Raw genomic sequence first — 72089 nt, forward strand, 5'->3', positions numbered from 1 at the left:
GATAAAGGCAGTGTTCTATACATCATAAACAAACTTGCATTTGAAAGAAGACAGCATCATAGAATTATGGCTGGATTTCAGAAAGGGCCTTTTTTGACACTTCCTAAATCAATAAAAATTATGCCATCAGTGATATTCTTTGAATTGCTTGGCACTCAGCATCTTGTTTTTCTTCTAAACTGGAACTACCTGACATCCCACCCTATGACATCCTTTCAAAACTTGAAGTTAAGCAGAAATAAAAGTTCCCAAATGCCTCAACTGAACAGCACAACCTCAACGATTAGAAACAGATCACAGATGACTTTCCTTTCTTTGAAAGGAATTCTGGGTCCCTTTGACCTCACCTGGAATTTTTCCCATGGCAAAGATGAGAAAAGTGCTCCATAACTTATCAGTTATTGCAACTACTAGTGCTTTGAACTTAGTTCTGAATCCTGGCTCAGGTTCACTGTATGATGTTTTTGTGACCATTACAAGGGTTTTATATGTGAAAGTGGAATCTTCCTTTTGTTTGCCCATCCATCAATGGACATTTAAGTCAATTTCATATCTTGGACATTGTGAGTAAATATTACAAGAACATAGAAGGGTGAAGATAACTTTTAAGATAGTAATATAATTTTATTTGTCTTTTTTTCTGGAAGTAGAATTACTGAGTTATATGGGAAAGTTACAAAAAATTTTGGGAAGGGCACATCTGATTTTGACTCTGTGCTAAGGGACCACTTTTGGCTCTTCTTGAGAGAAGTTATGTGGTATAAGGCAGCAACTTAAGCTCTATACTATCTTTCTGGCCCTAAAGAAACTATTATTTTTTTTGGTGGAAACCTCTATATTGGTTTCTATAGTGGCTATTGGAATTGGTATTTTAGGGACAGTGTAAAATGAGGTTTTTGTCTCCACATCCTCATAGCTCTTATTTCTTACTTTTTTTTGGTATCACCCTAAAATGTACGAAGTACTATGTCAGGGATGTTTTTATTTAAATTAATTGATAATTGGGTTTGTTGAACATGTTTCCTTTCTCTACTGGCCCTTAGCAGACCTTTTTCCATCTGTGTGACTGGGGCTCAAACCCAGACCTCACACATACAATATAAATCCTATCCCACTGAGCTACATCCAACTCCTCCCATTTTTATATCTTCTTTGGAAAAATGCCCATTTTTCTTAGCCTATTAACATTTTATGTTTTTTAAAAAAAACTAGAATACTTTTGTAAATCTTGCACATAATTTACAAAAGATCTTGCTCAGAGACTCTGGCTCCTTAATCACTGAAAGAAGAAAACTGCTAAATTTCTTTGTACCTCAGTTTCCTTATATAAAGTAGGGAAAACTACATAAAATAGTTTCTTTTTATAAAATAGGGACAACCATGTTCCCTCTTACATACACAAGCATTAAGTAAAATGTGAATTTTTGTCGACTATTGTGAGAATCTCTCTTATAAGAGGTCAATTTTCTAGACAAGTGGATAGTGAATATTTGTGAAACATACCACAAAAAGATTTCTCTTTTAGCAGAGTTAAAGTGACGGTTCCTGTTATTTCCGTTGTCTTTTACAAGGTAACCTGGCCCAGCATCTTTTTATTCTTTTGAGAAATAGATTCTAAATATTTTATGTATTGTGGGCCAAAAGGTCTGTTACAAATCGTTGCTACTGATGCATGGAAGCAGTCACAGATTCAATGCTTGTGACTGTTCTCTAAGATGGCCATACTTAGAAAACCAGGTGAAGAAACAAATATGGGGTGCTATGTCTTGATCTTTGTCGGCTGTTTGCCTAAATTTAGGTTGTCCTTTACAAGTGCCCATGGGAAAGATGATACTTGCTTTGAGAAGAGGATGAAAAGCTGTAAGTCATTGACAGGCTACTTCTTTTGCCAACTATGGCAGAAACTGTTTACTTAATGACCATTTTCCTGCTATAAATAGAAGCTGAGAGTGATGAATACATAAAAAACCCAGCAACATATCCCAGTTGTCTCTGTTGCAGTCTATTTGAGTAGGTAATAATACTGTGGATTGGGCGCAGCTAGAAATAGACATTTACTGTACTTTTCATAGGTTCAGAGTTGGAAATTTCAGGTTAAGGTGCTTGCTTGCAAGATCAGAAGAGGGCCTCTTTTTTCTGCTTTGTCCTCCAGGAAGGGGACTGACCTCGCAGGTATCTTTGGTAAGGCACACATTATTTTATGATGGCTTTGCTTCATAATTTATCACCTCCTTCAGACCACACTTCCTAATATCACCCCAGAGAATACAACTTTCAGTCTAGGTAAGGAGAGTCACAAATATTTAGTTGTTACACCAGACTCCTTTGTAGGAGAGATCAGTGAGCTTCATGTGAAGGAGACAGATGGAATCCCCTGGAAACCACTTCTAGGAACTTGTTTATCTTGGAATAAATCCTTCTTGTCCTCACTCTTTCTCTTCTTTGCTCTTGTCCTCACTCTTTCTCTTCTTTGCCACTTGCAGTGTGCGGTTGATGGCTGGAGCCATTTGGTTTTACGTGGTCATTTCAGGCAGCTCTGAGAATCAGGTCTAGGGCAGGTTAGACAGATAGTGGTTTCTTGATGACTTCTTTAAATGCCTCTAAACCTCTTTAATGTAAAAAAGAGCAAGAATAATTTATCATTTTTGGAGACAGCAACCTGTTTTTGTTATGAGTGCCTGGGCACAGTTCCCATCTATAAGGCAGCATCCATGATATCCATGATAGTGATACCCTGACTTCAACTTTTTATTTCTTCGTACACCTTGGAGCACTCAAAACATACTTTATGAAACACAGGATGCAGATAATTGCCAGAATTTCTAAGTGATTCTAAAATAAATATGAACTTCCCAATGACTCACAAATAATCTGTTAGTGACTATAAAATAATTAATAGGTAAGTTTGGTAACCAATATTGAAAGGGGCAAAGTGGCAGTAAAAGATGTGGCTTTATTTCTCATCTGGCAATGAGAAAAATGAATATTGGGTTTATTGTTAGGGTATGTTTGAAATTGCCAAAAAGCTAAGCCCTCAGAGATGCTGAAAAGTGAGGTGTTTGGAAATCATCTGGTTGCTTCTATGAACATAATATTGTAATCAAGGAGTTTGGAACAAAACTTTTCTTCTTGATTTTTGTTATTGTATTTTGTATTTTGCTTTACTTTATATGGTAAAAGTATTTTATTTTTTCTACTTTTAAGTTAATTTGGGGGGGCATACCCCAAGTTATACCGGTGACTCTGAGGGGTTACTCCTAGTTATGCACTCATAAATCTCTCCTGGTTTGAGGGACCATATGGGATGCTGAAGGATCGAACCAAGATCTGACCTAGATCAGCAAATCTGTCCTAGATTTGTCTTATGTGCAAGGCAATTGCCCTACCTCTGTGCTATGGCTCCAGCCCCTTTAAGTTAATGCTTTACTTTTATTCTGGGCACCATAATTTACAAGTCTGTTATAATAGAGTTTCATGCATACAGTGTCCCAACACCATACCTTCCTTCCCCTCCATGGTAAACTCTGTTCTGTAGACTTTTCTCTGCTTCTTTAAGATCTCTCATCTGGCAAGATTCTGGCTCAGAATAGATTACAAGTAATTTCCTGGTAAAAACTCCAGAGACTCAAGGTGGAATGGAAGGGGAAGAGCAAGATAGATAATGATACTGCAAAGAGCCAATTCTCCTCCAAAGTTTCCCCAGGGATGCTCATTATGACAAAGATCCCGTAACCCATGGCCTCTGTATTTTTTTTATTAGACATAGCTGTGTATTACATTGTGCTAGTTGCAAGGCTCCTTGTATATCGGGCTAAGCCATTACTCTCACTGTGCACCAGAGGTAGTGAGAAGCTGAGAACCTACTTTTGAGAAAGGAGGTTCTAATGAAATCAAGTTCTCTTTTCTCCCAGCTCTCAGGGAAAATTGGGGCTCTCCCAACACTAAGTTTCTAGTTACTTTACACAGGTAATGGTCAATACAGATTGACCTTTGGATCAATATAAATTGATTGGGTCAATTTAAAGACTATAGGAGGAAGCTTTGCCAGCTACACTATTTAGGAATATTTTTGACTGTGTATAAAAGAGAATTTGATCAATCATGGTTTAAGCAAATAGAGACTTTCTTTTCATATGATTTGATTGGAAAGTCAGGTAATTGCTGACATTGCTTCTCAGTGATATTATCACAGAGTTGTTTTCTGACTACCTTTTGGCCCTTCTTTCATTATTTCATAGTGGCTGCCATTGCACCAGATATCCCACTTGCATTCAAGTCAAGAGGTGGCAAAGATGGGAGAGCTTTTCTTGAACTCACCATTTTCATTTAAATCACTTCTTTTGGCTGAAGCTTTTTCACATTGTCACCCAAATGAAAGAGAACTGCTCTGAGAAAGATTAAAATAACTTTTGAATCAGCTAGGTAATGTCTGGAAATCAGCTATTTCTCAAATTCGACAACGTTATAAAGGGCTTTAAATAATACTGGTTACTGAAAGGAATCTCATTGTCTCATTCATCAATATTGCTTACAATATATGGGTGTTGAATAAAACATGGTGAAGTCAGGACAGACTAGAATAAAGTAAGGTTGGCACATGGGGCAATTTTAAGAGGCACTGGCTTTTATTTAGCCTGGGGCAAACACAGAGGTTACATTTGCACAATCCTGAGTCTGAAGATCTTAAAAACTTGCACCCTAGTCCTCTTCCTCATCCTTGGTGCTACCTGTGGAGGTGACTGCCAGCTCATGCTAGAAGTCATCATGGCCACCCTCAGATCCCTTGTGAAGCTCAAGATCATCTAAAAAAGGACCAGGAGATTCATCAGGCACCAATCCGACTGCTTGGTGAAGATGAAGTGGAACTGGTGAGAGCCCAAAGGCATTGATAATAGGGTGCACCGAAGATTCAGGGGCCAGATCTAGATGTCCAAACTTGGTTAGGGGACACACTGCCAGTGGCTTCTGAATATTTCTGGTCCATTATGTCAGGAACTCAAGTTGCTGCTGATGTTCAGCAAATCTTATTGTGCTGAGATCGCAAAATCCAGAAATCACAAAGCGATTATGGATTAATCAGCCTGACTGGCCATCAGAGTCCCCAAGCTGAGTGCCAGGCTGCCCAGTGAAGAGAATGAGTAGGCAGCCTTTGAGCACGTGTTATTGTGTTAATAAAACTGTAAACTGCACCAAACAGATACCAAACAAACAAAACCTAACAAACCAAAAAACCCTTGCACCCTAGATATTCCCCCCTCTAGCCAAATCCTAATCCTGATTGAGTGAACAAAATGAAATTTCAAGAATGAAATTATAGCATATGAAACAAATATATTAATAGTACTAATATTTATACAAAATTTATTTAAATTTAAATAAATGAATTAAGTAAATTTATTTATTTATAAAAATATTTAAGAATAATTCAAAAATTATTCTTAAATGCAATCCCAAATACTAAGGACTTACTGAAATAACATTTCAAAAAACTTAGTTGACAGAATGAAAGACTGTGATGGATTCTAAGGAAACCTGCTGATTGACAAAGATTGAAATATGAATTTAAAGCATCTCAGAAAAATGTATTTCAGTGCAGAGAAACTATTGCACTTAATTTTTTTTTGTTGTTGTGGATTTTGGGTCACACCCGGCAGTGCTCAGGGGTTATTTCTGGCTCCAGGCTCAGAAATTGCTCCTGGCAGGCACGAGGGACCATATGGGACGCCGGGATTCGAACTGATGACCTCCTGCATGAAAGACACCTTACCTTCATGCTATCTCTCCGGCCCCTAAATATTTTTTTTTGTTTTTGTTTTTGGGCCCCACCCAGTGACACTCAGGGGTTACTCCTGGCTATGTGCTCAGAAATCGCTTCTGGCTTGGGGGACCATATAGGACGTTGGGGAATAGAACTGCGGTTCATCCTAGGCTAGCACAAGCAAGACAGATGCCTTACTGCTTGTGCCACCACTCTGGCCACTTAAATATATTTTTTAAATACCTACTTCAATGACATCTTAGTTCTGCAGTATTATTTAGCTCCTTTAAGCATGCAGGGAATTCACTCAATGGAACATGAACATTGCAATGCAAACTAAAACAAGGTATTTCCTATATTTGTATACTGTAGGAAAATTAAAAAGCAATTTATGGGAAGAAAGTTTTCCCTCTAGAAGATTTTATTTATTTATTTATTTAACATTTAAAAAGTTACATGTCTCTTTAATAAGACCAACCAACAAGCCAACCAACCAACCAAACAAACAAACAAAAAACCAACAAAAAACCAACAAAAAACCAAACACCAATAAACCCTCTAGGAGTACTAGACTGTTGCACACACTATATGATGGCTCTAGCCCAGACCCTTTTTTTTTTAATGTACTAATACATTATTCCATTTTAATTTATTTATTTAAAATATCCATTGAACTTACTTATGTGACAAGTTTTTGCCAGATATTAAAGATATGAAAATAATATTTAGTTTTTATATTCATACTCATAAGATTGTAATTTAGAATAAAAAGTCATGCCAAGAAGACACAAAGTCAAAGCCTTTGTTCCTCCCCTTAGATTACTTAGAATCTGAGAAATTGACACAGAATCACAGAAAATTTAACCAGATAGAGGGGAATAGTGTGAAATAATGCATAGATAAGTGGCAAAAGTAATTTTTAAATGATAATCAGATATTCTAAATCATGATCATATATTATACTTTTGAAAGGAAGTAGATATTACTATTAATTAAAATAGTAAATTTTATAGTAGAAAACATTTGTCAGATGGCGACAAACACCTGAGGGTTCTCAGGGGTTACTTCTAGCTCTGTGCTAAGGAGTCACTCCTGATCATGGTTAGGATCATTATGGGATGCTGGGAATCTAAGAGCTGTACTATCTCCTGACCCCAGCTATTTTTATTGTATATAACAAGTCTAATTCATGTGAGATCCATCTGAACCTGAAACATGATAGGATTTGACAGGTGTTTGGGGATTCTAGGATCTTGACTGACATTTTGGGCTGTTTAGAATTTTGTATAGTGGTTAAGAGGCCATTGTGGATTTAAATTGGTTTGAGTTCAAATTGTTTTGGGGCCTCACACACCCAACAGAGCACAGGGTTTACTCCTGGCTCTGCAATCAGGAATTACTCCTAACAAGCTTGAGGACCCATAGGGAATGCCAGGTATTGAACCCAGGTTGGCCTCATACAAGGAAAATGCCCTACCCACTGTACTATTATAGCTCCAGTCCCTTGAGATCAAATCTTGCATACCACTCTTAGACTTACTACAATGCCCCACAAATAAATATCTTCTTTGTGCTTTAGTTATTTTATGTCTCAATAAAGATAGTCAGACCTACATAAAGAGCTAGGGACAATTATAGAAGTAAAATGTTTAGAATGATCCAATTATAGTAATTATATTAAATAAGCAGTAGTAATTATTATAGAATATACTTTTCTGTATTACAATAATATTTTGTTTTGTTTTTGTTTGGGCCACAATTTATAGTGCTCTGGACTCTATGATGAGAGGTTACTCTTGGCAATGTCTGGGGACTTTGAAGTATTAGGAATCAAACCTGAGTTTTCCATATATAAAGAATGTGTTCTGCCTATTGAACTATCTCTTTGGGACTAGTCTGACAATAATTTGGATCTCAGTTTATTTATTTTTTTAATTTTTTTAAAATTTATTTAAACACCTTAATTACATGCATGATTGTGTTTGGGTTTCAGTCCTGTAAAGAACACCACCCATCATCAGTGCAACATTCCCATCACCAATGTCCCAAGTCTCCCTTCTCCCCACCCGACCCCCGCCTGTACTCTAGACAGGCTCTCCATTTTCCTCTCGTTATTAGGACAGTTCAAAATGTAGTTATTTCCCTAACTAAACTCATCGCTCTTTGTGGTGAGCTTCCTGAGGTGAGCTGGAACTTCCAGCTCTTTTCTCTTTTGTGTCTGAAAATTATTATTACAAGGGTGTCTTTCATTTTTCTTAAAACCCATAGATGAGTGAGACCATTCTGCGTTTTTCTCTCTCTCTCTCTGACTTATTTCACTCAGCATAATAGATTCCGTGTACATCCGACTAAGTTTAGACAGGATGGCTGAAGCAATCCTTACCAGTCACTCGATACTGACTACATGAATAGGTTTATTCAGAGAGGCACTTTCCAATATTATTCAGAGAGGCACTTTTTTTTTTTTTGGGGGGGGCGGACACACCCGGCGGTGCTCAGGGGTTACTCCTGGCTGTCTGCTCAGAAATAGCTCCTGGCAGGCATGGGCGTCCATATGGGACACCGGGATTTGAACCAACCACCTTTGGTCCTGGATCAGCTGCTTACAAGGCAAACGCCACTGTGCTATCTCTCCGGGCCCCAGAGAGGCACTTTCTAATGAGAAACACCCTGAAAAGCCCTGAACTTTGCTATTATTATGTAGCAACAAGTCATTTATTAAGAGCACTAGCTATGAACTATTTAAGTTTTATCAACTATTGTCATCAAGCTGTTGTATGTCTCCTACTAACCAGATAGTAATTGAAGGGGTTAAAGGTCTACTGAGGGGGCCGGGCGGTGGCGCTAAAGATAAGGTGCCTGCCTTGCCTGCGCTTACCTTGGACGGACCGCGGTTCGATCCCCTGGTGTCCCATATGGTTCCCCAAGCCAGGAGCAACTTCTGAGCACATAGCCAGGAGTAACCCCTGAGCGTTACTGGGTGTGGCCCAAAAACCAAAAAAAAAAAAAAAAGGTCTACTGAGTATAGGTCAAATTATCAGTCTCATAGCCAGCTCTCAAGAAGGAGAGTGAGACTCTCTGAAGGGGACAAGCTCATCCAGCCTGAACACTAGCGGAGAAGGAAAAAGTTTGGCCTCTGACTTGAGTTGAGTCTGATAGAAGCCAGCTCAGGTGTCCTCAGCAAGTTCCTCCCCTTTACCCTGTTTCCCACTTTCTTCTCTAAAGAGTAGAAAGTCTTAAAGTCACAGGGAATGAACTAACACCTCCATGTCTCTTGCTGTTGAAATACCCAATATGAGGGCTGGCATAGGCATAGAGCAATTACATAAATGCTTAATTTTTTTCTTGGTTTTGGAATTACACCTGACAGTGCTTAAGGGTTGCTTCTGATTCCTGGCAGTGCTTGGTGGATCATATGCAACCACCCTGCTGGCTGTACTATCCTCAAGCCCTGCCTCAAGATGTTCTTAAGGTGTAATTAATTGCATAATTTTTTATTGTTGAAGAGTTACATCAGGTCTTATCCTGGCTCTGCACTCAGGGATCACTACTGGCAGGGCTTATGGGACCATATGAGGTGCCTGGTATCAAGCTCTGCTTAATTGTCTGCAAGGCAAATGTCCTACCTGCTGTGTTATTGCACCAGCCTCATCACCATGGTTTGACCGTATGTCTTGAAGACTTCAAGAAACAGGAGAGAACTTTGGAAAAGTTGGATTGTTTCCTAACAATGCTTGAATCTGGCTGGGTTTGTGTGATGTCTTCAGTAAGGCAGTTGCTTAAAGGACATGCCACTTCCTCCATGCTGTCTCAAGATCCAAAGCAATGGGGTGCAAAGGACCATAAGCTAAAATCATGTCAAATCTACCTGATACATTTTCCTGCCTATCATCCCTGTGGGTCTGCTTTTCCTTCTCAGCATACACTAACATACACCCTTTTTCTACTCCCCACAATACCTCCTGTGATTTCCCTCTATCTTAATTCTGCTCCCCGTTCAAGTTTCTTTTAAAGTTCTTCTGAGCTAACTAAACCTGTTTCAGATTCCCCAAACCTCTTCATATAATACCTCTTTCCTGGGCAGAAAATCCAGAAATTCAGTGTCAGAAAGACCCAAGGAGTCGGGTTCTTTAGATAGTAGAGTGTTTGCATCAGAGTACAAAGACATTGGAGTTTCCATCTTATAGGTTTCTGGAAAAAAGTTTCCTGGGGGACTTTTGGTTCTAGAATCCACTTTTTTTCTCCCTATTCTATATTTCCAACCTAGAATCCATTTTTAAATTACCACCTTGGAAAGTTGTAATCCAGGATCCTGTCAGTAGGGGACACCAAAGACAACGGAATCAAGTGTAAAAAAAAAAAAACCAGAGCCGCCAGGCTTCCTTTTCTCCCCAAAGTTCACCCAAATGCTTGAGTCCTGCTGAGTCACGGAAAGATAGACGAACCCCCAAAGCACTTTCACTTTCATTTTTGACCCTTGATTTAAAAAATCAGACAGGATGAGGGTTCCGGCCGTAGCTGGGTAGCAAGGATGAAGAATTGGTCCTACAGGTGCGCGCTCTTTTGCAGCCAACTTAGTTGATGTCCAGTTTTCCCAGGCTGCCGCCCCAGGCCCTCGCTTGGCGTTTGCTAAGGAGGAAACTGCTCCAACGTGGGGGCAATTGATGTTCTTTGGATATTCTTTGCGTGGCTTAGTTCCAGCTTCTCCTCCCAGATAGTCTAGCTTCACCCTCCTGAAACCCTCCCGTGCTCTGGGAATTCTGCATCTCAATGATTTTCTAGGCTCCTGTGATGGGTCTTTTGTAATTCTAGGCCTCCTTTCTTTTAGGCTGGTTCAAGTTTCAGGCTCTGTTTTCGCCTCCACCACATACATTACCTGCCTCTCTCCCCCCCCCCCCCCACACACACACCTTCCTGCCACTAGCCCATCTCTCTGCCAATTCCCTCCTTCCTCCAAGTCTCCAAGGTCCTTCTTTCATTTTTCTCAGGCTACAATTTCATTTTCTGGACCTTCGGAGACGCAGCTTCAACACAAGGGGGCGCTGCGGCCACACGCCTCGGGAGCGCAGCGTCTTCCTGGACCCCAGCAAAGATCTTGCATGCTGGTTCTGTCGTCCAGACCCCACTGGACCTCGGTGGTCAGAGAGGGGTCCTCTGGAGTCAGGGGCGCTTGGTGCAAGCATGTGAAGTGAGTGATAGAGGTTTGGGGACAAAAGAGAGGCCCTCCATAGGTCGGCTGGTGGCAGGGGGTGTCCTGTTTGTTCTGAATTGGGCAAATTAGACCAGGCGCCACTGCTGCATGCTCCACGGGTGGGTCAATCAGAAGGGAGAGAGGGGGTCACATCCCTGGGACCCCTGCGAGCTGGCCTGGGTGTGCTTTCCGATGAAGTGAAAGAGTCTTTCAGTGGAGGGGAGCGGGAGTTATTCCAAACCTGTGTCTGAATGTTGGTGGCCTTTAGGTGCTCAATGGGAATTTGAAACTCTTAGTTCCTGAGTCTGACAATGGTATAGAGACCTGGGGAGTCTTTAGGCTCTTGTAGGTGATGTTGTTTGAGGCAGGGTGAAGCTTCTCCTGGTGAAGCTCAGGGATTCCTCATGGCTGTGTTCCTGCTCCAGAGAACCACAAGGAGTGCCAGTGATGGAACTCAGGACTCTGCCTCATGCTCTTACAGTCTTAATATGCATGAATGACTTTGATTCACACTGATAGAGTTGCCCGATTTCTTTCTTTTGGATCATGGGGAGGGTTCCACTTAAGCAGAGACCTTTGGCCCCCTCTCGAAGATGTTTTGCTATTTGGATTCATATTTTAGTGTGAGGCACCCAGGCTGTGGTGCAGCCTAGACCCTACACAGTTGGGAATATCCACTACCTCTGTGGTGTTTGGAAGCTTCCAGGACTGCACCCAGCCTGCTCCAGGGACCAGGGCTTGAAAGGGATCGGCACATGCAAGGCAAGTACTTAAGCCCTGCGTTTTCTCCAGTCTGGTGTCAAAAGTGCTTTCTCTGCAAAGCAGAAACGAGTAGTAATGAATGTATAGAGCTAAAAAGTTTGAGATGAAATTCAGGGCACCTACACTTAGGCATTTAAGCATAGGAAGTATTATTGATTGGGAGCAATGAAATCTATATCTATATATCTATATCTATTTCCAAATCTTCCTTAAATAATATAATTTCAGTCTCTAAACCACTTAATTCCAATCCTTAAACAATCCTTCCATTTAAAAGAAGAGCCAGCAGACGTGCTGAGTTTAAGTAGATTGACGAGTCCCTGGTTCTCTAGGCTCCCAGGCTAGCATCTTTTCACTACTTTGTGGGTTCTCAGAACCCAAATTCTGTGGGGGTAGTAGATTATTCATGGACTTTTCTGAAGGGATGCTTTATCACATTTCTTCTTTCCAATTTATATTTATTTAAGTTGAAAAGCCAAATGGAAAAAAATATACCTATTGGTTAAGAAAGTGTATCTAATACATCTCCCTGAACTTTTTGTGTATTTGTTTTGGGGCTACACCTAGCAAAACACCCTGTCCACTGTACTATCTCTGTACCTCCTTTTTATAATTTAGAATTCTAGTTAAATGTTAATAGAGTCTATTCTGGTAATTAAGGAGATAAACTAGTAACTGAAGATTCAAATGTCAAGAATCTCTTGACATTAGAGACAGCAACAACTCTCTAATGTCAAGAGACAGCAACAAAAATGGATGCTTAAACGAAAGATGGAAATATTAAATGGGAAGTCAAAGGAAATCTAGATAATTCTAGAGGAAAGAATAAGAAAAGAATAACCCATGTGTGATTGAGGAGAGAACTGGGATATGTGACTTCTTTTTTCATAGTGGGAGGAGGCCTTTACGAAGATCACAGCACAAAGGAGAATGATTTTATATTTCAAACTATTGTCCAAGTTGGAGAAACCAGAGGTCCTCAGAATGTGATGATCAGGTAATACATGTCAGGAATTCAGGTGGAAAAAGGGGAAATCCAGGGAGGTTGGAGACTGTTCTTGGGGAATGAGTTAGGGAGCACACTATCAATTTTCTTGTCAGTAAGCCTATGTTACCTGGCCTGACCCAGTGGCTTGATCTCTGCTAATGTAGTATGGCTTCCCCCTTACAGATGTCAGGGACAGCACGTCATGACCGAGAAATGGTGATCCAGGCCAAGAAAAAACTCACCACAGCCACAGACCCCATTGAAAAACTCCGGCTGCAGTGCCTGGCCAGGGGTTCAGCAGGCATCAAAGGACTGGGCAGGTAGGTCCTGGTCTAGGTTTGGCAGGAAGATGGACTGAAAAATGAGGTCCAACAAGGTGATGCTTAGATTTGTGTGACCTTGTAAAAATTGCATCATCCTGAGGTCTCTTCCTTATTTGTGAGACATGGTTTGGATGACTAACTGGGGGTTTTATGTAGAAAATTTTGGTTCATAGTCTCAGATTCAGCAAGGAGCATGGCTGCTAGGAGACCATGGACAAGTGGAGGTGAAGGAAATGTTCATTCAGGTCCATGAGACCAAGGTCAGATGAGAAACAAATGGAGAGGCGGTGAGAGGCCAGGTTGGAAGAAAGAGACAGGAGCTTGGGAAACAGGAGCTGGTTCTAAAGCTGTCATCTGCATGCCAGATAACTCAGAGCTTCTGGACTCTCCCCTCAGTGCCTCAGATCATGCCCTCTGACCCACTGACAGAGTCAGGAATCCCAGGAATAAAAAACCTGAGAGGAGGGAAAGAGGAGACTTCTGAAGACAGGTGCTGTGTTTTTGTCTCTTTTTCTACCTACCAAATCTAGAACCTGCCATGGGCCAGCTAGTCCTTGTGTACCTCTAGGGTGTGGTGAGTTGGGGCATTTAGGATGAATGAACCTTCTATAGACTCTTACAAAGAGACAGAACATCGCTGAAGAGCACATTTCTGTGCCATGAGAAGGTGTATGTAAGAGAAGTTTGTAAAAGATAAACTGTGTCCCCACAATAGGTTGAAAGCCTTTCCTCTAAATGTGATGAATTAGAAGATATGCACTTTGGAGCTGTGTAGGTATGAAGGATAGAGATATTTAGGATGATATTAGTTCCCAGGGAACTTCATCATCCTCCCAGCATCCTGTGAATAGACAATGAGAAGCTGAAAACCAAGCATTTGAACCCCAGATGTTTCTCTGGGGTGCTCACCATGGACTGAAATGTGCAAGAAGAGAGAAATATTTAGTTTATTGTTCAGCTCAGATGTATTGTTCAAATGGGATCAATATGGCCTCATGGGGTCCCTCTGGTTATTCCAAGGGGGTATAGGTGAAAACTGCATGAATGGGCACACAGCACAAGATTGGAGAACCGACTAGTATGAGGGGTGGGGAAATGCTGCAGACATTTTGCTTCTCAGCATCTCTAGTGGAGAATAAATCCTTCATGAGAGGAAAATGGGTAACACAAGTGGCTGAATATAAAATATGAAATAATGAAACCACACAGAGTATGTGAGGTTAACACATTTCTGGCAGGAGTGCGACAAGTTTAATCTTTAAATAGGGAGCTTTATATGGGACAAAATCAGTCATAGGTATAGAGAAGAATGCTTACAATCACAAAGCAAAGTTTAACAGTAAACAATACTTAAGCTATGGGTGTGAGCCATAAGGATTCTGAGTTACAAAGGAGATGGTTATAACTCAAGGCAGCTTTTTGCCAGCTTACTTCAAATGCAAAATCAGGGGTTATTAGGAAGTAGAAAATATTTAGGAACATGATCTTCACTGAGCTGGGCTCTATTGTTTTAGAGGTCAAGTAAAGGAATGAGCCAAATCCCCTAAGGTGTGGCTCCCTTTTTCTGAGAAGAGTCAATATCCCAGGATCTGGCTATGCCCTTGATTACCAGAAACTGAAGCTGCAAGGACATATTTGAAAAAGAGAAAAAATATTGTCTTTGCTTTTAGGTGCTAAATATTACCCAGAAAAGGGGTTCTCTTAGTATTCTTTGGTGCTGGAATTTCTGAGCCAAATTATTTGATTGAGGCCATATTTTACCTGAGATTTTACAAAAAAATGATAGCCAAATAATGACAGAAAATGTAATACGAAGCATGGATTTATCTATTCAGGAATTCCTCAACTATCCATGCATCCACAGCAGGCCTTTTGAGGAACCTCGTGAGAATTATTTCAGTTCTTTATACCAGGAAAATCTGGGGATACATCTGGCATGTCTCCTGAATTCCCCAAGTTTATGTATGCTGTGGCAGGGAAAAGAAGAAAACAAGACCAAAAGGGGACCATAATTGAGGAAAGAGTTAGAAATTGCCCAGACTGTGGCATTTCTATTAGAGTAGCCTGACCTGAGGTAATATCACATTTACCAGGAAACACATAGCCAATTTCCTGTACTGTTTCTCCATGTTTATTGTTCATTCCTGTTCATTCCTTTAGTCAATTTATGCTAATAGAGTGATCTTTCATGGAATCTCTGTTCTAAACAATGTCATACCCTTATTCAAAGTGGTTGGTTTTGTCTTCTAAACAAAATGGGAAGTACAAAAGAGTAAGAATCTTTAGTTTTTACACATAACTAACAAAGGAAAAAATTAGTAAAAATTTGTAAATTAAAAATTATGTGCCATTTTTGCACTTGTCACCAGGAATGATGTTTTTTATTAGCCATAATATAGTGTTTGTGTGTAGATGCTTTTATCTTTGCTCTTCTAGACGCTACTCATTTACAAAGTTGGCTCAACTCCTTTACACCCCAACTCCTCCTATAAGGAAGAATAAGTCAATCATTTGCAATGCAGTTTGCTGCTCTTATTACTGTAGTCTGCACTCCTTTCTGGGATTCTTGATTTCCTAAATAATTTTTAAAAATTTGTGTCCATTCAGGTGGATGAACACATTATCTAGTGAAGTTCTAGGGGCTTTGACAATTCTAATTCGAATGTAATGTATTCAGCATTACAGTAGCATATGAAATAGTTTCACTGCCCTAAAAATCCCCTGAGCTCCACCTGTTATCTCTCATTCACCTTATCTCTCTACTGTCTTTACAGTTTTGGCTTTTTCAGAATGTCATATAATTAGAATCATACAGTGGACTTTTTTTTTGCGGGGGTGGGGAAACCGGAAGCTCCCAAACAGTTCTCAGAGGTGATAGGGGCAACTCCAAGCAATTGTCAGCCAACCAGGACACTACTTCAATGTAAAGATTCAAACATATGTTTCTGAGACCCTGCAGTACTGGAACCAGCAGGGCCACACTGTTGGTGCTTGGGTTCCACACCCTTGAGGTACTCAAGGGGCTTCTGAAGCTACTGGCAGCAATGCTAAAGCAGGGAAACCAAGTGTTGATGGGGATAGAATTGGGGTTGGACACATGCTTTGTATAATTTAGGCTCATTTAGCACATTTTAAGTTTTGTTTTAATTTTATTTTATGAGAGCTTGTTAAGTGGCTTTCCAATTTTGTAAAAAAAAAAAAAAAAAAAAGGATTTTGATTTTGTTTTGTCTTTTGGCCACATCCAGCAGTGCTCAGGGGTTACTTCTGGCTCTGCATCCAGAAATTGCTCCTGGCTTGAGGGACCATATGGGATGCCGGGCATGGGACCCACATCTGTCCTGGGTTAGCCGCGTGCAAGGCAAATGCCCTTCACTGCGCTACCACTCTGGCCCCTAATAAAAGGATTTTGAGAAGAATCTAAAATACCTGTTTTTTTCTTGGAAAAAAGTAAGAGCAGTGTTCCTTCAGAAAATTTTATTTTTACACGTTTTTCCTCTGTGTGGTTGTATATATATATGTGTGTGTGTATGTTTGTTTTCTTCAGAGTGTTTAAAATCATGGATGACAATAACAACCGGACCTTGGATTTCACTGAATTTATCAAAGGCTTAAATGACTATGGTGTGGTCATGGAAAGGGCAGAAACTGAAGAGCTTTTTCAGAGTTTTGATAAAAACGGAAGTGGAACTATAGATTTCAACGAATTTCTTCTCACCTTAAGAGTAAGTGGCTGGGCCCGGAGATATAGCACAGCTGTGTTTGCCTTGCAAGCAGCCGATCCAGGACCTAAGGTGGTTGGTTCGAATCCCGGTGTCCCATATGGTCCCCCGTGCCTGCCAGGAGCTATTTCTGAGCAGACAGCCAGGAGTAACTCCTGAGCACTGCTGGGTGTGACCCAAAAACCAAAAAAAAAAAAAAAAAAGAGAAAGTGGCTCAATGATTTAGCACATTTGTGGAGGTTGGCTTACACATGATTTGGGTTGACAATTTTGAGGACTCTTCTTACTTTTTGGTTTCCAGAAGTTTTTAATGCAGAGTGGAGAAGATGGGCAAGGGAATGGACATAGGGATTTTTTGGAATTATCATAACTCTTATAGCTCTCATTCTCATCACATAAAGAAGAATCAAACATCTCATCATTTATGATACACAACAAAGTCTCTTTTACTTGTATATTATTGATGTGTGTGTTTATGTTTCTCTAGCCACCAATGTCCAGAGCTAGGAAAGAGGTCATTATGAAAGCATTTACAAAGCTAGACAAGTCTGGAGATGGTATCATAACAATTGAAGATCTTAGAGAAACGTACAATGCAAAGCAACATCCAAAGTACCAAAATGGAGAATGGACCCAGGAGCAAGTATTTAGGAAATTTCTGGACAACTTTGATTCACCTTACGACAAAGATGGGTTGGTAAGTCAAAGAGATTAAGCTTGAATTTAAAGTTGTCCTAATTAATCTGTGATTATAAATGGGAATTGAACTTAAAGTCTTAAAAAAAAAAAGTACTCATAGCAGATTTATTTTAAGTAGAAGTAAAATGTTTTCTTAGTAACAATTTAGATGGTTGAACTAAATGAAGCATTGAGATATGTGTGTGCATGTGAACATATATACAAGACAATCTATAGTCAGCTAAATATTGTTATCTGAAGAGTGTGGTATTTTGATGAAGGTTTTCCTTACTTGATTGCCATATTTATTGTATACTACTGCCACATTCCAATGAACTTGACATATTTAACTTCAAACTGAGGTCAACTTTTGTGAACATAGCATACAAAGAGTTAGAAAATATTTCAGTGTCTGTACACTTGTCTTATGAACATCTTTGTTTTTACACTTTTCTATGTAGAAATGCTACTTCAGGGAAGCTTTTCGTAACTTTAAGATGAACTTGCATTTGTAAATGACTGAATTTAAGGACAAAAGCAACTATCCCATTTCCATTAACTAGTAATCTTTAATTGCAGATTTGTAACTAGTTGTAGGTAAGGAATTAGATATTCTATAAGTGAATCTAGGCTGAAATATAAATCTTATTTCTCTTCTTCTAACTGGTAAGCAGTAATAGAAATCTGGTCAGGATTTTATCCTTGATATCTGTTTTATAGAATTAGTTGAATAGTGTATGGAGAAGAGAAGTGATAGGAAGAGGAAACAAATTTCCCCTTTTGATGGGGAATTTCCATCAAACTTCACAATGAGTTCTTAATACAGGGTGTGAGGAACATCTCACCCCCACCCTGTGACATTTACTTTCCAGAAGCAAAAACATATACCTCCATTTCAGCCCCAAGGGATTGCAGAATAAGTGTTTAAAGCAGGAAAGGCTCTTCTTTTTCTTGTTATTATTATTATTATTTTACTACTACTACTACTACTACTACTACTACTACTACTACTACTACTACTACTACTACTACTACTACTACTACTACTAAGCCAAATGCTTAGGAAGAGATATCTGTAAAACCATAGCTGATTTCTTCCAATATTGCTGGTATTTGATATTTTCAGTGGTAGTGGAAAAATAGCCAACTGCCATTTCCCCAAAGTAGCCTAACTTGCATGGGATCCCAGGGTGCCTTTGACTCTTTTCTGCAGGTGGTTCCTCTTGTTGCCAAGGGAAACCTCAGTAATTGCCTTTTTTTCTAACCCAAGTCAGAATAGCCAGTTGTGATTCAGCTGATTTTAAGTTCCTATCCCCTCCATTCCATTCCTTAAGACATTTATCTGAAGAGCCACATTCAATTCTTAAATACGCATATAGATATTGTTTTTTTTTTTAGCAGTTACAATATTTGATTTCACTTGAATAACACAGACTTAATTCTGTGTAGTATCCTCATTGGGAGTACGTATTAGTAATGAAAGTTTACTGAGTGCACCACAGAACTATAATACCCCTTTTTGTTTTGATTTGGGCCACACCTGGGCTAGTGCCTTCCCCACTCCACTGTACTATCTCTCCAACCCAGCACTTCATTTTTTTTTTTTTGAGGGGAATTTATAATCTTTTTTTTTTTTTTTTTTTGGTTTTTGGGCCACACCCGGCAGTGCTCAGGGGTTACTCCTGGCTATCTGCTCAGAAATAGCTCCTGGCAGGCACGGGGGACCATATGGGACACCGGGACTCGAACCAACCGCCTTAGGTCCTGGATCTGCTGCTTGCAAGGCAAACACCACTGTGCTATCTCTCCAGGCCCGGAATTTATAATCTTACACATTTATACTTTTAAGAACGTTCCAGGTGAATCTTAATTACCTTCATATTTTGGACCTTTGTTTCTAAAAGACTCAAAAGCACCTGGTTTTTATTTATTTATTTATTTATTTATTTTTTTGGTTTTGGGGTTACACCTGGCAGTGCTCAGGGGATACTCCTGGCTCTATGCTTAGAAATTGGTCTTGGCAGGCTCAGGGGACCATATGGGATGCTGTGATTTGAACCACCAACCTTCTGCATGCAAGACAAACACCTTACCTCCATGCTCTCTCTCCAGCCCCAGCACTTGGTTTTTAGTTAATACATGCAATGTACACATGAACCTACTATTTGTAAATCTGTATATTGAGCACTGATTCTTAGCATTTTGCTAAGAATTTTATATCAATATAACTTTGAATAGAAATAATGCAAATATTTCTGAAAGAGATCTGCAATTAACTTTCTTGTTTTTTTGAAACATATTTCAATGCACCTGGAATTTTTGCTATAGAGTAACTTCCTGGTAAACTTTCTTAGAAAGACACTAATTTACCTTTTTTTACATTTAGTTGTTTTATGCATTAAAAATCCCTATGCTCAAAATAAGTCAATTATTTATGATTAGAAAGCTAGAGTTCAAATCCAAATAATGCTTTTTATTTTTTTAATATATTTAAGACCATGATTACAAACATGCTTGCAGTTGGGTCTCAGTCATAGAAAGAACACCCACCCCCTTTATCAGTGAAAATTCCCACCACCAATGCCCCCTCTCTTCCTCTTTCCCCACCCCCTGTCTGTATTTGAGACAGGCATTCTACTTCTCTCACTCATCACTGTCATAGTAGTTCTTAGTTAGTCATTTCTTTAACTGCATTCACCAGTCTTTGTGGTGAGCTTCGTATCGTGAGCTGGTACTTCTGGCCCTCATCTCTATTGTCTCTAGGCATTATTACAATAATGTCTTTTCTTTTTCTTTTCTTTTTTCCCCATTTCCTCCAGGATCTCATGTTTCATGGAATAGAGTTTCTCAAAGTAGTCTCTTATTACCCTTTGGATCACTGCATTATCTGTAGTGATCTCCCCTTTCCATTTATAATTTGGTTTGATTAAGTTTCTCTCTCTCCCTTTCTTTGTGAGTTTTACTAGGTTTATCAATCTTGTTTATTTTTTCCAAGAACCAATTTTTGCTTTTGTTGATCTTTTGGATTGTTTTTTGGTTTCCACTATATTAATTTGTCCTCTATGCTTTGTTATTTCCTTCTGCCTACTTATTTGGGGGTTCATTTTGTTAATTGTTTTCTAATTATTTAAGCTGTGTCATTAAGCTATATATGTAGGCCCCTTCTTCCTTCTTGATTTATGCTTGCAACTTTGAATTTGAGTCTGTGTTTGTTCTGACTATTCAGATGTGTTTCTTGTAGGCAGGAGAATGTTAGATTCATATTTTTGTTCCATTTTGCTACTTTGTGTCTTCTAACTGGTGCTTTTGACCCATCGACATTGAGAGAGATAATTGTCATGGGATTTAGAGCCATTTTTAGTGGGAGTTTTGTGTGTCTTTAGGCTTGTCTTAAAGTAGACCTTTCAGTTTATCTTTTAAGGCTGGTCTTGTGTCTGTAAAGTTTCTGAGCTGCTTTTTATACATGGAACTGTATATACTTTCTTCAAACCTGAAAGTGAGTCTGTCTGGGTGCAGTATTCTAGGTGAAACATTTATTTCTTTGAATTTTGTCACTATATTTTCACCACTGCCTTCTGGCCTTGAGGGATTTTTGTAAGAAGTCTGCTGTAAATGCTTCTTTGCATGTAATTTCCCTTTTTGATCTTGCTGCTTTCAGTATTCTGTCCCTATCTGTGGAATTCATCATTGTGACTAGGATGTGTCTTGGGGTGCTTTTCTTTGGGTCTCTTTTAGCTGGTATTCTTTGGGCATGCAGGATTAGGTTGCATGCAGTTTTTGGCTCTGGAAGTTTCTCTGTAATAATGTCCTTGACTGTTGATTCTTCTTGAGGATTTTCTTCCTGTGTCTCTGGGACCCCAATATGTTGTTTCTGTTGAGTTTATCAAAGACTTCTATTTTCATCTGTTCACATTCTTTGAGGATTTTTTCTATTGTCTGATCATTTGCTTTAAGGCTCTTTTTCTATCTCTTTTGCTGTATGAAGTTATTCTACATCTCATCTTCTAGTTCACTCTTTCTGTCCTCAGGTGCTGTTATTCTGTTGGAGAGGCTTTCCACTGAGGTTTTCATTTCATCTGCTGCGTTTTTCAGTCCTCTTATTTCAGTTTGGAATTTTTTGATTTCTATCTTTGTGGTCTGTTCAGCTAAATCTATGTTTTCTTTGAGTTCTTTTTTTTTTTTTTTTTTTTTTTTTTGGTTTTTGGGCCATACCTGGCGGTGCTCAGGGGTTACTCCTGCTCAGAAATAGTTCCTGGCAGGCATGGGGGACCATATGGGACACCAGGATTCGAACCAACCACCTTAGGTCCTGGATCGGCTGCTTGCAAGGCAAATGCCACTGTGCTATCTCTCCGGTTTTCTTTGAGTTCTATGAGCATCATATTTCTACTCTAAATATTTCTACTTTCCTACATCCATATTTCTACTCCTTATCTGAGAGGCTAACTAGGTGGTTGATACTTTTTGGGTCATCAGAGCTGCCATCTTCATTCTCTATGCATGCTATTGTTTTGCATTGTTTCCTCATTGCCACACTTGTAGTGTGGTTTTTTACTACGTGTTGTGGTGAGGTTCATGGATTAGAAGATGTGCATGGCTGCAGAGAGAAGCAGAAAAGCAGACAGGGAGTGAGGCAGCAGCCTTTTCTCTGATGAAACACTTTGGTGATCGTTTTATTGATTTGTTGAATGTGTTTAATAAACTCACTGGTTCCACTAAAACCAACGCTCCGAGCTCTCCTATTACACCCTCGCTTTGTAGCTCCAAATAATGCTTTAAATAATAATTCTTTAGGATGTCAAAAATCAGCATACAACTTAGTCAAATATGATGTTCTAATCTTCTTTTAGTTGAATTACAAAATTACAGTTATTATACAATTGTATAACTGTATACAGTCAGGCATATAACATTCCAACACCAGTTATCTTCAGTGTCTACTTCCCTTCACTACTGTACCCAGTTATCCTCCTGCCCCCTAGCCTGCCTCCATGGCACTTTATACCTACATCTTTACATTTGTTCTCTTCCAGAGGGACCACTTCCATTCACCAATATCAAATTGTACCCTTCCCAGATGATGATACTACCCCAACACCCCAACCCAAGGCAAGCTTCCTACTGGAAACTGGTTTCTTTGTTTCTGTTGCCTTTGAGGATATGCACTTCTCCAATTATGTTTCTTTATACTCTACATATAAGAGCAATTATTCTATGTCTGCCCTTATCCCTCTAACTTCTTTGCTCTCCAGATGGATGGTGCTCTAATTTGCCAACTTTTGAGTAATCAGAGCTAAGATCTCAAGAGGTTGTAGAAGTTGATGAGGTTATGCAGTCATGGGATTTTATAGGCCCTTTACACAAATTCTGTTATCATATCAGAAGCCTTTTGGACAGAGGTGTGAAGTCAACTAAGTAAAGTGTGAAGAAATAGACTTTTTCCTCCCAAATTCTATTCTGAAACTCTGGCCCAATTAATTGGATACGACTCTAAGCCTTCTTTTCATATCTAGATTTTGAAGTTTTCATGTATATGTTATTTTATTTTATAATTGTATATACTAAAAAGTTCTTAGAACATAGATTAACACTTGAGGGACCTGTTACCTTCTCTATTTTATATATACTTAAAAATAAACCAATATTTTATTTATACTAGTGAGTTATATAGAAACACTAAATTTATTTTATGATGTTCTAATTAGTCTAAAGTTGAAGAAGAAAATGTTTTGTGTCATAACTCACATTTTCATCACATTCATCTGACAGCTTTGATATATAAAATACATTCAGTTAGCAATAGCATTGTCAATCTGTCTGCTAGAGCAGAGGTGTATAATTTTTACTTTTACTTAATAATTCAATATTAAATATTTTAATATGATAACTTTTGTTATTGAATTAAATTTACCAGGAAGAGGGCAGCTTTCAGGGGAAATCAAAATTTGTGGTTTTTGGCCAGTTGGGTCTTAGGAAGCTTTGCTATGAATAACTGATAGCTTCTCCTGAAATCATCTAATATATTCTCTCTGATGTTGGTTTTAATGTAGATGACTTCCAGATGAGATTTAGTGCTGACTGGGGGATTGCAAAGGAGGATGAAAACAAAGATATTCCATAAAGGAGAACATTAATGGTGATCCAATTTTAGCAAAGCTATGATATAATATTTATTTTTACTTCCAATGCATTGTTAAATGCAGATCAACTATTAGCAAATACAGAGGAAATCTGTAGATTTCTTGGTCCCCCACACCCACTCCATTCATTTATATCTTTAGCAAGAAAAACAAGTGAGTCAATCAGCTTCTATGATTCTTAGACAAGAATCAGGATACAACTAAATGAGAATGGAATATGGTGACATGCACAAGGAGTTTTGAATTATTTATAGATTTTACTTTCTTGTGACTATTTTAACCCATTAAGATGACAAAATGAAGAACAATAATTTACTAATGCAACTCTCATTTTGGTGCATGTATACACCATATATAAACAGGGTTATTCTTGGTTAATTGATGAATGAGGCCACTCACATATAGGTGTGTAAATCTTTCTAACTGGGTGATTTGTGGCAGACAAGATCCTGAACTCATGTGTCCTCAACACTACCTATTTATTAAAGAGTCATAAAGGTTAACTTTCAAAAGTGCAGTTTATATTAAATCTGAGCAGAGATATCCGCATTAAGTGGATTTTCTCTAGATATAGCTAAATGCTATACTGGAGGGGGAAATCAGGGGTGATGAAGAGGAATGAAAAAAGGGATTTCTGTTTTTCTCATTTTGTATCTTGGGTAATTTATGGTTCAAAAGTGCTAGAACTGTTTAACTAAAATCTATTTAACAAGAAATATATATTATATGCATATACCTAACTCCATGTTTTAAAAAGCAAGTAACAATGACAAGAGATGTATCTGAGGTTATGCCTGAGAAAGACAGTATTAACTACACAGTTACTCTGACTTTTGGTCTTATTTTTTTTTTTTAGCAGGTGGGATTCTGCTCTTGAAGAAAGATGAGAATCCATTTAGGTTGGTCTAGAAAATTTTCAAGGCTTTCTACCTCTTCTCCCCTCACCATTCTCAATTTAATCTTTATTTTAGATCTGGTCTTCTACCACTCTTTCTGAGAAGAACACTTAGTTAAATTTTTCAGGGGCCGGGTAGGTGGCGCTGGAGGTAAGGTGTCTGCCTTGCCAGCGCTAGCCAAGGAAGGACCGCGGTTCGATCCCCCGGCGTCCCATATGGTCCCCCCAAGCCAGGGGCGATTTCTGAGCACATAGCCAGGAGTAACCCCTGAGCGTCAAACGGGTGTGGCCCAAAAACCAAAAAAAAAAAAAAAAAAAAAAAAAAAAAAAAAAAAAAAAAAAAAAAATTTTTCATTTAATTTATAGATCCTGGAGATGACCTTCATGGAGAAGGTGAAAAATCAAATTTGATTTTGTTTCTAAATTTCTCCACTATAGGTGACCTCAGAGGAGTTTATGAACAGGGTGAGTGTGTTCACTGGCACTGATGTTCATCATCGTGATGAGAACAGCCTGAAACTCTAAGTCTATGATGGGGAACAAGGGAAGTGGGTACAGCCATGTGGCTTCAACTGATTAAACATCAGCTCAAAACCAGAATTGTCTTTGATTTCATGTACCCTAATGTTTCCTCTAAGTCAGCAGTTAGGTTGTGGGACTTTGTTTTCTAGGACAGAAATAAAGGTACTCAGCTCACTATGACAGCTTTTCTGAGGTTGTTTCCTTAGTTTTAAAATAAAAATAATTAAAATAAAATCTATAAAACTCCTAAAGCCAGGCTAATACAGGTGTCAAAAATATTAGGCATCTTTCTTGGCTATTAATAAATGTTTAGATATGTTAACTACTATCTAGTATAATATACCCAGTTTAGTTCACTCTGAGGAGTTTTATATATATAGGTGGGAGAAATGATCCATTTTGTGTATGTGTGTGTGTGTGTGTATGTATGTATGTGGTTGTATTTACTATATATATTTAGGTATTTCAGGTCCGTGAACAACATGGAGATTACAAATTAGCCCCAACTTTTATGACTGAAACTTAAGGTTTTTTTCTGCCCCAGTTTTAAGGAACTTTTAGTTTGATGAAAAAATTTCACTTAAATTTTATTTTGGGGAAAAAGTTGGGCCATAATCATCTCTGTTCAGACCTTACTCCTGACTGTACTTATGGATTATTCCTGGAGGGAGTATATGTCATATATGTCAGAGATTGAATTTGTAACAACACCATACCAGTTCTACTTACTCTTCAGCCCTGATGAGCACATTTTAAGTGACATTGGGATCATTTTTTAAAATTTAATTTAATTAAAATTTTTTGTTTTTGATTTTGGGTCAGATTCGGCAGCACTCAGGGTTCGCTCCTGACAGGCCATAAGGGATGCCAGGATTCAAACCACCATCTATCCTGGATCAGCTGCTTGCAAGGCAAAAGCACTACCACTGTGTTATCTCTCTAGCCCTTCATTTTAATTATTTTTGTTTGGGGGCTACATCCAGCAGTGCTCAGAAGTTATTCCTGGCTCTGCATTCAGGTATCACTTCTGGCAGAGCTCAAGGGGATGCTCATGGGATGCTGAGGCTAGAACTTGGGTCAGCTTGTGCAAGGCACAATGTATTATTGATCTGGCTCCATTAGGTCATTTAAAAGTCTTTTTTGGAACTAGAAGGCATTTCCTTGAGAAGTTGAATTGAGACCAATTAAACTAACTAAAGTTCCCATGGTTAGCTTAAAGGTTAGGTTGTTCTTTCAGATTTTAGGAGGGACATCTTTTTTTCCGACTGGGTAAATCATCTCAATAAACAATTGCCTAAGTTCCTGTTTCCCTTCTCTGACACTGACCAATCATATAGAAGCTCCACCATCACAATAGAATTTATTAACTTATATTAGGGTTCTAGGTGTGTGTCAAAATTGCATTTTCTATTTTACCATTTTTATTTATTTTACTATTGATATTTGAGTCTCTCCCCACAAAAGATTTCTAAGAAAAGGCTGCTCTAGTTGCTGGAAAACAAATATAGAGACTAGAACTCACCTATCATTGTGTTCAGGGTCTGGACCCAATCATTAGTCTTCTGGCTTTGGTACTAGAAGTAAGACTCACTGACCTTATTACTCAAATATTGATTGTCCCATTTATTCATCTCTGACCCTGATTGCACTCCTTCCCTGGTTTGGGGATATAGGATGGGTGAGGAGTCCTTTCAAATACATCTAAGTGGTTCTGGATTTCAAGTTTGGATTCAGTTAACTTGTCTTGTACCATTTCACTTGTTTATTTTATATTCCACAGTCTTGGACCCAATGGCAAAAGCAGTCATTTCCAGACAAAAATTACAGTGATCATAAAGAAAATGACTTACCTTCTTTGCTATTGAGAAGATAAACTCCCACTCAGGTGACAGATTGGGAAGGAGGCTTTTCTTCTGAAACATACCATCATATCCAGTTCTTAGGAAACACTTGGAGAAACCTCAAACAACCAATTATAAGTCTGGTTTTCCCTTGACTTATCACCCAGTATTCTATAATGGGTGATAAATGAAAGGAATCAAGTATTATAAAACATGTATGAATTACTTAAATAGGTGAAATTTATAGAACCCCCCCATAGTTTTTTCTATTTGTGCCACATAGGTTGTGCCTACATTAAGGCCCCTGATTTCTTGGCCATGATGGATTTTGAATCTACCACTCTCACTAGAATTTTGTAAATTATGTTTTAGTATGACCAAAGGCCACACAGAGTTATAAGTTTTACATTCCAAATAGTTGGACCTATCAGTTTTATCTTTCCTACTTCTCTGGGCCACTGGACAAAGCCATAAGATTTTTGATAATTTGAGCCTAATGTTGTGTTCAGTCACATTCACTTAGCTCTTTGCTCACATCTGGGCCACAAACAAGGATTCCATCAAGGCCCTCTCCCTGTCCATTAATGCGGTGCAATAACATGGAAGTGTACTCTGCTCCTATTGTGAGGCTTAGCTATGACTTATGGCTTATTCAGGAATCATTCATCATACAGCATCCTTATTTTAACCCTGGAGGAAGGAACAGTGGTCATTACATATATTTTTTGTAATGTTTTTCTGGATACATCTTCTGTTTATTTATTTACACATTTTAAACATTACTATTTTAGGCACTAACCTGTTTCTGTATATTTAATTTATACATTTTAAGTATTATTGTTTTAGAAACTATGTGTCAGGAGATAAATCACAGTGAAAAGTTATTAAAACAACTCTTATGAATTTCATATCTGACCTATTGGATTTAGGCCTCCAGATTGGAAATGAAATGAAGAATCCAGGAAAACAGGAGGAAATTATCATCTTTCTCAGGAAGGAGGATAGAAGCATATAAAGATTGTAAGCTTCATTATTGGTCAGAACAAGTCACCAAGAATAGTACTGAATCTGGAATTCTAACTCCCCTGAAAATAACAAGGGTAAACATGGAGGAGACCTGAATAACATGTGCTGAATTGGGCCATTTGTTTTCTAAATTCCACCAGGAGGGTAGATAAGAGATCCAAGAAGCATAGAATAAGTTGTACACTGGGGCAGAATTCTTTCAATGAATCTGCTGAATAGATTTTTGCCACTATTGAAGCCTTGATAGGATTTCTTCTCCAGTTGGCATAATAATGTTTTGGGCTCTTAACTATCTGATGACATGCAGGGACTCGGAATTCATATTTTAAAAAGCAACTGTTAAAGCAGAGATGAGCCCGCTCTAACTAGACTATACTTTGGGTTTCAAATATGAGTTTAGAAAATATATCACATAATGAAATTAGTACTGAGCCATTGCTGTATGCCATGTCCTATTTAAGTTGTGAGGATAAAAGAGTAGACTAGAATATATGCTTAATTTTGTTTACAAAATAAGCAAACATACCCCCAAACAAATAAACAACAAAGCAAATGCTTCACTAGTTTTTATTTAGTTAAATAATTTTCTGTAGCTCTGGGAATCTAGTTGAGGGCAAGGCAGGTGCTTTACTGCTGAACTACATCTGCCTTCTCCTCTTCATCAACATTTTAAACAAAATTAATTGCCCACAGTTATTAGAAATATCAGAGAGGATGGAGGAAATGTGGATATGGACATTCAACCTTCTCCATTTGACACTTGTCCATCATCTAAAGCCAGCAGTTTGGGACCTTCATGAAGTAGTGTCTTTGGGGGAACATTGTAGTAAAACTTGTGAATGTCATCAGTCTCTCATGGCAATATAAGAAATACCCCTTCTGTTCTTAGAGGCAGGTGTTGGTCTGAAGTTCTGTTTTTCTCTTAACCAATGTGGATTGCTTCATTGAGCAATAAGAGAATACTAGCAAACAGTGTGTCCAATCTCCTTAGACTTTTACAGATATAATACATTCTGCTGATGTTTAATCAAATGGGGGAGTTAAATAAATCAAAAGAATTATTTGATGGGATGTGGGTACCATTATATCCATCCTTCATGAAATTCTACTACCACTGTCAGAGAAGTATCTTTTTGGCATGATGTATCTGTTTTTGACAATAGAAAGCAAAACCTCATAAACTCTAATTTGTCTGGTCAATTCACAAACTGACTTTCCTGGAAATTATTGATTGTTCTTTAAAATACAGATCAGGTTGAATGAAACAAAAAAACTTTAAAATATAGAAAAACTTATGACTGAAGAAAATACAACGGTGCCAGAGTTCTGATATATTGTCAAATAATTCTATTTTCATGCAATTAATTCTTTCAAAAGCCAATGTTTTTAAGCATGGCTTTACTTCTCCCATAAGTAAAGTATCCCATACGTTGAGTCCTCTCATTGTGTTAAAAATAATAATAATTCTGGTCCCTAAAATTATTTGTTTTAAGATAGATAAGGATTGAAATCTGTTGAGAGAAACCAAATGATTTCTGGGATGATTTTGAGAACAGTGCTATGAGAGAAGAATTCTTTTTGCAGTCTCAGTGGTGCGGTGAAAGGCTGTGGTAAAACAGTGCTTCCTCTCTAAGAATAGCATGATCTTCTTGTCTTATTCTCACACCTGCTTTGCCAAAGCAGAATTTCCCTCATCAAAATATAGTGGATGGTGCGCTTCATGAGTGAAAACTACTGAAAATGTGAACAGCCAATCAGAAGTTGAGGTTTGATAAAGACACTGCCATAACCAGAAAGATGCATTGTATGTGGGAAAGGCAATCTCAAAAATTCAATGGTAGGGGCCGGGCCGTGGCGCTAGAGGTAAAAGTGCCTGCCTTGCCTGCACTAGCCTTGGACGGACCGTGGTTTGATTCCCCGGCATCCCATATGGTCCCCCAAGCCAGGAGAGACTTCTGAGCACATAGCCAGGAGTAACCCCTGAGCATCACTGGGTGTGGCCCAAAAACAACAACAAAAAAAATTCAATGGTATATATTTTTTCTTTTAGAACTTTCTCCTTGTTCATTATAAATGGAAATTGTTTTCTTGTGAGTACAGTAAAATTTCTAGCTATAGTAGAATCATCACAATGTGAATGAATGAGGGAAGTAGAAAGCCTGTCTAGAGTACAGGTGGGGGTGAGGTGGGGAGGAGGGAGATTTGGGACATCAGTGATGGGAATGTTGCACTGGTGAAGGGGGATGTTCTTTACATGACTGAAACCCAACAACAATCATATTTGTTTTAAGGTGTTTAAATAAAGATATTAATAAAATAATAAACACAAAAATTATAGCTATGGAAGACTATTGATGTAACTTCTATTTTACCCAAATTCCATTAAAAAATTGGGGCTGGAGCGGGTAGAGATTTGCCTTGCATGCAGGAGACCCAGATTTGATCCTTGGCATCTCATATGATCCTCTGAGCTTCCAGGCGTGATTCCTGAGTGCAGATCCAGGAGTAACCCCTGAGCATTGCTGGGAATGGCCTAAAAATGAAACAAAAAACATCACCATGTAATTACAGTAATTTATGATTGAGTTTCAGGCATACTATGTTTACTATGGTATAGTATAAACCCTTTACCAAGTTTACTTCCCTCTACCAATCTCCCTGACCCCATTTTGTCTCCCAGTACCAGTTTGACTCTAGGGGGGGACTTCTTTTTTAAAAAAATATATGTATATATGTATATGTGTACATATACACATATATATGATTCTGCACTGTGGTTTACAGTACTGTTGCTGATAGGGTTTCATTCATAACACTTTACCACTTTTCAGCACCATCTCCTCCTCATGGTTGAATGCTTCCTTCCTGCATAGTGTATTTTACTCAAGTTCTTGTGTGTACCCTGGGTTTCCTGTTACCAGTCTTTCTCCTGATGTTGGAATTATGACAAGCAGCTCAGTGTTTCTATTTTCATATGCGATTTTGCATCACATTGCCATGAAACTGTCATTCATCTCTGAATTTCTTCTGCAGACTAACAAACTTACAAGGTACCTACAGCCTCAGAACTAAAATTTGAATATGTACTTTGTCATCAAAAATACTTGAATGACTTTTCTTGACGTCACACATGGCATTCAGAGACTGTTACTAATTCTAGGAACATCTTGATCTTAAGCTTGAAATGTTTGACTTTTCTGGTCTCCTAGAAACACTCAAACACACGTGACACATGACACTCGGAGCTTTGAGTGAGCTTTAAACAGAATGGGATCTGCAGTAAAGAAAATGACAGATGGCAGGGTGGTTTGCCACTTCCAAAATTAGAAGGGACCTCTAAGTGTGCACCTTGATGAAACAAAGTGTTAAACAAACTCAAGGTATTATAAAATGATAGGTATTACCCAAAGAGTCCCTCTTGTTTCTAAGGAAATCAAGGAATTGAGTTCCTTGTACCTAAAATTACCTAAAATATAATTTGGAAATATCATTTAACATAAATTTAGGAAATATTATTTTAAAGCTGCAAAATATATAAGTAAATCATCATTATTTTTCCAATAATTGAGCTCATTTAGATAGAGTTTGCATGAAAATTGACTTGTTTCATCTGTATTTTTCATCTGTATTTTTAAGTGACTTGTTAAACAAGTCAGTATGTTAAAAATTATAGAGCTATATTTACTTTACTATATGGTATGTTTTATTAATACAGAGATACCTATTTATGTATAATCATAATTAGCACATTGGTTCAAAAAGTTCTCAGATATTTTAAAAAACAGTTAGTTTTGGACTTACTGTTAATTAATAGTAACTTATTTACAAAAACTTAACACAAGGCTATTTTATCCTTTTGTAAGTTATATTTTATAAAGTTTTAAAAATAGATGAGGAGTAAAAACAAAAAGGTAAAGTTATCTATAACTTAAAAATCAAGGTTATTTTGATCAAGTGAATATTTTATTAAATTATTAATAAAATAATTAAATAATTCTATTATTTCATTAAATTTTTTACCTGATTGTCCATTATAGATAGGCTGAAAAGAATTTGCCTTTTTTATTTCTTTGATAGTGATTTGGGATTTGAGAGTAAGGGCTACTACTATACCTGGGCCATTTAGGGAATATCCCTGGCTAGTTCTTCAGGTGTCACTTTTGCTGATGACTGAATGGCCACATGGTGGTGGAGATCAACTCTAGACTCCCATAGCCAGGACACTAACACTTTGAGCTTTCTCTCTGGCCTCAGGAACTTATTTTTATGACAATAGTCAGGATATAATGCTTAACAACCATATACTGAAACATTGGGATAGTTTATTATATACCAGCTTCGTCACTTTGTCACATTATGGGGTAGTGACTCGTTATTAGTATGGTCTTGACTTAGTAGAATATTTTTTTCAATTTAAAGCTCAAAACATTTACTGTTCTTATAATAAAAGAGTTCAGTAATATTTTGTATTGAAGCTTTAAAGTGTTTCATAAATATATTTGTTTTTTTTATATAATTTTTATTTTGATCATAGTGGCTTACATATTGTTGACAATAATATTCTAGGTACATATTTACATAAAATCAGGGGGGATTCCCATCCCTAAATATATTTGTTTTTATCAAATAATGTTTCATATTCTTCTTTCAAAGTTTACTTTTTCCATGGTGTCTTTGAATCATTTAAAAATATTCCTTGTGTGATATTTCAGTTACAGGTGATAAAATAACTTATTGAAAATGTTAAGATTCTGCTCAAATTGTTCTCTCTTGTTCTTTTACAAGAACAGAACATAATTACCTATAAAGTCATGATTTTTGCAGCTAAGAATGAAAGCTTAAAAATTGAATGTTCATATTCTTTTTGCTACAGGGGTGGATAATTCCTCTTTAGTGGTCCATACAAGTTCACATACTGTCCAGCTTCTGAGTGGTAACTCTGGGATTATAGGGTCTAATATAATTCTAGGTATTGGTATTAAATCTATTAATTTAATTAATTTAATGTGTTTTTATTAATTTGGGAGGTTAAGAGGGAATAAAGTAACAGAACCTAGGATACTAATTCCTACTTTTTATATCTTTGTTCTCAATATTAGTGACAACTTAAGGAAATTCTGGCCTATATATGAAACATGAATCCATATGCAGGTCAAATTGAGAAAATGTGCATTTAGCTTAGAGCTACCCTATATCCTGCTTTTGAATTCAGGGCATCTTATTTTCATGGGTGTCCTTTCCTCTAGCTCTGATTCTACTTATGTGTTTTCTCCAGATCCATTACCTTAAAGAGTTATTCTTCTTTTAGATTATATTAAACACCTCTGCCCTAATATATTTCTATAATTAATAAATATTACAAGCTATTCTCTAAAGTAACAGACTCATTAAAATTTCTGTAATGATAGAAATTTTGATAGTCTCAGATATGAGAGTCACTAGCCACAGACAGATATCAAGTAGTGGAAATTGGCAACTTTGGTGAATATACTTTGCTCTGTATATAACTAAAATTAATTTAATAAAAAAATCTATCTGTGTCATGTAATTATTGTATCAGATAATACATATCTCAACTCATTTTAATATAGAAATGATGACTTTGGTTTTTTCTACTGGTTAAATAGTCATTGCACGTGTCCTATCTTAGTACTTGCGCTGAAGGGATGATACATCCTTACCAGTCACATACCTCATTCTATAGAAAGTTTTCAGAGAGAATACACAGTGGTATACTATGATTCACAAAAACATTTATATGTTATATTCTTCCTTTTTTTTAGGTTTCAAAAGAAGACTTTCTGAATTATTATGCTGGTGTTAGTGCCTCAATTGACACTGATGCTTATTTCATTTTAATGATGACAAAATCCTGGAGGTTATGACTTTAATAATTTTGGAAAAATCATAGACTCTCTGAAAGGGAAATGAGTATCAAAGAAGTCCAATGATAGAAATTTGATAAAGTGTAAACTTAATTTTTAAAAGATATAGAAATTTGAAAGTAGATCTTCAGTTCTCTTAGCTATCTGAAACAGTCATTTCCTAAATTACTGAGAATATATATATATATATATATATATATATATATATTTTTTTTTTTTTTTTTTTGGTTTTTGGGCCACACCCGGTGACGCTCAGGGGTTACTCCTGGCTATGCGCTCAGAAGTCGCTCCTGGCTTGGGGGACCATATGGGACGCCGGGGGATCGAACCGCGGTCCATCCTAGGCTAGCGCAGGCAAGGCAGGCACCTTACCTCTAGCGCCACCGCCCGGCCCCATTTTACTGAGAATATATTTTAATTAAAAAAGAAATAAAGAGAGATGGACAAAAAGAAGAAAGAAAACCATGACGTGATACTTAGAAGTCTGGGGAAATAAAATACTTCTTGGAGTAGGTTTTCCTCTTATTAGCTAGATGAACCTGTTTTAACTATGCTTTCACCTTGTTTACTGCTTTTGGAGCTGTAGCAGAAATAAGAAGAGATAATAAAAGGATGGGAAGAACATCTGACTGTATACTATATCCTGAACTTATTTAATATTTATTTTAATAATATAAATAAAATTAATTTTATTCTGAAATATAGTGACTTTCTTTTTTATTTTTCTTATTTTTTAAATTTTATTTTAGGCACCAGTGTTTATAATATTGTTAATATGTAACACATTCCAGACAAAGCGCTCCAACGAAGTGTCCACTCACTCCACTTTTGTCCCAGTTTCTCTCTTATCCTACCTTATTTCCTCTTCCCTACTCTGTGGTAAACTTCCTACTAAACACAAGTTCTCAGTTTCTGTTGCTTTTGGGCATTTATTATATTCCTATTTTGTTTCTTTATATACCACTCAACAGAGAGATCTTTTTGTCTCTGTTTCTCTCTGTCTGACTAACTTCAGTCAACATGATACTCTCCAGATCTATCCACATAGCAGCAAATTGCATGATTTGATTTAATCATTTCTTACAGTTGAGTAGTATTCCATTGTGCATATGTATCATAATTTCTTCATGTGATCATTTTCTTTTGGACACTTGGGTTGTTTCGAGATTTTGGCTATGCTGTAATGAACATTGGAGTGCAGGTATCTTTTTTGAATAGAGTTTTGACATCCTTTAGGCATATATGTTAAATGCCACTAAGTGGAATTTCTTGGTCTTGTAAAAGCTCTTTTTTAAATTTTTTTTGAGAAGTCCCATGTTCACAAAGACTGGACCAGTCAGTATTCCCACCAGTAGTAAATGAGTTTTCTTTCTACTTATATCCATGCCATTACTGGTTGTAGTGCAAAGAAATAAATAATCTCATTTAGAGTGCCTCAGAAAATCAAATACCTAAAATCAGCTTAAGAAGAGAGGAGAAAGACTTATACAAAGAAACAGTACAAAAAGAAATAAAAGAGGACAAGTAAAATAGAAACACATTTCCTGTTCATAATTTGGAAATATTAAAGTACTATTCAAATGGCAATCTTTCCCTCAGCACCAGACAGATTCAAGATAGTCCCAATAAAAATATTTATGATGTTTAAAAAGACATAGATCAAATGTTGTTAAAATTTATATGGAGTAATAATTCCACTCTCCAAAATAGCCAAAAAAAATTCTAGAACGAAGGGCTTCTTTTTCCAAACTTCTAACTATACTATAAAGTTATAGTGAACAAAATGGTGCAATAGTGGAATAAGGGCAGACTCTCAGGCCAATGGAATAGAACTAAAAGTCATAAGACAGATCTTTGAGAAAAATGTCCCAGTTTTTCTATTAAGATCAGAAAGAAAATGCTTTGAAAGATGACATGGGTATCCTTAAACTTAAAGGAATTGCTCTAAATCTGTACAATGCCTTGGGAGTATTATCATTTCAATTATGTTAGTCTTTCCAATCCATGAGCAGGGTAAATATCTCCATTTCTTTGTGTCCTCTCATTTCTTGAAACTGTGTTTTGTAATTTTCTCTAAATAGATTTTCACCTCTTTAATTAAGTCAACTCTGAGGCACAATTGTGAATGGGATATTTTTTTGAAAATATATTCTCTTTCATTATTTATAATAAAAAACCATGAATTTCTGCATGTAGCCTGCTACTTTACTGTACAAATCTATTGTTTCTAGAAGCTTTTTGGAAGCATCTTTAGGATTTTGCCACAAGAGCAATGAGTACAATTAGAATAGAGAAGGGTCCTCTATGACAATAATAGTTGGAACTGATCACTCTGGACAAGAACCTGGTGCTGAAAGGGAATAAAGTGACATGAATAGTATCCCTTCATTAATGATAGTACAAAGTACAGTGGGGAAAGAGAGAGAGAGTGAGAGTGAGAGAGAGAGAGAAAGAGAGAGAGAAAGAGAGAGAGAGAAGCAAAATGTCCCAGAGAGGGGTACAGGATGGGAGAGAACTGGGGATATTGGTGGTAAGAAAAGTGCTTTGGTAAAGGGTAGTGTACATTTTATGACTGAAACTCAAGTATGAACAATGCTGTAACCACAGTGCTTCAATATAAATAAAAATTATTAAAAAAGAAAAAAATAAAGCAAAAATAAAAAGAAAATGCTGAATCTTCACAGGTCATCTGGTCATGGATGATACCTTTGAGACCTTCTTAGAGTGCTTGGGGATAGATTTCTCTTTCTGTCACAGTACAGCCACACCCAAACCAACACTCTCAGAGTCTAGCCAATTCTACAATTTCACTTTATCAAACTGACATCCATTAAATTTGCTTCAGCTCTGTAGAATCTGGAACACTCAGCTACATCAAATTTTCACAGTAGTGTCAGCCTTTTATTTTCACAGGAAATCTGATGGGAAAGTTACACAGAAACCTACCACGCTCAGTGAGCCTACACAGAAACACTGAAGGCTCAATTAGCAGCAACCACAGACTAGTAAATTCTTAGACACAGATTATTTTAACACCAAGAAGAAATACAAGTTATTTTAAATTGACCCTTATTTATTTAAGTTTTGATAATTTTATTTACTTTTGTATTTTGTAACAAACAATAGGAAATAAATTTGTTTCTGCCTATAAGGGGACAGGCTCAAGTGGTGAGTGTGAAATTGGGGACACTAGTGAAATGAAGGTCACACTGGTGTTGAAATAAATGTTTGAACATTTAATGACTGAAATGACTGTATTATGAATAACTTGGTAACTCATGGCATCATGATAAAAAATTTAAGATAAGGATAAATAGTTAGGAAGTTAATTTTTAACAAAGGAACAAGAATATGAACTGGTAGGGTAAGTGTCTTCAATAAATAATGCTGGCAAAACAGGTCTGTAACATGCAAAATTTTTTCTACTTCAGTATTTTTTCTAACACCAGGTACAAAAAATTCAAGGTGGATTAATGACTTTGATATCAGACCTGAATTCACAAGGTTATATTGAGGAAAACGTAGGTAAAACACTCCAGAACATAGAAGTTAGAGGATTCAAAACCATTCCTTAGCCAAGCAAATGGAACTACATTAAGTTAAGAAATGTCTGCACTGCTAAAGAAACAAACTAAGAAAAATTATATTTGCCCACCACTCAGTTTATAATCCAAGAAACCTGAGACACTGATAGATCTTTATAAGAAAAAAATAACTAAACTCATAAAAATGAGGGGCAGATATACAAAAACTTTTTCAAAGAAGACATAGAGATGGCTACAAACATAAAAATACACTCTCACTTAGTTTTGGGGAAATGCAAATCAAAACAGCAATGAGATATCAACTCATGCCAATGAGGTTGGCACACATCACAAAGAGTATTTTTCTTCTTTTATTCCAGTGTTGTAATCTCAACCAATCACCAACACTTGCATGTACAGGAAACTGAAATGCCACTGGGGACAAGGATGGTAAATTCTACTGGCTGATTGGTTGAACATGTGGGCTCATTTACTGGATCTGTTCATGAGGAGGAAAGAGAGCACAGAGGAAAGGAAGTGTTTACTAGAAGTCTGCGTGGTTTTCTGGAACACTTGAGAAACTGGAAGCAAGACTAAATTTATTTTGGAAAATCATCTTCTTGAAACCACTTTTAAACGCCTCCACAAAAAGGTGTAAATCAGGTCTTCAGATTTACTTCCCTTGACACATATGCACTGGAGATTTGTTAACACACATACCCTGAGGTTTTTCAGCTTTGATAAAAGGTAGAAATCAGATTGGGAAATGAGATGGAAGAAGCCTGGCTTCTCAAACTTTAATCGGGCAAGTTACCTGAGATTTTCTTCAAATGGTTATTCTGATTCAGAATTCTGGAGTAAGGACAAAACTGGAGCCTTTATAGTGAGTTTTCCTATAATGTTGATGGCTCTGGTTTTCAGATAAGACATTATGATTATAAAGGAATAAAGAAATGCCAGTTTGAATATTTCCAGTGCATTGGCTTATTTGTTCAACTTTGGTTGGCAATCCTAATTCATGATTTTTGACTGGGGCTTTCTTTTTCCTGTATTTGAGGCTATTAAAATGTAGGGGAAGTAGTTTGTTTGTTTTTAAGAAGTGCATGCAACCCAAACATGAATAGGAAAAAACACATTAGAGGGGCCGGAGCTGTGGCGCTAGAGGTAAGGCGTCTGCCTTGCAAGTGCTAGCCTAGGATGGACCTGGGTTTGATCCCCCAGCATCCCATATGGTTCCCCCCCCCCCCCAAAGCCAGGAGCAATTTCTGAGTGCATAGCCAGGAGTAACCCCTGAGGGTCAAATGGGTGTTTGACCAAATCAATAACAACAACAACAAAAACACATTAGAGGCAGTGTGGTAAAATTTCATTGGTCAAATTTCATATAAGGCCAAAACTGAGTCATAGTGTCTTCCTACCTCCAAGATTTGAACACCACTAATAATGAATTCATCTCTATTTTTTATTTATTTTTTTTGAGTATGGGGGCCACACCCTAAGTGTACAGGGCTTATTCCTGACTCAGAGCTCAGGAATCAATTATGGTGGTGCTCAAGGAATCATATAGGAGTACCAGGGATTGAACCTAGGTCAGCAGCATGCAAGTCAAATGAACTATCCTCTGTACTCTCTCCAGTTGCTAACATTTAAGAGAGATCAAGCTAGTTAATAGCTACTGCTTTTAAAACTGGAAATTCCTAATAATAACTGACTTTGGATAACACAATTTTTATGTTTGCTGAGATTAGATCAGAGACCTTATCCGGGTTTGAAAATTTGAAAGAATAATAACCAAGATTCCAATTCAGACTTGTTATTAGCAGTTTTTCTCATAAACTACCAACAAATGCAGAGGATATATTATGTTAGAGCAAAGCTAATTGTAATAACAAATATTCAAAATTTAAAAATATTTAGTTAATAAAACCCTCGATTTACAAAGTTATTGATAGTTGAGGCATGTAATACTTCAGCACCAATCCCACTACCAATGTCAACCCTCATCACCAGTGTACTCTATCACTCTCCCACTCCCTCCCTTGCTCCATCTGCCACCTTGGCAGGAATGTTACAAAGTTTGGTGGTTGCAGCTTAGAGCTCATGTTTTCAGAATGCTTTGGGTTTATAGTTTTACTACTCTCTCACACCACTAATATAACTGAATCCCTGATCCCTGTTCCCCTGCTACCTCCCCTTATCTCTCTTGCACACTTTGACTTCTTTCCTTCTCTGTCTTTTTCCTCCCTAATCTCTGGAGTCAAGAGTTATCTAGGCATTTTCAGATCTAGGCTGACCTTTTAACATTTATTTACATTTATTTCCTCATCCAGTTAGTATGTATATATATATGTATATTACAGTATATGAGACCATCTTGTGTTTGTATTTCATCGTCTGTCTTACTTCAATAAACACGTTTCCTTCCAGTTCCAGTTCCAACCAGGTTGCAGCAAACTGCATGATTGCATTGCTGCTTTCAGCTGCATAATATTCCATTGTGCATATACATCACAGCTTCATAATCCATTCAGCTGTGTTTGGACATTTAGGTTGACTCAACATCTTAGCTATTGTACAAAGTTCAGCAATGAATAATAGTGTCCATACATCCTTTTGAATTAATGTTTTAAGTTCTGGGGGTTGATACACTGGGTCTTATGAAAGCTCAAGTCTAAGTTTATTGAGGACCTCCATATCATTTCCCACAACATTCCCAACAATAGTGCATGAGTTATTTTTTTTTACCATATCCTCTCCAGCACAGATAATTGTTTAGACTATTTTTGATATGTGTCATTATCACTGCTGCAAGTTGTTGTTTTAATTTGGGCAAATCCTCAAACTTATGAAAATTCAAGGATAACATCTTTCACTCATCAGAGAGTATCATGCATCAGTTCTTTGTAATCAATAAAGAGTTTTCTTGATATAGTTTTGCTGGTTTGCAGAAATTCTTTTATTTTGTGATTCTGCTTTTCTGTAAGGTTTTTATAGACATTGTTATACTCAAACTGAAGGAGAAAATGATTTAGAAAAGGCTGAAAAGCTTTCTGAAAAGCTTTGTTTAGAAATAACAGACCTTTGTCAACTTGTCACTTTGACTTGCTTTCCATTTGGTGAGATTATACCCCAATGCTAAAGAGGCTGGAAATCCAAGTCTATGTGTTGGGTGGAGAGTATAAATTATGTTGGAGAACTAAATTTCTCTTCCCTTACAGCCCCATTGTCCCTATTTCTTATCAGGGTGTGCTTCATGGTTTGGTGGAATACAAGGAGTAAAATATTTTGCCAGCTTGGAGGAATGTAGAACTGAGGTTTCTCATGGGAAGTTCACAAAAAAGACTGGAGATATAGTAGCTATGGTAATTGACCTTGTTGAATTTCTGAAACTGTATATGGTCCCCAAGATGTGGGAGACCGAGCACCCCACATATCAAAGGAACTCTGAATGAATTTTCCACCGCCTGCCTGATTCAAGCCATAAAGTTTGCATAGCCCCAAACCAACAGAAAACTCTGCAAATAAATTTAGCTCAGCACAAAGAATCTGGCTTAACCAGATTCCTTAACCTTTCCATGGAATCTGTTTTTGTATCTGCTCTCAAGCATATAGTTATAGATATGTAAAGTTTAAATTATGATCGTTATTGCTTGCACAAAAGAAAGATCTAAATGGAAAATAGGCTAAACAAAAAATTGTATTTGCGTAAATATCAATTAGCTATTTGTTTAAGGATTTGCTTCCCCTCCCCTCATTCTGCCAGGTTCCTTCTTATCCTTCCCGCCATCAAAATGTGCTCCCATTGGTTAAAATTGTTGTACTTGTACAAATCTGATTGGTTTATGTTTCAATCCTATGTTACTACTCCTCCCACTGGAGCAGGGCATAAAAACCCTGCTCTCCCCCTCAATAAACCTCTTGACTGGCAATGTCACCTTGAGCGTTTTACTAACTTCTGCAGCTTAATTTTTTAGGTGTTCACAAAAGAGCTTAACACTCGCGGATTATTTGTAGTTGCCTTCTGCCTTCTGTCCTGGTTGAGAGAAAGTTGCTGGCCGGAATTCTCTCCCAGTAAAGGACAGGTGCAAAGGCAGTTACACCATAGTACCAACAAGTTCATTTCTGAGAATAGAGTCAGCCAGGAATAATCCCTAAGCCTTGCTGGTTATGGTTCAACCTCATTCTCAAACCAACAAAAACAAAGGTAATAACGTTTAATAAAGTTAGGTTGACAGATAAAATTTTTTTTGGGGGGGCACATCTGGTCATGCTCAGGGCTACTCCTGGCTATGCACTCAGAAATCGCTCCTGGCTTGGGGGACCATATGGGACGCCGGGGATCAAATCGAGGTTCGTCCTGGGTCAGCCGCATGCAAGGCAAATGCCCTACTGTTGCGCCATTGTTTCGGCTCCTGCACCCATCATTTCATAGAGTTGATACTGCTCTTTCCCCAACAATTTCTGGAGGGGTCTCATAAGGATACCTTCTCTGGCCTGTTTCAATCCTTCATAACTGACTAACAAACAATTGGAGAGGCACAGTTTTCATTTCAGATATGTTAATTAGATATGCCAATATAATTACTGGGAAGCTGGGTTGCTTTAAATGCTCATTTATAATGCTTTTACCAACTAATTAGTTATATAAAATATGACAATTGTAATATTTCTGAGTCATTTCATATCCATTATGTGGAGTGTAGTGGATTAAAGTCCTAAAGAGATGACCACAAATTATATACTTTCTTGTTCAACAATAGAGAACATATTAAAGTGGCCAATAATAAGCTTATCTGAAAATATTTAACCAGAATTAGCAATCAACTTGTTTCAATTAAGCATATATTTGTGTGTGTTATAATCAAAGTTGTAATAAACCATAAAAGCCCTCTCTCTCTCCAATGATAATTGCAGCACTTTTTACAATGGCCAGAATCTGGAAAAAACCTAAATGCCTAAGAACAAATGAGTTAATAAAGAGATAAAAAAACCTATGATACATCTATACAATGGGATACTCTGCAACAGTTAGAAAAAATGAAGTTTTGAAATTTGTGTTTGGATATTTATCTATGGATATATGAATAGAAGCTTGTAACATTTATGAAGGATGTTGTACTATGTATGCTGAAACTCAATAATGAACAGCTTTGTTACTGTATATCTCACTGTGATTCAATTAAATAATTTATTTAAAAAAACATTAAAGGAAAAATTAGTTGAATACAATTACATATATAAATTGTAGGAAAAATTTTAGAATTCAACACATTTAAACATCAGGATATCATTAACATATTATCTATAACATACTATGGGGATCTCATTTTCCTGAATACAAAAGTCCAGATGGTGACATATACACATGACCCTTACTTCTTTTCCACATCAATACATCCAAAATAAATTGATTTTTCTTCTCTCCATTTATTCCATTCTACTTCTTATATGTACCAAATGAGCTTTGAGGCCTGAAGATCTCATTGCAATGCTTCCAATTTTCTTATTAGAAGCCCTAAGATGTTTGTGTTCTGTCTTGCCAAGAGTTCAAAATAACCAAGTAATATTGGAACTATTCTAACTGGTTTAAGATAAGATTCTATATTACTTACTAGCTGTATACTATTGGGCAAATTAATAGACCTCTCGAATATTAGTGTTCTTACCTATAGAGTAGAGTTATAAGATAAATAATGAATGAGTTAATATATAAAAAGTACTTAGAATTCCACAAGGGAAACAGGCACATAAACTGGCTTTTATAAATGCTGTATAAATCTTTGTCTTTATTTGGCAAAAATAATACTAATTTTCAAGGGTCTAATAACAATATATTTGAGAACCCTCTCTCTTCTTTCCCACTATACAGACTAAATTTTTCATATCTTACATATAACATAATCTCCAGATAACTTCCAAGCCTATAGTTTTATATCTTTTTATTCAACTTTGTTGCCTCTGGTTAATCCATGTAACTTTATTTTTATTTATTTATTGCTTTTTTTGGCCACACCCAATGATGCACATGGGTTACTCTAGCTATGCTCTAAGAAATACCTCCTGGCTTGGGGGGCCATATGGGACATCAGGAGGATTGAACTGCGGTCTGTCCTATGTTAGCACATGAAAGGCAAATGCCCTACTGCTTGTGCCACTGCTCTGGCCCCAGTAACTTTATTTTTTTTTTTTTGTTTTTTTGGGTTACACCCATTTGATGCTCAGGGGTTATTTCTGGCTAAGCTCTCAGAAATTGCCCCTGTCTTGGGGGACCATATGGGACGCCAGGGGATCGAACCGTGGTTCTTCCTTGGCTAGCGCTTGCAAGGCAGACATCTTACCTCTAGAGCCACCTCTCCGGCCCCCGTAACTTTATTTTTTGAGGATATTAAATAGTTTCAGACCCTACATGGAAAATGTAGGCATTTGTAAATAGCATTTAAACTATTTAAAACTTGTTCTTCCCTACATATTTCTACATATCACTCCCCTCACATCTTTTACAAGTTCTTACTTCAGATATACAGGTGTAATAATATACTTTAATTTAATAATTTGTTTGATCTTTGTCTTATATTGATAGCAGAGAACTTTAACTGAAGAATGAATCATCTTGTTATGCTAATGGATGATTCAGAGTGTGTTCCCAAATACATTCACCAGAAAGACCACCTATATGGTTAGACATTTGGAACTTTGTGTCAACCCAGAACAGATGAGAGTCAAAAAACTGGAAATAGTCAAGTGAATTATGATATTATCAAACATGCCTAGATATTCAAATATGATAAAAACTCTGAACACTGGTGTGCTGGGGGATGATTCACCTCGATTCCTGGAGATGACAGTCATTCTGCATATTCTTTCAGACTTTGATCTATAGTTTTCTCCATCTAGATGATCTCCTGATTTGTATTCTTTATAAATTTTTTATTGTAAGTACATTATTTTCCTGAAATCTGTGATTCATTCTAGCACATTACTGATACCGAGGGTGCCATGAAATCTTCACTTTTAACCAACTGATTATAAAAGTTCAGGACTGCATTACAGAAGTTCTGCCTGAACTCTCAATCCACCTGTTTTATCTTGCAGAATTCAAACTTACATTCAGTAAATATTTTTTGTTCTTTTTTTGGGTCACACCTGGTGGTGCTCAGGGCTCTGCACTTAGAAATCACTCCTGGCAGGCACGGAAGACCATATGGGATACCAGGATTTGAACCACCATTCGTCCTAGGTCAGCTGCGTGCAAGGCAAACACCCTACCGCTGTGCTTTCTCTCCAGCCCCCACATTCAGTAAATATTTTATTTGTATACTTATGTTATATACCTAGATACCTGGGATTATGTAAAAACTTCTTTGAAAGAAGCTGTAGATGGAAAGTTTTATTTTTATTTGAGGCACAAGAATTTATAATGATAAGGTTTTATGAAAACACCACCACATACTGTATACTTCCTTCGACTATTTTCACAGGATTCTTTCTCTTATTCATCACCAGTCTCCCCACTCTTGGCAAATTCAATTTTGTAGACCAGCCCTCAAGTTCTGTTGCCATTGGCATTTTATTTATTTTATTATTATGTTTCTTTATATCCCATATATAAGAGTGATCATTCTATATATGTTTCTTTCCTTATGAACTGATTTTGTTCAGCACAATGCCCTCCAGTTTTACCCAGATAACCACAAAGTTTATAATTTCATCTTTTCTTAAAGTGGAGTAATATTCCAAAGTGTGTTATATACACATACACTCATATATAAATACATACCAGTAAATACATATATCACAACTAATTTGTTCAGCCATCTGTTCTTGAACATTTAGATTGTTTGCAGATTGAGTCTATTGTGAACAGTGCTGCAATAAGTTTAAAAGCATAATCAAAAGTGTTTTGAGGCCCTTGTAGTAGATGCCAAGAAATAAAACCCTGGGTCATAGGAAGCTCAATTTTTGGTTCACTGAAAAGTGTCCACACTGTTTTCTAAAGAGGTTTGAACCAGTTGACATTCCCACCAATCGTGGATAAGGATTCCTTTATCCCCACATCCACTCTGAACTGTTTGTTTTTGTTCTTTATGATGTGTCCCTGTCTCATAGTTGTAAGGTGATGCCCCATTTTTTGTTCTAATTTGCATTTCCCTGATGATCAATGATGCAGAGCATTTTTCCACAATGTGTCTGTTCATCTCTTTCCATTTGTTTTGATGAATTTATTTTTTGTTGCAAAGTTTTACAAGTGCTTTATATATTTTTGGATATTAATACTTTGTCAGGTGAGTGTGGGTGATTATTTTCCCCAATCTGTGAGGTGTCTTTTTATTCTATTGATAGTCTCTTTTGTGATAGATAAGCTTAATTTTATGTAGTATTATTTGTTAATCTTTCTTTCCGTTTCGTCAATGACTTTGAGTCACTGAAGATGAAGCCTCTAGATTCAATGTCATGAAGGGTTCTACCTAATTTTATTCATATAATTTGTGGGTTAAATCTGACATTAAGGCTTTTCATCAATTTAACATCAACTTTTATGTATAGTGTGAGATAGTAATCTGAGTTCAGTTTTTTTTTAAACTGTGACTCACCAGTTTCCTGAAGATTTGTTGAAGAGGCTTCCTTGTTCTACTTCATACTCTTAGCTCCTTTGTTGAAGTTTAGCTGTTTGTATTACTGAGTATCTGTCTCTAGGATCTCTGTTATATTCTACTGTGCTTTATTTCTTATGTTGTTCTCTTCAAATCTATTCCCTAGCTCTCTACTGCACAGTGTATTTCTTTTCAGAATTTTCTACATTATTTTGCTTTCTGGAGGTTTTCTTTGTCTTTCTCTTTAAACTCACCGATCCATACCTCTGCTGCTGAGGCATTCACTAAGTTTTTTAGTTTCATCTACAATACTCTTCAGTTGCTCTTTATGTTTGTTTGTTTTTGGGCCACAACCAGTGATTCTCAGAGGATATTCTTGGCTTTTCACTTAGGGATCACTCCTGGCAGTACTGGGCTACCATATAGGAGGCTGGGGATCAAACCTGTTTATGTAAGACAATTACCTGCTTACTATACTATTTCTCCAGCCCCTAAAATACTCTTTTGATTCCATTTATGCTTTTTTGTGCTTTACTGGCTACTTGTCTTATTGTTTCATTGATATTATTAAACATCCTCATTTACTGTCTCTTATCTCAGTGTGTAAGAGACAATAAAAGCTGATTGGTACTGGTAAAAGCTTTTAGGTTGCTCATTAAGTATGGTGGGATTTTATGCTGATTTTAAATGGTAAACATTTTGCTCTAAGGATGAATCTTTATAGCTACCATACAGAAAATCTCTGATGGATTCAGCTGTTGCTCCTTTTCATCCCTGTCAGGCCTCTCACTGTAGTTTCTTGTGATTTTTTTTTGGCCCAGTATACAACACAGGACTGCTTTTGATGCTCTCTTGTCCTAAGCTCTTTTCCATTAAATACTCTATGAATTCTTATCACTATCACCACATTGTCCAGGTTTTTCTGTGGCATAGGAAGATGGAACTAAGTATGAGATACTGACAGTAGGAAGTCTCTGAGGGCAGCTAGGGATATAGAAAAGTCTGTGGATTCATAGCTGGAGATATGAATTTGTGAAGTGTGAAGTATGAGCAATAAAGTTTAGGGTGGTCACGGAGTTTAGGGTGAAAAACCTGCAACAAAGTCAGGGACACGATTCATGCTCTGAGTGATGATAGTGGCCTGTGCTGAAGTGGTACAGGGTTGATTTTCTCCTATTCTATGGAGACAAGGTCAGGCAGAGCTAGGGGTGTGATTCATGTCCCCAAAGATCATGATGGCTGGTATGAGAATAAAAAGTTTATGAAGCCTTAAACACTGTTGTTTCAACATAAGAATAAATTAGAACTTGAATGGATAAAAACAGTATTTCATTTAAAATAAAGATAATATTAAATGAAATTTTCAGAAAAACAGAAACATCAAAGCTATATAAAAATTATCAATTATATTGAGAAACAATTTACTTATTATTTTTTGTTTTGGGCCACATCAAGTGATGCTTGGGGCTTTCTCCTGGCTTTACATTCAGGAATCACTCCTGGCAAGCTTAAGAGACCATATAGGTGACTACTGGGTATCAAACTTGGGCTGGCCTGACTGTGTGCAAGGCAAACAATAGCCCTACCTGCTATTTTTTTGCTTATTAATTTTATTATATGACCTTAAATGAAGGAAGATAATATAAAGTGATAGATGGAAAGTTTCTTATTTTCATATACTCACATACCAGTCACAATTCTCCCTAGTAAGATGTACTGAAAATAATACTTTTTCTTAAGCCCTTTCTTCTAAGTTTATTTTTATAACTTCTTTTTTTTCATGAAATTTTTTATTGTAAGAATTTATTCAAGAGACAAAATTGATTAACATAATGAAGTAAACAAATATAACATAATATAGTGACATAACATAACATATAATATAATTGATATAATAAATAATACATGTAAGTCAAAGAAAGTTTCTGATTAAAAACACCATTTTTTCCCATAATGGCTTACATATCTTTCTTTTTTTTTAATTTAAACAACTTTATTACATACATGATTGTGTTTGGGTTTCAGTCATGTAAAGAACATCACCCATCACCAGTGCAACATTCCCATCACCAATGTCCCAAATCTCCCTCCTCCCCACCCAACCCCCGCCTGTACTCTAGACAGGCTTTCTATTTCCCTCATACATTCTCTTTATTAGGATAGTTCAAAACGTAGTTATTTCTCTAACTAAACTCATCCCTGTTTGTGGTGAGCTTCATGAGGTGAGCTGTAACTTCCAGCTCTTTTCTCTTTTGTGTCTGAAAGTTATTATTGCAAGAATGTCTTTCATTTTTCTTAAAACCCATAGATGAGTGAGACCATTCTGCATCTTTTTCTCTCTCTTTGACTTATTTCACTCAGCATAATAGATTCCATGTACACCCATGTATAGAAAAATTTCATGACTTCATTTCTCCTAACAGCTGCATAATATTTCATTGTGTATATGTACCACAGTTTCTTTAGCCATTCGTCTGTTGAAGGGTATCTTGGATGTTTCCAGAGTCTTGCTATGGTAAATAGTGCTGCAATGAATATAGGTGTAAGGAAGGGATTTTTGTATTGTATTTTTGTGTTCCTAGGGTATATTCCTAGGAGTGGTATAGCTGGATCGTATGGGAGCTCGATTTCCAGTTTTTTTTGAGGAATCTCCATATTGCTTTCCCTAAAGGTTGAACTAGACGGCATTCCCACCAGCAGTGGATAAGAGTTCCTTTCTCTCCACATCCCCGCCAACACTGCTTGTTCTCATTCTTTGTGATGTGTGCCAATCTCTGTGGTGTGAGGTGGTACCTCATAGTTGTTTTGATTTGCATCTCCCTGATGACTAGTGATGTGAAGCATTTTTTCATGTGTCTTTTGGCCATTTGTATTTCTTCTTTGTCAAAGTGTCTGTCCATTTCTTCTCCCCATTTTTTGATGGGATTAGATGTTTTTTTTTCTTGTAAAGTTCTGTCAGTGCCTTGTATATTTTGGAGATTAGCCCCTTGTCTGATGGGTATTGGGTGAATAGTTTCTCCCACTCAGTGGGGGGCTCTTGTATTCTGGGCGCTATTTCTTTAGAGGCACAGAAGCTTCTCAGTTTAATATATTCCCATCTGTTAATCTCTGCTTTCACTTGCTGGTTTACATATCTTTCACAGTAGTATTTTAGGTACATATTAACATTGAATCAGGGGAATACCCATCACCAACTATGTCCTCCCCCATTCCAGTTCCCTTTCTATAACCCATATACCCCACCATCACCCCCCAGGCTGCTAGAGTAGGTGGACCCCTCTTCGTCTGGCTTACTATTAGAGATCACATATCTGTTTGGTCCTGGAACCCTCCCTTGTTTCCCTCTCTATTTAAGAGGCAGAGCTAGAGAAATAGAGGTATGTGCTTTTGTTTGAAGGAAAGAAAAGCAATAGATTGGGGTACAAAATAAGAGGAAAAAAAACGAAGTCAAAAGTCAAATACGCTGAAAATGGGCAGAGTATAACTTCTTAGTTAATCTTTTTTTCTCTCTTGAGTATTTTCTTTCTTCCTTATCTGTTTCTTTCCTCATTCTCCTCATTTTGCTTAGGCACTCATTTCACACCCCTAGTTTCATAGAGGGTGAGAGAGATGAGTCTCAGTTCATTCATGCTTGTCATTCTTTTTGTGACTGATATTTGTGGAGGAATATATATATTTATATATATATATATATATATATATGAGGCTTAAATTAGGTCAGTGATAGTAAAGAATAAAATCTTAATGTTGCGAGTAGAAAATTTCTGAGTTTTCCTGAATCAGTAATTTAAATAAGAAGTAATTAACTACATATTTTATTTTTTATTAGATGAATCTATAAATATTAAAACATATCTCTAACTCAATCACTATTTAATCCCAAAGAATAACAGTATCTTACTTTATAAGCAAAATTTATTTCATTAATAGAGGTGATTGTGGGCCTGATACTGTATATCTGAGACAAAAAAGAATTCCTCAAAAAAGGATAATGAGGGGCCAGAGAAAGAGCATAGAGGTAGGGCTTTTGCCTTGCATGCAGACGATCCAGGTCAGATGATGGTTTGAATCCCAGTGTCCCATATGGTCCCTTGTGCCTGCTAGGAGTGATTTCTGAGTGCAGAGCCATCCATGAGCACCGCTGGATGTGACTCCTCTGACAAAAGGATAACAATTGTGTCCTATAAAATAAATCTATAAATGTATGAGTTATAAATATATAAATGTCTTCATGACTAGAGAAGATAGCATTTTGGTTTGATGTTTTTTATACTTTTCCTTTTTATGAGTTTTACTATATCACTTGAGATTCTCATAGTAGAGCAAGTATACTTTTTTCTCATTTATTCTGCACTTGTCTATATGGCTTATATACCAATATATTGAGATAGAAGTAGTAAGTGTCAACTCAAGTTTAACCATCAAGAGTTATCTGTTCTTTCACTTGCCCTCATCATGTGTCTCTACTATGAAAAGAAAATGTGTGACAATTTGTCTCAGGAGCAAGATAGGAATCTCAAAGAGCAGTAATATTCCCAGTGAAATTCAGTCTACATCAATTGACCCTTGTCTACTGGTAGATGCCCAAGTTACTACAGCTGGCACTAGTATCACCAAGCAGTATTCTTATTTATTTATTTATTTTTGGTTTTTGGGCCACACCTGGCAGTGCTCAGGGGTTACTCCTGTCTATCTGCTCAGAAATAGCTCCTGGCAGGCATGGGGGACCATATGGGACGTCAGGATTCAAACCAACCACCTTAGGTCCTGCATCGCCTGCTTGCAAGGCAAACACTGCTGTGCTATCTCGCTGGCCCCATCAAGCAGTATTCTTGATTAGTCAACTCAACAATGGACAAGTAAGAATAGAAATATTTATTGGGATCGAAGTGGTGGCATAAGTGATAAGGCATCTGCTTTGCATGTACTAGCCTAGGACAGACTGCGGTTCGACCCCCTGGCGTCCCTTATGGTCTCCCAACCCAGGAGCGACTTCTGAGAGCATAGCCAGGAGTAACCCCTGAGCATCACTGGGTGTGGCCCAAAAACAAACAAAAAGGAAAAGAAAAGAAAAAAAAGAAATATTTATTGAATAAATATTACTCGTGACTGAGTAACTAGCAGCATATTGCTTTCTCTTGCATTTTCTGAGCATGAGAATGAGAAGGAATAACAGTACAGTGAGTACAAACGCTGACCTGGGTTTGACACCTGGCAACCCATGCAGTCCTCCAAGCACTGCCGTGAAAGACTTCTGGGAACAGAGCACGGAAGACAAAAACAGAATAACTTTAACTTAAAAGCAATGCAAACCAAAACATTGAAAAACAATAGGTACAATGGCCTTGCAGCTGAAAATAGGCCATTTTGGGAGAAGAGGATTGCCAAGTTCCCGCCCTGTCCAAGACTCTCTAGCTTTATCCACCATCCACAATTGCCACTTCACCAATGACTCAACTTTGCCGCTTAATACTGATCTTTGCAGAGACACCGTACCAAACCTAAACTCCAGGTAAGCTAGTATTTGGGTTGAGATCACCAGGACTTTGTTGGAGAGAATTTAAGGATAGATACCCAAAAGAGGGATTGCTGTGTCACATGGCAACTCAATTTTGAGTTTACTGAGAACCTGCCATATTGTTTTCTATAGGGGTTGACCATATGTCATTTCCACCAGCAGTGGATGAAAGTGTTTTTTCCTCAACACATCCCTGCCAACAGAGACTATTCTCATTTTTCTTGCTATGTGCCATCCTGATTGGTGTAAGATGATATCTCATTGTTATCTTGATTTGGATTTCCCTAATGATAAGTGGTGATAAGCATTTTTTCATGTGTCTAATGGCTATCTGTTGGTTTTCCTCAGAGAAGTGTCTATTCATTTCTTCTCTCTATCTTTTGATAGTGTTTTTAGCTTTTTGTAGAATTAACCTTTGTGAGTACTTTGTATATCTTAGATATATGATGTGTTGAGAGCAAATTTTTTCTCTCATTTAGTTAGCTATTTTCTAAGTTTAGCTTGTGTTTCTTTTGCCATAACGAAACTTTTTAGTTTGATGTAGTCCTATTTATTCAGACTTGATGCTATAACCCTTGCCATTGGATATCATTGAAGACTTTATTGAAGTCTTAGTCTTAGAATGTACTACCTATGCTTTTCTCAGTGAACTTCATAGATTTGAATCCAATCTCAAGGTCTTTAATCTACTTTAAGTTCATTTTTGTGTAAGGTTTGAGATTGATTAATTTCTTACTTGAGTTTATCCAATTATTCCAACACAATTTATTAAAGAAACTGTCTTTTCCATTACAAGTTCTTGACTCCTTTGTCAAAGGTTAATTGACCATAATCTTGGTGTTGTGTTACTGAATATTCTATTCTACCTGGTCTGAAAGTCTGTCTTCATTCCAATACTATGCTGCTTTGATCACTATGGCTTTGTAGTAGAGCTTCAAGTTAGGTAATGAGATGCCTCCGAGTTCCTTGTTTGTTAATCACCTAATGTTCAAAATCAAAACAAATGACAGAAAGATCAACTAGCCATAAATAGCATAGAAAACCTTCTGACTATTATGTAATGACCTTATTACAAGATAGAATAATTTTCATAAATTTTATTTTTGCTGTACTTATAAAAGCAATTCATTACCACTTCCTGTAAGTAGTATGAAAGTTATTATTCTGATTCTATCAATGGGGTAGGCTTGGAATAGTTGGGAATTCAGGGACTATTGTAGAAGCAATTTTACACTGGCGATGGAATTGGTTTTGGAACATGGAGTGGCGGATACAAATGTATTATGAGCAAATATGTAAATCATTGTATTTAAATGAAATAATTTAAAAAAGAAATGTTGAGCCATTTATCAGTTTCCTTTTCTGAGAAACTTTTTGGCAAATTAGTAGAATTTTATTTATTTGACTTTCTGTGCTATTATTATTGCAACATTGTGTACCATACTGTTAATTTTTCTGCTTTTGGAATGCAATGCTAGTTCTCACTATCAGTGTCAAAAATTGTTTACCACTGTGCTCATGTTAGTTTTCATCTATCCCATCCCTCCCCATCCTCTAGTTCTAGGTAATTTTCTTGGAAATTTGAATTTTTGTATCAGAGTACAAAGATTAGTTTTCATTGAAAGCTGCCCAGCCCCATACTTTGTTGCTTTATCTTTCTATATATCACAATAATTTAGATTATCCTATATTTTTTCTTTTCCCTCTGACTTATTTTTCTTCATGCAACACTCTCTATTTCCATACCAAAAATAGAAAAGTCAATATTTTATTTTTTATTTTTCGAAATAAAGTGCTACTGGCTCATTCCCAGTTTTTTTTGCGTGGGGTCTATTACTATCTCCTGAGTGCTCCTGAATAGCATGGTGATGCATAAGTGATCATATATGGAGCCAGGGACTCAGACATATGTGAGGCTAGTGCTTCACCTTTCTAGTCCTTATCTTTTCATGTAGCTGATATATGTTCCATTGTATACATATGTCACAACTTGTCATTGGGTGAGATATAACAATTATCTGTCATTGGGCAATTGGGTTATATAAAATAATAACTATTAAAATAGTAGTGGAACAAAATTTAACTAATGCTGTTTACCATAATGAACATAGATGATGTATATTTTTTCAAATAAGTGTTTTTGTGTTTCTTACATGGATGCCATGGAGTAAAATTACTGAATTATTTGAAAATTTTATTTTCGCTTTTTGGAGCAAAATATCTCCATACTAATTGTTTTAGAAGCTGAACCAGTTTGCAATCTTGCCAACAGTGAATGAAGATTTCTTCTTCTTGTTGTTCTTTCTTTTTAATCACACATCCACCAATGTTGGCTGTTTTTAGCTTTTTAAAAATTAGTCAGTGGGACTGGAGAGATTATGTCTCTCTGATTCCTGTTATTCTAATTTTTGATTCTGAATAAAATTGAGTGTAATTTGATTTTTTTTGTAAAATTGTTATGTGCTCTGTCCAATTTCTTCTTATATTGTTCATTTTAAAATTTATTTGTAAAACTTTTTCAGATGCTAAGGTTATTAACATTTTGTCATTGTTACTATCATAGTTTATTGAATTCTATTGTATTTTTAGTGCATAAATAATCAATTGGGCCAGAGAGATTGTATAGAGGGTGAGGCCTTACAAGCGGCTGACTAGGGCTTAATCCCTGTTATCCCAAGAGTGAACTTTGAGCTAATTAAAAACATTATTTAGGTGACATGTGGCCTGAAGTCATCCTTCAAGAGAAATAGGGACAAATTTATTTAGACCTCGGAAGAGAAAATTACTAATGCAAGATCACATAGTGTTGAGGTTGGAATACAAACCTTCTTATTTCCTTACTGAACTACTCTATGAATGAGTAGCAAATGAATTCACTCTCTATGAGTGAATTCTATACCACCCATTTTACAGATGTCACCACTGAGATGGAGCAACTGACAAAATAGCTACTGCCCTTCCCATGGAGTGCCACACATGACTCCTTTAAATCAAGTTTTCATGCATTGGTTAAAAGATTTTTTTTTAATCAGGTTGAAAAGCAGAAATCTTGGCGCTCTCTTTGGAACTGAAAGCATTCCTTTCACGAACTCAGGACTCTTTCCTGACTAATTATGAAATTTCTCTTTTCGAATTTATGTAGTAATGTTGATCTCATATAAACTGTTCAGAGAATTCCTCTGAAAAGGTAGGAAGAAGAACCTCTTTGAAGGTTTAAAAGATTCAATAGAATCTTATTGAAATGTGATCTTGTCATTTGCAGTGTGGTATTTTAAAATATGACTGCGATGCGATGAGGAAGGAATTCTCACTCACAGATCATGGGAACCTTTTGGAAGGTTCAATGTTTTGGAAAAACAGCCTAGATATTCCTCATAAAAGTAGAAATTGAGCTTCTACTTTACCCAGCAATACCATTCCTGGGTATATATCCTCGGGGCCCAAAAACACAATCAGAAAAGACATCTGCTCTCTTATGTTTTTTGCAGCATTATTTGTAATAGTCAGAATCTGGACATAACATAAGTGCCTGAGAACAGATGATTGGATAAAGACACTCTGGTACATTGATATAATGGAATACTATGCAGCTGTTAGAAAAAATGAAGCCATGAAATTTTCTTATACATGGATTGACATAGAGAGTGAAATGCTGAGTGAAATTATTCAGAGGAAAGGGACAGACAGAATGATCACACGAATTTACTGGATACAGAAAATTTACTGGATAAAAAAAATCATAGTATGAGAATAATATCCAAAGATGATAGAAATAAAGAACAAGAAAAGTGATCCATGATAGGAAGCTTGCCACAAAGATGGGGAGAGTGCAAAGAAAAAACTATTATGACAATGACATTTGGAAATGATCGTTCTGGACAGACAAGAACTGGCTCTAAAATGATATGAACAATGTCCTTTCAATAATTGTATAGAAAACCCTATGGTGTCTAAAAGGAAAAAAGAGAAAAGGGGAAAAAATCAAAACGAAAGTGAGAAGAAAAATGTCTGCCATAGAGGAGCTTGGGGAGGTGGAAGGAGATATTGGTGGCAGGAAATGCATACTTGTGAAGGGATGGGTGTTGGAACATCACATAACTGAAACTCAGACACTAACAAATTGGTAAATTTGTATTCCATGTGATTCAATAATAAGATTTTAAATAAAAAGGAAAAATATGCTATCCATATTAAAATGAGTATAATTATTTACTCAAATACAATATTTTTACTTATTAAGTTATTACATCTTGTATTTATGTAGGATTAATATTGGAGTAAAAATTAGTGTTTTTCTTTTTCTTTATAAGTGGTTAGTGTATTATCCCAATGCTTATGAAATAACCCCCATTTTTCCACTAATAGAAATGTATGAACATTTTGTGTGTTTATAGAGCCGGACAAATGCATTTTCTATTTTGCTCCATTGAATGTTCATTTCTTTTACTTAAGTTTTTAAAAAATAATGGAAAAGAGGAGACAACAAAGGGTATCTAAATTTCTAGGACAATTATTTTGGAGTTACTTTTTGCTTATAGTTACTATTGTTTTCTTACATTTAAATACATAACAAGGGCCTGCGAGGTGGTGCTAGAGGTAAGATGTCTGCCTTGCAAGCGCTAGCCAAGGAAGGACAGCGGTTCCATTCCCCAGCATCCCATATGGTTCCCCCAAGCCAGGGGCAATTTCTGAGCGCTTATCCAGGAGTAACCCTTGAGCATCAAATGGGTGTGGCCCCCAAAACCAATAAATACATAACAAAGGTAATGTAGATTTTTCTTAAAACTATGATAAAAATAAAAATATGATAAAAATCTTCACTTGTGTTTTATCATCTTTATTTTATCCAAAATTTGATATATTTTTCTTAATCTTCTATTTCCTAACATATTTAAAATAAAATTCCTTTATTACTCTCTATTCCCTTCGTAGCTGTTGATACAGCATTTGCAATGACCAAGGGCCTTTTCCATACTTTGCTGTGGTACTCACAAGAGTTTCACAGCAGGTTGTGGTGCCTACACATTTGTCTACAGAGCTTACTGAAATTTTCACTCCTTTTTTAAATTTTTTTTGAAGGGCTACTCCCCTGCTCATGAAGATCTTATGCATTAGTTGAAGTGCATAAGTCATGGTTGTAGTGTTTGCCAGAGATTGCTGTGGTATTCAAACCTGTGTCCTGGAGTCTCACTTCCTGGTTGTGGTGCATGTACACTTTTTTCTTTGTTGTGGTGCTTGTCTGGGATTGAAACTTTATGGGTCTTATTGTAGACTTTGCTGTGGTGTGGCTCGATCAAGGTGGTAAGAGACATTACAGACAGCAAAGTTTCTATACCTAAACAAAAAGAGCTGCCAGAATTGTGTTTGGCACATGTGATGGCACCAGGGATTAAACCTAGATCCAAGTATGCTTCCTAAACACTGAACTTTTTTTCTGGATCATTAGCATATTTTCTGAATATAGAGGGCTTTGTAAGTATAGAGGACTACAGATAAAATATTCAATATTAATTATTCTTTCTGAGGAATAAGATGATGGATTGGGATGTGAGGTTCTTTGCTTTTTAAGGTGCATAAATCTGGCTGAATAAATATTTGAAGAACTAACCTCAACATATAAAATACATAATCAAAATTCTGACTTTGGATTACAAAACTGATTAACAACCAGTGAAGTAAGGGGGTGAGGTCTTGGGTTTTGGTATTGGTGCCACACAATAAGTTTAAGCATCAATACCATAAAGTGTAACACTATTGTAATAATATCATCTAAACTATAATCAAAGGAAAACATTATATTCAAAGTCATTAATAAAAATCTATGTACATTTTTGCCGTGTTTAAAAGAACTCAAGCTCTGTGTTTTCCAAATATGTAATCATTTTTTGTTTTGTTTTGCGTTTTGGGTCACACCTGCTGGTGCTCAGGGATTACACCTGACTGTGGGCTCAGAAGTCGCTCCTGGCAGGCTCAGGGGACCATATGGGATGCCAGGATTCGAACCAGGGTCCATTCTGTATTGTCTGCATGCAAGGCAAATGCCTTACCACTGTGCAATCTATCGCTCTAGCCCCTAAATATTTAATCATTTTATCTGCAAATAATGTTCATTTTGTTTCTACTGATGAATGTTATGGTTTCTACTTGGTTTTTTGTATAAATGAATCTCCTAGCATTTTAGAACAATGATAAATGTGGTAGAAGTGAAATATGATTTTATTTAGCTCTAAATTTAATGGTTACTTTCAATATGTCATTATACATGACTTTTGCTGAAGTTCAATTATTATCTCATAAAATATTTATGCTATAAAATATTAAGGATTCCACTGTGAATAATCTTGCTGTTCTGATTTTGTCATAATCAGGACAGGCTAACCTTATTCGTTATATTAAGACCATGCATGTGTCCCCAGACCTAGGTCTTTACCCACCTAGGTCTGGTCTTAGTAATGCTGGTGATAAATAGTCTGGAAGCTCAGACTATGAGTTTCTAGTTAACTAATCTAGAAGGAGAGCTATTGGGAGATGGGTGGGTGTGGGGGAGAAAATCACTGCTAATTTGAGTTTACCAGCTGCCAATAAATGTAAAATGGCTGTGTTTTTTTATTTTTATTTTTATTCTCTAGATGACTCTGATGTTATTAGAAGCATACCAGAACAGACTGGTGAGAAGTAAATCATGCAACAGTTTTCTGTAATAAAACCAAAGCTCATTTTAAAAACAAAAAAACAAATATAAAACAAATATTAAGGATTCCTTTCACACATTTGTATCTTTACAACTAGGTTTGTGAAAAGTTTATTTTATTTATTAAAGTATTAGTACCTAAATTTATTTATATGTAAAATTATATTTTATTGCATATTTATTAGTCTCATTCTACAGCATTATTGATCTTATATTCAAATAAACAAATTATTATTATTATTTAGGCTCTAAAATGAATAATTAACTGTTACTTATGGAAAGCCAATTTTAGATTAGTCATGTTTCCTGATTGTTTGGCATTTGAATGTAATGACTATTTTAGTTGACCCTTTGCAACAATTAATTTGTCATTAAAAAAGGAAAAGGTCCTTCAGAGTCTTTAAAAGTTCTCTTCTTATTCTTAATGAAATTTTTCCCCCAAAGTAGAAACAAATTTGTCCTCACTATTTGCAAAGTAGAGGTCATTAGATTAATTCAAGTATTTGCATAGAATTCATCACTGAAACCTTTTTTCAAGGGCTTTACATGCTGTGAACTCCACATTTGGATTTAACTAGTGTCTTGAAAAGTGTTAATAAATTCTTCAGACCTACTATATTTTAGAATAACATTTTTTTGGTCCAAACAGCTGCCACATTCAACTTATAGCCAGATGTCAGAAGCCAATGAAATTTAGAAGTAAGATTAAACTTTGAGTATAGATATAAAACTTGAAAAAAATACACGAACAAACAAAAGTGTGTGGAGATATTTATCAGAGAAGTGACACTTTGGAAAATTCTCTCCCCACCTCACCCCACCCTATCGTTTCCCCATTTCTGTGGTTACTGTGGTTAAGAATGCAGCTGGCAAGTAACTGTGGATGGGGAAGGTAACTGACTTCTTACACATGGCTGCCCAGATGTGCTATTCTCTCAGGGATGCCTTACCTTCCTCTGCCTGAGTACCCAAGTCTCAAGTTCTTCCATGCCCAACAGTGATGAGGAAACACATTGACTGAGAGAACATCATTCTTTCCATGACTGAATGACTTCTTGATTCTAGGTAATGTATTCAACAAGAGATACAATTTGCCATAAGCCTTCTTTAATATCATTGGAATCTCTTGGTATCATTCTGAGTCAATAATGAACTCATACTATAATGGACTATGAGTTACAATAAGGGTAACAGCTAATAATGGTAACAATAAAGGTAAGAATAAATGACTCTAGGCCTGTATATGTAAACCTGATATGTAAAGAGGAAGCATTGCTGGAAAAGACTATACACATAAACCACTTCTTGAAACTAGTATGACTTTGAGACACTGAAAGTCATCAGTGCAATTCGAAGTGATCAAGAAAATCCTGAATTAAGACTGAACAACCAGTCAGGAAGAAAACTTAAGCAGTAGCTAGATAATAAATTGAATAATGCCCTTTCCTGCTAAGAGAGCCACAGCCTAATCCTGGGAAATTGATATCAAGACTGGGAAACCTATTTCTGCCAAGGACAATTTTCGTATATATATATATATGTATATACATATGAAATATATATCTTGTCTGTTCAGATCACGTGATTTTATAGGCCTTATCTGGGCTTGCAGACTGGACATCCCCCATCCCTGCATGTGATCTAAGGTGTGTTTTCAGGTATGTTTATGTTAAGAATTTTGAGGTGAAGAAATTATCCATGATCATCAGGGTGAATCTAATATAACAACATGGCTCTTATGAACTGATAAAATAAGGCAACTTTTATTTCTGGTTTGATCTTCATTTTATACTTTTTTCAGCCTTTTTTGAATTCCCTGGTGAGATCCAGGTTAAGGCAGATTTATGATGGAGAATGGGCATTAAAGAAATATTTTGACCTGGAACTGTGTCGAGCTGCCTGATGGTGGTCTAACCTCTAATACAGTTTGTCAAGGTCACCACATTAAAAGTGCCTAAAAAGTATATGGTGTGTGTGTGTGTGTGTGTGTGTGTGTGTGTGTGTGTGACACCCACCAGGAAAACACTGTACCATTGAGCTACATCCTTGACACCAGAATTCAAACTTGGATTTATATAGGATATGCATAGTATGAATATGTGAGAGAAATTCTCACCCATTTTTATACTTCATGTGAAATACATCAGGAAAGTCCAACTTGCTGGGTTTCCTCTCAAGGACTGAACTTTCGACCTTGTCAGTGATGTTGAAGGTGTCAGGGCTAAAGTTAACTAAAAGAAATTCATTCTCTGGAATGTAGATTAGTGATGGCAAAGTTGGAAAGATGGTGACTCACAATTTGACAAATTATCTTTATGACTCAGTGACCTTCCTTGATGTGGTTGTGAGCTTCATCCAGAAGAATGGACTTTACTGGACCCTTCTTAGAGAAGTCACTAGAGAGGTGATACTAGTAATCCTGAGGACTAGAGGATACTCTCTGTTTAAACCTTATCTGACCTCTTGGTTGGAACAAGGACAACTATTGATAGTGATTTTTAAAGCTAAGGAACTAATTTTAAACAAAGAACCAGCATTTCAGTCATTGGATTAGGAAAGGGAATTTACAATAGGTTTGAGATGAGAAACAGACCTTTATGAAAATTCACTCATTAATAGATATGGTAAGGCTCAAAATGGGAGGAACATTTTAATGAAGATAATCAGAATAAGAAAGGTTCCTCCCTCTTCTAAGAGTCTTCTCTATGGGGGAAACCTTCTTTAGTCTATGAAACTAACTCAGCCAAACAAAAGCACACAATGCAGGGAAGTTACCTTATTGTAAAAGCATATAATATGTTTTAGATATGTTTAATCTCTTCATACTTACAAATTACATATGAATAAACCCATAAAATATGGGGAATGTGGGAGACGTATTTAGTGTTCTAGCCATGTTTGTTCTATTATTTATGGTATATATTGTTCATATGAAAATAAACCCACAATAATTTGCATGAAGGAGTTTGCATTCCATCCTCAGATATTAGTAATAATATGAAGGTGAGTATGAAAAACATACATGAGAGAGAAACCTTATCTATTCATGTAAGAATATAGGAAGGTCTTCATTCAAGCTAGGCCTTATGGTAGAATCCAATCTGAAGACAAAATTTGTGAGTATGCAAATGTGAGAGGCTCTATTTATTTTGACATTTAGAACTTTCACTGGAAAGAAACCATATGCCTACAATAAATGTGGAAACTTTCTTTGCTCATTCCTCAAACCTTGTTACAAACATGAGGGTTCAATTGGACAGAAGCCTTAGGCTTGTAAGGAATGGGAAAGGTTTTCTTTCAATACTCAGCCTTTAATCGACAGATGAAGGATCTTGCTTGAGAGAAACATTATGAATGTATGGTAAGTGGGAAAGTATTTATTAGATCTTCATACTTCACTAAAGATATAGTTTCATACTTGATTGGGGGAAGACATGACTAAATTCTTTTTCTTTAATGAACATGTGAAAACTCACTTTGGACAATCTTATAAATTTGACAAATGTAGAAAATAATTTTCTTCTTCCTGAAGAAGTATTAATGTTTTAGACCAACAATAGAGAGAAATTTTTAAATGTAATACACATATCTAAGCATCTTTCTATTCTTTACTGTCCTTCACAATTGTACTCACTGCAGAGAAACTCTATACATGTAGTGAAGCTAGAAGGCCTTTTACTCAATCTTCAGGTCTTCTAAACATAAGGTTCACTCTAGAGAGAGGCCCTTTTAAATGGGACAAATTAGAGCAAGGTTTGATTATATTTTCCAATTGTTTGAGTGTAATATATGTGTGAGACATAAACCAGCTTTTATACTTTAGTGAATGGAAGTGACACTTCAAAAAAGTGCTATGAATATCAAAGTGGAATGTGCCTCACTTTCATATAGGCTACCATATGTGATTCACATTGAAGAGAAGCAAAAGATATAAAAATGCTTTCAATTTCTCTCTCTCTCTTTTTTTTGGTGTTTTGGCCACACCAGGTGACACTCAGGGGTTACTCTTGTCTATGCCCCAAATTTCTCATTTTTAAGTTAAGTTACAGTGATTTACAAAGTTGTTCACAACAGAGGTTCATACATACCATGTCCCAGGACCAACCCCATCAATTTCTCACTTTTCTTAAATATCTGGAAATAAACTTCTTGGAGAGAAATTCTTTCAATGTGAAGAAGATGGCAAAAACTTTAAAATCCCTATACACTGGAATTCATAAAGAGAGCACACTGGGTAAATATAGTCTGGATCAGACTAAATCATACTAGTGGGCTCACTGGAGCTCTGATAGTGAGAAAATAAAAGACCCATTTGATTATCTGTCAGTAAAATATATATTTTAAAATGTTGAAAATGTCATTTATGTAAGTAAAATATGTGAAAAGGTGTAGTTTTGCTATATAGTTTACCATTCATATTTCATTCATTTCTTATCTTATGAGAAAAAGTAATGAATATACAAAATATTTTGTCATTTCCTTTCAGATTGTTAAACATTCTATTTTTCTTTTATGTCACATCAAATTAGAACACAGGAGTATTTATGACAGAAAACATGTACAATCCAGAGAATTTGATAGCATTTAATTAAACATGATATGTAAAACACATCTGATACTTGCATGCTTAATAGTTGGCAATGTGTTTGCAATGCACATGGAAAATACATGACTAAATCAGAAATTTTTACTGTAGTGGATATAGGATATTTCAAGGAATAATGCCACGAAACACACTGAGTTGGCAGAAATTCCATCTATTAGCATTGCTAGAGTTGCCACTATGTATTTTCATTCTCTTCCTGATCAGCTCCATCTGGTAGGCCCTGTATAAAAATATTTCAATGCACACATTATATATTCCCTATTTGGTTTTACTAAAGCAAATTTTCTTGAGAATAGAATGAGGGAGGAAGAAAAGGCTAGTAGCCAGTCAATCACTGTTAAAGTTTTCTGGATCTAAAGATGGTTGTTTAATTGACCAAAACAACAGCCTCGTCCATTTTTATTTTCATTGCATGCTATATGAAACTAGCAGTTTCCATTTTTTATTTAAACCTAAGCTCTGACCAGGAATTTTAATTTTTTAATGTAATATAGGAGGATTCAATTGGAAAAAATTAATATTATGCTACACTATATATTATCTACTGTTCCTTAATATAAGCATTAGCAATAGTTATTGGTATAATAGTATAATACATACATTTTATCTGCTTAGTAACAGACATTCCCATATTAAATACAAATGTTACGTTATGATTAAAAAATCTGGGCCCGGAGAGATAGCACAGCGGCGTTTGCCTTGCAAGCAGCCGATCCAGGACCAAAAGGTGGTTGGTTCGAATCCCGGTGTCCCATATGGTCCCCCGTGCCTGCCAGGAGCTATTTCTGAGCAGACAGCCAGGAGTAAGCCCTGAGCACTGCCGGGTGTGGCCCAAAAACCAAAAAAAAAAAAAAAAAATAAAAAATCTAAAATTAAAACAGGATTTTAGAGAGAAAGAATAGCAATATTTTTCTCAACTTACATCCTGATTTTTTACTGACTGTTTTATATTAGGGACAAAAACTTTTCATACTGACTTAACAGGTGAAGCTAAGCATGTCCCACAAGTCACAGACAATAGTAATAAAAACTTTGGACCTCTGTAAGTAAGTACCAAAGAGCCAAGCTGGACATCAGATTCTCTATGATCACCTCTTCTTTAAGCAGAAACAAGACCTGTTCTTATTTCTGCCTTCTGTGAAGAGTGTGGAAAGGACTCACTCCATTTGCTTCTTGATGGGCAATGCCTTCTGCTGTGTGAAACCTAGGCAATTCTCCATTGCCTTCATCAGCTGAATATCATATATGTCACAGGGGATAAAAATTCCATTTATGTAAGTAAAATATGTGAAGAGGTATGCATCTATGCATATATGCATCTATATATGTCTCCTACAGTTGAAGATGCCTCCAACTAAGCTTTTTGTGTTAATCATAATCATCTGCTTAAGAAGCTGCCACTTTTGTTAGATATCCAACTTCTGGACACTCAGAGGGTGTTTGTTTGTCTTAGGCCTGTGCTTTTCCATGTGGTTGACTCAGAGCAATCTTTTCAGGAGCACTTGTAAGGAAATGCAAATGATGATTTTGAAAGTGTTAAACTGGATCACAAAATGGATTAAAAGATGATGTCCACTATTACTGATTCACAGAATAGATTTGGGAAAGTACAACAACCACTTGAAAAATGAAATGATCTGTTTATATTATTAGGCCTCTAAGACAACAGATATGGGTCATTCATCCACAATTTAAAATTTCATGACAGAAAACATGAAAATTTTCAGAAAGTTAAAACAATAAGAACATTGAACCTCCACACCTAAACAAGCTAAAAACAGAACAGAGAAAAGGCAAAAACCAAACCAAAACAAAAGCTAAAAAACAAACAAAAAACCCAACAACTCCCAAAACAAACAAACAAAACTCAACAATGTTGCTGACCAGTCTACTTTCCAATATCCCAAACCTGTGTTCTACACTTTGGGATCCCACCATGCAATTCTGCATGCACCCAGGTCTAGAGCCTGTGGGAGATGAATCATTGAGTGAGACTTCATTTACCTAATTTAACTTCCTCTAGACTGAGAAATGCAAAAGGATAAGTGTCCAATTTTACTAGTCTCTTCTCTATCTTTGAAAATTAGGCATCACAGTTGGACAGGCTCCATGCCTACATATTTTGGGAGCGTTTGTGTATGAATCTGGCCAGGGAAAGTTTACACATATATACATATACAAACATGTATTATTCTTTGGTTTACTGCTCAAATATTTCAGTGTCTAGGAAAAATAATAGGTGCTACTATCATTAATGGTTGTAAGAGGCTCATTCTCATGACATCTAGCAGCAGAAATTCTGGGATTTAATTTATTCCCATTGAACACTTTTAAAATAATAAAATAAAACAGGCTTCATGGTTGCTTTTATTCCTTTGTTGCTTGTTTGAATATCACTGGTTCATATGACCTCAAGCATCATGTGACCATTTACCCTTCCCTTTCTTCCTCATAACCTTTTAAATTGGGTAATGACACATGCAGATTTTCTCCTTTACATTTAAAACTGGACCCAGTTTAGAAAATGAATTATATAATCACCCCATTATTTAGTGAGCTGTGGCACTTTCAAATGTGCCCGTCCCTAGTTAAGAGAAAAGAACATGGTGGGTTCTGGGTCTGTAGTCAAGTCCAGGTTTAGAAACAAGAGCAAGTTGCTTAAAATTTCTATGCTTCTCCTTATAAATTATAACAATAACAATAATGCTTAAGATGATAATTGCTCCCTGGGAGAGACAATATTTGTAGAATGCTTGAGCATAGCATTAGAGAGGCTAAGTTCTGACAAATATTGCTATTATTATCCTTTCTTCTTTCTTTCCTGCTCCTTTCCTCCATGTTTTACCTCTCCATCTTGTTCTCCATGCTTTCTTTATTTTTTAATTGATTATTTTTTCTTGCAGAAAAAATAGAATCTTTCAGATGACATGAAGCTGAATGTTTCTGTTTCATGCCTAATATCCTGGCTGCAGATAGGCGAGCTAAAAGGCATGGTTCAGAATCCAGTTGGTTATATAAAGTGGTGGTGTATTTTTCTTTATAGCTGTATTTTCCATACTGTGAGGAGTAGTAGGAACTCTCTTATTTTGTTGCTCTTAATGGTTTTTTGCAATTTACTGGTTTTGGTAGAAGCTGGACATGGTGACATAAGCTTCTTCTTGACTTGATTTCAAGCAAGTAAGAAAGGGCTGCCCCTGGACATCAGGGTTTATTGTTAGGATTTCTGCTTGGAAAGCAAAGGGAGGAAGCAACACACTGTTTGTACTTTCAGGGGCAAGAAGCAAATCCTGGTAGACATGAGACCCATTTTTGGTACTTTCTCTGGGGTTTGTAGACCTATTGATGGGGGTCACTGTTGGATCACACATATGAACATTTCCAGTCAGACATCTGAGAGGTGAATCTTCATTGAAAGTATTAGGAATGATGATTGCATGCTCTGATAGACAACTAGGGTCCTGTGTGCCCTCTTTGAACCTCTGTTTTTCAGATTCTTCTAGTTTTCCTGGGAGTGTGTCTTGTAGAAAGACCTCTGCTTCATTTCTAGCTTGAATGCCATCTACCTTATGAATCTGACAGTCCAGGAAACTTTCAGGATTAAAACTTACATCCAAAGTCTGCGACCAAAAAAAGCAAGAGAAAGCATTAAGACCATAGCAAAGATACATAGAATTTATTAGGTAATAGAGAATGATGGAGAGATTTCTGGATGAGTCAGTTTCTGCAAGAGCTTCATTTAAGTAAAGTTCTGTAGGGACCACTGGTTGTGCCATCCAACTCTGGACAAGTCTAAGGTATCGTATCTTATATTGTTACCTTGGGGAAACTTCATTTACTACCTTAGGATGATTCCTATTACAGGAAGCATTTAAAACCACATATGTTTATATGTTTCTTATTCTATCATAATATGCCTAACTATGGATATACCTCCAGTATAAAAAACACTTACCCTTTTTGGTTTTTTGCACAGTTGTTCTAGAGTCTTCTTATGATCAGGGAGATTGGGCCATAAAACAGGCTTGATTCTGAAACCAAAAGAGGCACACTAGTTTTTTTTTTTTTTTAATTTTCCCCCCACTTATTCTGAGCCAGGAATCAGGGTAATAGATTTCTAGACTTAGCTTTGCTAGACTTAGTTGAGTAATCTTGGACAATTGACTTGCTTTATCTGGGCCATGGATGTTGTGGACTAGACATATATTAGTGATCTGTGCTGTGATCTAAACCCAACAGAACCTTGGAGAAAATTTGTTTGTGGTGGCAATGGTCTTGACCGATATTAAAATCTGATCTACTTCATAAACCTCCCACATAAATTTCATATTATGAGTTCTTTCTCTTTACTGACAGCAACTTCTATGCTCTTATTCTGGTGTTTTTTTTCCCAAATAGGAGTCTTCTGAGAAGATTCTGGCATTGAAAGTGTCATACTGGAATATTAAGAACAGAACTGGTGCTGTCTAAAACATCATTTTAATGATGAAGCAAACATGGTCTTATTTTGGAATATAGTGCAAAAGTCCTGTGATTAATATTTATATTCTGAGTTCTCCACGCGAGTTTGTAGCTACCAAAATCTATAGACACAACTCAACTCTCTCAGGAAACTTTGCAGGAGAGGTTTGGTGGGGGAAGGGAGGTTCACTAATATCCAACTTATATGAAATTGACTAAAGAAATTCACTAGCAACTGAGAGTGAGAAGGGCTGTCAAATACTTTATTTCCTGAAAATGTTTTATTTTCCTTTGCTATGACTGCTTTGGATCCCATGTAATTACATTTTAATTGGATAAGAAATTTACCTTTTTTTCCATAATACAGTAGCCACGATGACCATAAGAGCAACAGAGCAAAAACTCAGAATGCTGATAATTAATAGAAAAGGATGAATCTCCCCTAGGGTTCAAGAATAGACATTGGTTATTATTCATTAAACATTCTTTGAAAGGAAGTTATATGATACCTTGAGTTTATTTGGTTGTTGTGGCCAATTCATTCTATTCATTATTTTTTCAGAGCTGTTCTTCTGTGAACAAGATAACTATTAACGAGGCCAGAGCGATAGCACAGCAGTAAGATGTTTGCCTTGCATGTGGCCAACACAGGACAGACCTCAGTTCAAATCCCGACATCCTGTATGGTCTCCCGAGCCTGCCAGGAGCAACTTCTGAGCCCAGAGCTAGGAGTAACTCCTGAACATCACTGGGTGTGATCCAAAAACCAAAATTAAAAAGACATCTACTAGCTTTAAGGTGTAATTTTTCTTCAGTAAGTGACACCATCTTCTAGGATATCAGATTCTGAACCTCTGTTACTTGACATAAAAAGTCATATGACTTTTTCCACACATCAGTGGAAATCAGGAGACTGAACAAATAACAAACTTAGGGTGCTGGATTATATAATTGGGCTTACCAAGAATGGGGATGGATAAAGTGTCCTGGAAATGATCTAGGGGCTCTGATGAAAGATCTTGGGAACTTTGGTGGTGGTGAAGTGTGGTAACTGTGTACATAAAAACCAAAGTAATGGGCAGAAAGATAAATATTTGAGGGATGTAATTATAAGAAGTAGATGGGAAGTAATGGGGATTAGAGCCTTACATACATTGGTGGTATTGAAAAGGGGTTTAGTATTCACTGGTATTGCTAAATGTCCAAAGTTAGAGACAACAACATTGAAAGGAGGAGATAAAAACCCACAGCAACCAAACTTAAAAATGTTCCTTTCAAGGAGGCAGACTTGTGGATGAAGATGATGAGTAGGAGAGAAGGTAAGGACACAGTGAAGATAAGTTGACACTGGTGGTGGGACTGGTGTTGGAACATAGTATGCCTAAAAGTCAATTATGAATAACTTTGTAAATAACAGTGTCTTCATAAATAAAAATTTTAATTAAAAAGACCCACAAACATTAACACTGTTGAAAACATGTTGCCTAAACTATAATAAGTAATCAAATTTAGTAAAATAAAAGAAAGAAGACAAGGAATACAGAAATGTTACTTTCTTCCCTTATTTTCACCACTAAGAGAAAGTGGCTAGGTGAGAAGATGAGCTGTATATTCTCCCCTAAGTCTCAGCATTTTCAGGAGTGAGGAAGAGAAGCTGGTTCTAGAGAGCAGTTCCTTACATTCATTATCATAGAATAATCCTCACTTTATGGCTTTCTGGTTCTTTAAAAAAGGGACACGACTTGCAGTTTGTTCTAAAAAGGAAGTACAAGGCTTCCCTTGAAGAAAATCAACTTTGCCCTGTTTCCTTCTCATTTTTGCTCACATTCTTGGGCACGCACAGCACCATGGGACAGTAAAGATTAGTCACTTCTCACCTGGGCTATAAGTCTCAGGAGTTCTGAAGTGGTAAGTTGGACTCCATTCACTCCAGAAGCCTTTGAAATAGTCGGTGGGAAGAGAGCGGACTTTAACTTCATACACTGCATCAGGTTGGAGCTTTCTCTGTAGAAGGTTCAGCTTTGTAGTGGATAAATTCACATGCTACAGAGCAGAAAAAGAGGTGCAGTCAAGACCTCCAAAGTCATTTTCAGTGAATGTCTTTAGTCACTCACTTTAGGGTGTTTTATCTTAAGAATAATTCAGATCTGGGCCCGGAGAGATAGCACAGTGGCGTTTGCCTCGCAAGTAGCCGATCCAAGACCAAAGGTGGTTGGTTCGAATCCCGGTGTCCCATATAGTCCCCCGTGCTTGCCAGGCGCTATTTCTGAGCAGACAGCCAGGAGTAACCACTGAGCACCGCTGAGTGTGGCCCAAAAACCAAAAACCAAAAAAAAAAAAAAAAAAAAAGAATAATTCAGATCTGGGGCCAGAATGGTTGGGCAAGTGGTAAGGCATCAGCCTTGCCCATGCCAGCCTAGGATGGACAGCGGTTTGATCCCCGGGGGTTCCATATGGTCTCTCAAGCTAGGTGCGATTTCTGAGTGCATAGCCAGGAGTAACCCTGAGGGTCACCAGGTGTGGCCCAAACCAAAAAGAAAAAAAAAAGAATAATTCTGATCTATGGAGGGTTAATAGCAGGATGGGGGCCAGTTTGTGAGCTACTAAGAGAGGCTCCACATGACCAAAGTGTACAGTGGACAAATGTTACTTAAGAGTGATGGTGACTATGTGGCACATCACAAGAATCAAAATCCAGTGGCTACATCAAAGTTAAGAACATGGCCATCAAAAATATGTATAAAAGAACATCACACCTCCATTATTACTATCTCTTTCTTTATAGTTGTCTCTTTCTGATAGTAGGATGAACCCAAGTATGTTTTCTACCAGTGAGGTACTCCTCTGTTCAGCTTCTCTCCTTTTTAAAATTCCCACAGATCCCACAGTAATACACTGTAGAAATCACAACTTTTTTGTAGCTATAATTTTTGGTGACTTTTCCCCCCATGTTTTTCTGGAAAATTGTACTAAAGGTGATACCTATTGAGACTTCCCAAGTAAGAAGGACTGGTTTATTTCTACCAATCTTTAGAAAGGTTGTAAAGACATATAATAAGATAAGAGGGCTGGAGAGATAGTACGGTGAGTAAGATAGTACAATATCTTGCATGAAGTCAACCTGAGTTCTATCCCTGGCATCCCATATGACCCCCCTGAACCTACCAGGAGTGATATCTGAGTGCAGAGCTTGAAGTAAGTCCTGAGCATCACCAGCAATAGTCCCAAAACAAAACAATGGCATGAGAAAAAAAATCAGGGCCTGAGAAATAGTACAGAAGGTAGAGTGCTTGCCTTGTATATAGCTGACCCAAGTTCTATGACAAGCACTCCATTTGGCCCCTGAGTACTTCTAGGAGTAATTCTTGAGTGTATAGCTGAGAAATAACTCCTAAGTATCATTGGGTGTGGGGCCAAAACAAAGAATAACTAAAGGAAAAGAGAGAGAATAAGAAGGAAAGTAAGAGAGAAAGAAAGGGAAGAAAGGAAGGAAGGAAAGAAAGAAAGGAAAAGAAAGAAAGAAATGAAATAAAGAAAGAAAGAAAAAAGAAATAAAAAAAGAAAGAAAAATCAATCTCGATAGGATTCTGAAGAGCAAAAGGTTAGGGAAGATGCAGGTTTTGTGTGGTTCTGAAACTTACAGATTTCTTTCAGTAAACAAAACATTATAAGCACGTGTGAAATTGTTAGGGGACCCTTTCTTGGGCAAATGTAGCTTTTGAATAATATAGTATAAAACATTTATAAGATTTTATTTTATAATTAATATACTTATATTTTACATTTAGATGTTTTTGTTAATCATATTTGCATTTAATTGTACATTCTATAATAGATAAATATAATATTTACCATCCAATCATTTTCCTTTTTTTCCTGGCGGTAGGCTACATCATGAATCAGTTTTTTCACATATTGTTTTTTCGAGTGTGATGTATCAAATGTCACTTCAAAATCATTTGCTTCCTCTCGATACGTGACCTTTACGTTAAATGGAGTTTCAGGTTTCACTGGAAAGATAAATGAGGTCAATCTGTAGGACAGCAATGATCATTTTGAAAGTATCTCTTCTGGAAAAAATGTCACATTTTCTTTCCGAGTTGGTAACTTGCTATTAATTCAGAAAACCAAGACATCCTGAATCAAAGCCCAACTACATTTCCCAACATCCTTTGCAGTAGGGTTTGATCCTATTAGCCTTGAGTCCTGAAATGATTGGCATACAGTTTTACATCCTGCCCTGGTGCTCTCTCTGATCACATTAGGCAGTCCAGTCTTACTCCCTTTTTATCATCTGGAGTCAATGTGAGACAGATCCATGGGATGAAAGGACCTGAATACTGTCTGGAGAAGCCTCAGCAACAGGCTAGAAAAACCATTTTGACTCTTAGGTAAGCGAGTTTTAAGTGCAGATTTGAGATTAAGGTTTAAGGGTTTATCTGTGGCAGCAGTTAATGCTAAAATTACTCTAAAACTCTATGTTTGCCTCTTGAATACTAGAGGAATAAACCCAAAGCAGACGTGTTTGAATGATTAATCTTCATTAGTTCAGTAAATTCAAGTTAGAAACCTGGAGCCTTGCACCTCAGGTATGCTTGTAGTTGAGAGTTTTGGCTTATCCTCAAAGCTTTCAGCCTTGACCTCAAGCTTTCAGCGTCACTTCAGGCTACTCCCTCCTCACTGGATTTACTTTAACTACTATATTCATTCTGTCTGCCTCACCCAAAGTTGTCAGAATTAAATGTAGAATGTTTGAAATACTCTTAGAGGAAGATATTAAAACGAACAGAGTAAACCATAAAAAAGGCACTGAATTCTTAGAAGACTGCGCGTCAAGCTACCTTTTCCATGAATAGAAACTTCTGATGAAGTCTTGACTTCTGTCCAAGTCTGAACACTGCTTAAAGGTTTTTCTTTCTTAAAATCTGAAGAGTTAGAATTGTCTAAAGAGACACATTTCTGCAAGGTTATT

The 72089-nt window shown here is 36.7% G+C and overlaps 2 protein-coding genes and 1 non-coding gene across 3 annotated transcripts in view; 2 read left to right on the forward strand and 1 right to left on the reverse strand.

Moving 5' to 3' along the window:
• The first annotated feature begins 12882 nt into the window (after nucleotides 1–12882).
• On the forward strand, nucleotides 12883–33729 carry CAPSL (calcyphosine like). Its single transcript, XM_049767702.1, has 4 exons — nucleotides 12883–13019; nucleotides 16568–16745; nucleotides 17230–17439; nucleotides 33628–33729. The coding sequence occupies exons 1-4, from the start codon at nucleotides 12883–12885 to the stop codon at nucleotides 33727–33729; spliced, it is 627 nt and encodes a 208-aa protein (XP_049623659.1).
• A 23962-nt stretch (nucleotides 33730–57691) lies between these two features.
• Nucleotides 57692–57829, forward strand: LOC126002438 (small nucleolar RNA SNORA72). The gene has a single exon (XR_007493141.1). It is a non-coding gene; the product is annotated as a small nucleolar RNA SNORA72 (small nucleolar RNA).
• Nucleotides 57830–65721: 7892 nt separating this feature from the next.
• The window catches only part of IL7R (interleukin 7 receptor), a 21721-nt gene continuing 15353 nt past the window's right edge, over nucleotides 65722–72089 (reverse strand). The window contains exons 4-8 of the mRNA XM_049767692.1: nucleotides 70970–71127; nucleotides 68995–69160; nucleotides 67466–67559; nucleotides 66612–66687; nucleotides 65722–66276 (exon numbers count right to left, since the gene is read on the reverse strand). Of these exons, the coding sequence (XP_049623649.1) occupies nucleotides 65773–66276; nucleotides 66612–66687; nucleotides 67466–67559; nucleotides 68995–69160; nucleotides 70970–71127 (998 nt within the window). The 3' untranslated portion in view covers nucleotides 65722–65772. The remainder of the gene's footprint in view (nucleotides 66277–66611; nucleotides 66688–67465; nucleotides 67560–68994; nucleotides 69161–70969; nucleotides 71128–72089) is intronic.

Source organism: Suncus etruscus, chromosome 2 (genome assembly GCF_024139225.1).
Source record: "Suncus etruscus isolate mSunEtr1 chromosome 2, mSunEtr1.pri.cur, whole genome shotgun sequence".
Classification (NCBI taxonomy): Eukaryota; Metazoa; Chordata; class Mammalia; order Eulipotyphla; family Soricidae; genus Suncus; species Suncus etruscus.

Bases quoted from the DNA above. Each gene is read 5' to 3' on its own strand.
- CAPSL (XM_049767702.1), top strand. From the start codon at position 12,883: ATGTCAGGGACAGCACGTCATGACCGAGAAATGGTGATCCAGGCCAAG. The intron at 16,746-17,229 runs GTAAGTGGCTGG...ATGTTTCTCTAG, and splicing joins AATTTCTTCTCACCTTAAGA to CCACCAATGTCCAGAGCTAG. The intron at 17,440-33,627 runs GTAAGTCAAAGA...CCTTTTTTTTAG, and splicing joins CTTACGACAAAGATGGGTTG to GTTTCAAAAGAAGACTTTCT.